We start from the raw sequence: 72,089 nt of genomic DNA, 5'->3' as shown, positions 1-72,089 counted from the left end.
CGTCGGACCATATTATTTTTGAAGGGAAATTATAATCTTCTTCATACGCGCGTGTATACCATTCGCAAAAATTTCGGCGCCGTTCGAAATCCCCTGGTTTAAGTCTTTGGCAAATCCTAAATTTATAGGGGTGATATCTATTTTTACGCAAAATAAATTGAGCTGTGGATTTGGCTACTTCTACATTATTTTCGATTTGCCTAGTTGATATTTCAGGATTCTCAACAACTGCTTGTAAAACATTATTTTGGGCTTCTTCTGAAGATTTCTTTTTTCGAGATAAAACAGGCTTTTTAAATGAACCATATTTTTTTGAATTTCGAGCCAGCTCTAAGAAAATGGACTTACATGGCTGCTTTCTTTCTGGATATGTATTAAGATACATTGCTGCTGTATTTACAGTATTTTTGTGGCACAAAATGTAGCACGTTAGCATGTCAAACTTTTCTTCATGGCTATAATGCTCACCCGGCATATTCGACGATAATAACACGATATTATTTATTCAACAATAAACAATAATAATGACAACAGTAACAATAACTCTAAAAACAACAACTCGACAAACAGGCTAACAACAACTACAATTACTATTTTATCGTGTAATTAAATAATATTTGACAGGCTCGGTGACAGGTATTTACGTCAAAGCATTTGTTTGCAACGCCTACTTAAAGATTTTTTAAAAATAGAAAAAATGTAATTTTCCTTCAAACTAAAAAGAAAACAATGGCATGTGATACATCGTTGAATTTGTAATAGAAAATGGAATCAGATACAGGGTGTACTTTTGCTTCGGGTCATATAAAAAAATAAAGTTGATGATGGTTTCTTGAAAACGAAACGTCGGATGTAAAATCTAAAAATACCATCGTGTAGTACCTTAAAAGTGCCAATGAAAAAGTGTTATTCGTTTTTTGATATCTTTTCAAATAAAGTCAGAAAAAAATAAAATTAATATTATCAAATTCTCGTTTTTCCCAAATATCTCAGCAGGCCATGAAAATTCTTCAAGTTTGTAAACGGCATGTAAATAAGCTTTGAAGAACACAACTTTTTCCTAATTTAACCTAAGCTGTATCTCCAACAGGTACTGAGATTCCCATGCTTAGGATCCTTATCTTGGATACACTGTATAGTTGATAAAATCGGCTTGATTGTACTTTATGGAATACTCATGGATTTTCGCGATATTTTCTGGGATAACACTACATGATGGTAGGAATTCAGAACACTCTTTATTTTTTGTCGGACTCAATTAGTTTTCGAGATATAGCCTATATATTTATACATATATATATAACTGATGTAACTGGTGTATAACTGGTGTAACTGATGTCAGGTCCTTCTTGTGGTGTTTTTATATGGTTTCGCTTGCGTAAGTTGTATGGATTTGTTACCTGTTTTTCTACCTGAGGGTTGTTAATGGCTTCTGGCGGTTCTCCTACCTGCGATGGTTCATTCTTTGGTGGTTGTTTATCGAATAGTACACAACGGATGAACACCCGAACACCCGGAAAAACAACACATCATATTCTACCATCCGTGAAAACCTACATTGTAATATATATATATATATATATATATATATATATATATATATATATATATATATATATATATATATATATATATATATATATATATACAGGGTGTTTCAGAATTCGACGGACAAACTTATACCACGTCATTCCTCTTGCAAAATGATGAAAAATGAGGTAGGACATGTGTGTCCGGAAATGAGCCGTTTCAGAAATACAGGGCGTTGAAGTTGCAAAATAAAAAGACCCTTTTCGTCGTAGCTCCCGGACTAAACGGAATAAATTAATGAAACTCAGCAAATCGATTACGAGCTAGAATGTGCTTCCTCCAGTGGTATGTTTGCTTCAGTATCAGTAGCCAGTGGCGTTCCAGCGGGGTAATAGCCTATATTTCCCCCCTTATTTTTTACGCCACTGACTTTATATCCACAACCGTCTTTTTTTTTGAATTCCTTGATCAATTTTACGTAAAAACCAAATGAACATTCACTATGAAAAAACCAGTAGTTTTCGAGAAAAATTGAGTTGAACTGATAGGTGCATTCTCATATGGGAATATTAATAATCGAGTAAAATAATCGAAATTCCAAAACCGAAATTATTTGAACTCTTTCATCATTCTACCTTTCATTGTGTGCTTCAAAAATTATTCACTTCGGCAACATATTGCGGATTTTCTACCATTTTACCAACTTTTTTGCAGATATGTTGTGAGCCCGCAGACCTACTGAATGGCTTTACCTCGAGATTTATTTTTTAATAAAATGTTCCATCCAAACGATTCTCAAAGACAATTACGAATAGTTGGCAAAACTGAACTCAGAATGTTTTATCGAATTATCTTCTCTCACTGGGTAAAACTCCAAGTTTTATCGATTAACCAAAATACCATTACTTGTTTCAACCTTAGCCATCTACAATGTTTCCTGGGCATATCTATTATAGTTTTGTTAGATAACTGTACCGATATTCTCGAGTTCTTCAGCCACTGGTTGAATAGTTTCAGAATACATTCACGTGACTTATAACAATCTTTGATCCACCTAAGCAATGAGGATTACTTTATTCATTGACAACAATAAATTTGTTAGGGGGCTGTGGAAATGAAATGAGATTCGTATGACACTTCCAAGTTAACGTAGCTGTCAGAAAGTGTTTGATTATGTATTTCGTATAATAAAAATGAATTTTACATTCGAAGAGTTAGCGGACATGCACCTTATTTATGGAAAATCGGGACGAAATGGAAGGTTGGCACAAAGAATGTATCGTGAAAATTTTCCTGGAAGAAATAGAATTCCTAATTGGAAAACGTTCGAAAACGTGGACAGAAGACTCAGGGAAACAGGGAAGTTTTTTAATTACCAGAAGGAATGCAGGTATACAGAGAACTTTAAGAAATTATATCACAGAAGAGGAGATATTGAACTATGCTGCTGAACATCCGTCTGAAAGTAGTATAGCTAGAGTGCTGCATGTGTCTTCATCATCTGTTTGGAGGAATTTGCATGAACAGCAGTTATACCCATATCGACTGAGAAAAGTTCAGGCACTGAAACCAGAGGACTATCCAGATCGAATTGAATTTTCTCGATGGTTTTTAAGTATGTGGAGAAATAATCCGGAATTTATCAAGCAAGTGTTATACACTGATGAGGCAAAATTCACAAGGGAAGTTATTTTCAATTCTCGCAATAGCCATATTTGGGCCGAGGAAAATCCTTTTGCTATTCATCCTCATGGCCATCAAACAAAATTTTCATTGAATGATTGGGCAGGAATAGTAGAAAACCGTTTAGTTGGTCCTTATCTTTTACCAGATAATTTGAATGGGGTTAATTATATCACTTTCTTGGGAGAAGTATTGCCTGAATTGTTAGATGTTCCTCTGAATATCCGGAATGGAATGTGGTTTCAGCACGACGGTGCTTCTGTTCATTTTTCGTTAGCTGCTAGAGAGTACCTAAATCGGAAATTCGGTGACAATTGGATTGGTCGAGGTGGACCCCACAAATGGCCTGCCAGATCACCAGATTTGAATCCTGTTGACTATTTTCTTTGGGGTCATATGAAGTCACTGGTTTATGAAACAGAACCAAAAAGCCAAGAAGAATTAGTCGCCCGCATTCAAGCTGCAGCGATAACGATTGCCGAAAATTTGGAATCATTTGAAAAAGTGCGATTTTCTATGTTGCGCCGTTGCAGATCGTGTATAAGTGTTGACGGAAAAAATTTCGAACAATTACCCTATTGATTATTCATCAGATGTTCTCATTATTATTCAAAAGCACATTTGAATTTTCAATGTAAATTTCAAAAAGAAATTCGTGTTTATGACTCACTGTTCTAGAATTTCAACAGTATTGTTTCTTATCACATTATCTAAAATATGTATAGAGAAGGTATATTTTGAACATGATATTTCTACTCAAAGATGAATTATGAGTACCGACATCCAACTAAGAGTTATGTAATTAGCTGTAAATGGACAACTTCCATTTCTTCATTTATTTAAAAAACTTCATTTACTGACTAGAGTTAGCGAAGATCTTATCAGATGGTTATTCAAATAAATTGACTTCTTCCAAATACATTTCTTTTTTTCAGGCGTATAATTAGAGTCTACTGGTAAAATTTTGTTTTTCGGCTTCATCTGTGAAAATTTGAAAACACTGTATACTTTGAGAATGTTTTTCATTTTCTTATTAATGAATATTCTTCAAGATATTTACGATTCTACAAAGAGAAGTGTGATTTCACGAATGGGAAAGACAGGATAATTGTGAACAAAAAATAATTTTCCCAAAATCCAGAATAATGGTGTTATTTTAGGATTATTAGAGCCTAACTCAGTCGAGATTCCGAATGATCGCAAATTTTATTTGGGGTCACTTTTTTTCAGATCACAAAGTCACTCGAAGATCTGAGAACAATGAAAACAGTTCACCAATGAAATCTATTGACAAGCACGAAAATAAGCCTCAAGAGTTATGATTTGTCATTACAATATGCTAAACATAACAAAAATTGGTACGATGATAGAAAACCCACAATAATTACCATCACTTGCAAGCGCTAAATTAATGGTAAAATCATAAAAGAGTTCAAATGATTTTGGTTTTGGAATTTCGATTATTTTAATCGATTATTCCCATATAAGAATGCACGTATCAGTTCAACTCAATTTTTCTCGAAAACTACTGGTTTTTTCATAGTGAATGTTTTTTTGGTTTTTACGTAAAATTGATCAAGGAATTCAAAAAAAAGACGGTTGTGGATATAAAGTCAGTGGCGTAAAAAATAAGGGGGGGAATATAAGCTATTACCCCGCTGGAACGCCACTGGCTACTGATACTGAAGTAAACATACCACTGGAGGAAGCACATTCTAGCTCGTAATCGATTTGCTGAGTTTCATTAATTTTTCCCTTTTAGTCCGGGAGCTACGACGAAAAGGATCTTTTTATTTTGCAACTTCAACGCCCTGTATTTCTGAAACGGCTCATTTCCGGACACACATGTCCTACCTCATTTTTCATCATTTTGCAAGAGGAATGACGTGGTATAAGTTTGTCCGTCGAATTCTGAAACACCCTGTATATATATATATATATATATATATATATATATATATATATATATATATATATATATATATATATATATATATATATATATATATATATATATATATATATATATATATATATATATATATATATATAGGTATATATATACTAGCTGACCCGGCAAACGTTGTTTCTAGGTAATTTCTAGTGTAGACAAAAAATAACTAACTTATTGTAAGTGTGTAAGAATGTGGTATATGCGTGAAATAGACATGGAGCGCTGTGAACGATGAGGGAATATAAAAATAACAAACGCCAAACATTATTATTTTCAAGTTATTATAATTTATTCCTTAAAATTATATATCATTAATTAATAACGACAGTTATGTGTGAAAAACATGGTGTGCTCAAATCTAAGCCACGAATAGACATCGTTTGGCCTTGGGATTTGTTGATGGTCATATCAAATGCCAATCTAATTGGAAACTGAATACGTTTGAATTGAATTGGCACATCTGTAGGTATAATAGGAATCCGTGGTGTTAATATATTTTCTCCCCCGGAACTTGCTATTTAAAATGCTGGCTTCGATAACGTTTTTCAATAATTTTTGAATGACTAATCGTGTACCCTTGCACAGCCGTGGCAGGTTCAAATTCCGAAGCAAGATAATCGGAGATCCAACCTTCAATTGTAAATTATGCTAGCTTCGCTAGAATCGCAATCTGTATCAATAGATTTGTATGACACCAAGTTCCCTGGCAACAGCTTTTGTATCTTTAGATTTAAATTGCAAGCCACTCATGATTTACGTACTGTGTTGTACATCACGAAATATTTGTTCAGCGATTGTGCAGAAATAGGTCGGTAATTTTACGTATCCAGTTTCATCTGTAGCAACTTTTCCGTCACCGATATCTAAGAGTTGTTTTGAGAATGTTTCAGCGGATGGATCTTGAAGCATTTGAACGCGCATATTTACTTTCAGCTGTACTTTTTCAACATTACGCCACAATGGAGATGATTTAAAGCAAGCGTTGATCTCATCAGCGTATGTTGAACGTGGAATGACGGGAAGTGTTTGTCTGAAATCACCTGAAACGACCAACAGAGTGCCGCCAAATAGTTTGTTTTTAATATCTTTCAATGTCCTGTTCAACGCCTCAAGCGTATGTTTGTGTGCCATAGTACATTCGTCCCAGATGATGATTATACACTGTTTCAGCACGGTGGCCATGGACGATTGTTTTTTAATGTTGCATACTGCCTCAGGGTTATTTTGAATATTTAGTGGCAGCTTAAATACTGAATGAGCTGTTCTGCCTCCATCCAATAAAGTTGCCGCAATGCCCGATGATGCAACGGCCAATGCGATTCCATTATTTGATCGTATTTCAGCAAGAATTAGCGAAATAAGGAATGTTTTGCTAGTTCCACCAGGTGCATCCAAAAAGAAGAACCCTGTAGAGTGAAAAACATTTACGAAAAAGACGATAATTGATCAGTTATCGAGCGGGATGAAAATTGATGAAATTACTAAAATGGCTATTGAAAAATAGGGGTTGGTGATAAAAGGGTAAAAATTTAGGGTTGTATGTATTTTTCAATGCCACATGATAAAAAAATAAGAACAAAAAATGTTGTCCAAAAATTAAAAAAAAATGTTAAGGTAAAGGTAAAATTATCCCATAAAATCATGCCAAAATATTTTATGACAAATATATATTATTTTTTGTATTAATTATATATATACAGGGTGTCCCTGTATATATATATAGCTGTATATATAGCTTGTTAGTTTAAAAACACCACGAATCTACAGAACTTGATATTTCTTTTGAAAAAATATCTGCTATCACAATTGTGACTTAAACTTCCATATAGGTACTGTACTTTTTGTTTACGACTTCATTTTAGCATACTTTGTATTATTCCTGTTATAAATGTTGTTGAATTAACGTTATCACTATTATTTCTGCTTTGATAATTATTCATTTCAAATAATGGTGGACGAGCGGGTTTGATGTCGTCGAGTGAAACTACATTTTTATCAAGACTCGTTGCTCCGATCGACTTTCCACACGAGTACTTTTATTCATAAAATTGTCCAAGTAACCTTAATTTGTTGAAAAATATTGAAAAATATCTGTCATTTCAAAGTTTTGGGGTGTGGACCATCGGGGGTAGTCCGTTCCTGACTTTGTAGCAAAACAACTGACTCCTGCATGAAAGCTCATCGACGGAATTCATTTGTTTAGTCAATTACCAAAATTTGGATGATTTTGAATATTCACTTGAAAAGTTATCAAAGAAAAACATTTTCATTTTGTAACTTCGAGGGCCCGTTACTTGGTAACGAAGGATTTTAGGAAAAAAAGTTATATGAAGTACTGGTGATATTTTGACCCCATCTATACATTCCCGAGAGGAAAAGAGGAAGTCTAGGGACACCCTGTATATATATATAATTAATACAAAAAATAATATATATTTGTCATAAAATATTTTGGCATGATTTTATGGAATAATTTTACCTTATAATGGTAGGAATTTAGGACACTTTTTATTTTTTGTCGTACTTGTAATGATTCTACGATTTCATTTTAACAACTGTTTATTTTGAGGAAGTAAACATACCATTCAACAAAAACATATATATAAAAAGTGGTAGGTACAATGTGAATATACATGGTGGCACACACATACAATTAGGATCAATTTTAATTTATTACATTTCCCTTACTTAATTTTTTTTTTTAGGAATAGTTCAGTCTACATGGAGCTCTAATTTCCCTACCAGATTTAGTACAATTAGGAACAATTATTACATCATCATCTGAATCGCTAATTTCGGTTTTCCTTGTTTGATCTGAAATATTTCTATTTCTGTCATAACTATAGATATTTTGTTGTGGACTTACTATTTCTTCATTTTCATTTGAGTCATTGTTGAAAATTTTTATAAACTTCTTATTTCTATTCAGAATATTACCATCCGCCATTTCTACATCGTATGATCTAGGTTTCTCAACATTTTTTGATACAATTTTGGCGTTATTCCAAACCTTATCAGATAATTGTTTTTTTACTAAAACATTATCACCCTTTCGAAAGTTGTGACTATCTGTTTTTGAGTTTTTGTTATAGTATTGTTTTTGAATTGTTTGTCCTTTTTCCAAAGCATTTTTAATTTTTTTATAATCAATTGTACTTGGTGTGAACTCGGAAATTTCCCTTGGTAGGGTATCTCTAAGATGTCTTGACATCAGGAGTTTAGCGGGGGAATCGATATGAGATGATAAGGGTGTATTTCTATATTGCAATAATACCATGTACAAGTCTTTATTATCATAAAGAGCTTTTCTCAACATTCGTTTCAGAGTTTGAATTTGTCTCTCTACTAAACCATTTGATTGAGGATAAAAAGGACTAGATCTAATGTGTTTAAATTGTCACTCATTTGAAAATTGTTTGAAATGCAAACTTGTGAATTGCGGACCTCCATCACTAATCAAAATTTTTGGAATTCCATGCCTAGCGAAAATTGATTTCAAACTTGTAATTATTTGTAATGATGATGAGCTATCAACGCATTTTGCCAATTCAATATACTTTGAAAAATAATCAACAACTAATAAATATGTCTCATTGTTAAAAAAAAATAAATCACAACCCACTTTCTCCCATGGTAAATTTGGCAATTCGTGGGAGAGCATGATGTGCTTTGGCTTATTTGTTCCAAATTTTGCGCAGGTTTGACAGTTTTTTATGCGATTTTCAATATCTTTCGACATGCCTGGCCAGAAAAATATTGCTCTTGCTTTATTTTTAGTTTTATTCATACCCATGTGTTCGTAATGTAGTCTAGAGAGCATTTCTTCGCGCATGTTCAAAGGAACAATCAGTTTTCTATTTTTATACAAAAGGCCATCTGCCTCAGTTATTTCATCTTTAAATTTATAAAAAAAATTAAGTTTACAATCCTGACTTTTTTCTGACCAGCCATCTCTAACATATTTTAATAATTGAATTAATTCTGGATCATTTGCAGTAGATTCCTTTAGTTCCGTTATTCTTTGATCGGTGGCGTTCAAATTCAACCGGAGCATACAAATTTGTGCCTCTATTTCTTTTTCAAAGTCTCCAACTTCTGCAGAATTTTCTACAAATGACCGGGACAACGTATCGGCAATGTGAAGTTGTTTACCAGGTTCATGTACGAGACAAATATCATACCTTTGTAGGCGTATAAACATTCTTTGTAGCCTAGGGGGACAATCGTATAATGGTTTGTTGAAAATTTAAACAAGAGGCTTGTGATCGGTTTCCAAGATTATTGATTTTCCAAAAATATACTGATGGAACCGTTCACATGCGAAACATAGGGCATAAAGCTCTTTCTCAATCCGCGCATATCTTTTCTGTGTTTTTGATAGAGCTTTTGAAGCATATATGCACGGTAAATTTTTTGCAACAACACTGCCCCTACCCCATTTTGAGATGCATCAGCTGATACAACAATCTGTTCATTCTGATTGTAAAATCTTAAAACGGGTTTTTTAACAAGTATTTCTTTTAATTTTCTGAACGAATTTTCATGAATTTGATCCCAAGACCAAGCAACATTTTTTTTTAGTAACATACGTAAAGCTGATATCATTTCTGCGAGGTTGTCAACAAATTTTCCTACATACATTATCATGCCTAGGAAACGCTGCAACTCGACTTTATTTTTCGGTGCAGGCATCTCTGTAATGGCAAATGGACTAAATCCATTTGAAGTTATTTTATGACCTAAATAGTTGATTTCCGTTACTGCAAATTAACATTTTTCCTTGTTAAATCGGATATTATTCAACTCTGCCATTTTCAATACTCTCTCAAGATTTTCATCATGTTCTTTTTTGTTTCTTCCCCACACAAGTAGATCATCTATGTAAATTTCCACTCCAGTAAAATTAAAAATTTCCTTGAATTTTTTATGGAAAACCTCTGGTGCACAACTAACCCCATATGGAAGCCTTAAAAACTTGTATCTTCCGAAAGGAGTGGCAAAAGTGCACAGATCTGAACTCTGAGAATCTAAAGATATTTGCCAGAACCCGGACATTGCATCCAAAGTACTGAAATATTTCGCACCATTTAACTTGGACACAATTTCTTCAAAAGTAGGCAAAGGAAAGTATTCCCGTAATATATTCTTATTTAAATCTCTAGGATCTAGACAAATTCGAAGAGATCCGTTAGGTTTTTTCACTAAAACTATGGAATTCACCCATTCTGTAGGATAATCTACTTTACAGATAATATTTTCTTTCTCCATGTTTGACAAACAGTTCTTAAATTCGGTTAATAGTGGAAACGGAACTTTTCTGACAGAATGAATTACCGGATTTGTTTCATTATTAAGTATTACATGATATGGATTTTTCAGACAACCTATGCCTTCGAAAAGGTGAGAATATTTTTCCAATAAAGAGTTACAATTACTGTTCAAAAAATCGATTTTTTTAATTAAATCCATTTGTATACACGAATTCAAACCTAAGATGGCGAAAGAATCAATATCTACTATGATAAATTTTAATACATAATCTTTATTTTTTAAAGAACAATTCAATTCACACTCTCCTACAACAGGAATACTAGCATTGGAATAGTTGGTTAATTTTACATTAGTTTTCTTTATTTTTTCAATCGGCAAATTGATTTTTATCAAATCTTTTTTACTCAGAACATTCACCATCGCTCCAGTATCTAGCTTAAAACTAATGGTGGCTACTTTATTTACAAAAATTTCTACTTTCCATTGTTGACACCGAATCTCAGATGTGTCATTTACCATTCCAATAAATACTCTATTTTGAGATAAGTTTTCACCTATGTCATCAGCCTCCTCTATATTACAGTTCTCAGAATGAACCAAATGAATATTCCGCTGGCGACACATTTTGTGGAAATGATTAAACTTACCACAGAAACTTCATTGTTTACCAGTAGCCGGACAGTTTTTACCTCTCGTGTGTTGTGAGCCACACCTATAACAGAGACCTTTCATCTGGCTTGGTACTTCAGATCTCTGCTGCCTGAATGACTGACCTGACGAGCCCGCTACCCGGTGTTGATTTGAACATTTACTTGATTGCTGCCTTGTCTGGTGCTGATACGTATTAAATTTTCGCGTTCCTTGAAAAATTCTTGAATGTTTTTGTATACTACACACTATTCTTTCTCCTGCCATCTCTTTCTCTTGTTTTTTGGACTCCTCAACCGACAAACATATTTGAACTGCCTTTTTCAGTTCCAATTCATCATCTTCTAATAATCGTTGTTTTAACTCAACCGAAATTAGTCCACTTATTAACACTGAACACGTTGAACTTTCTTCTATGTCTCCCAACTCACAGTTTTTGCCCTATTCTTAAGTTCCGTTACATATTGTTGTACTGTTTCTCCCTCAGATTGCTTCCTATTGATGAATTTGTATCTTTCAAACGTAAGATTTTTTTCGGTTGAAAATGCTCTTGAAACTTTTTTATCAAAGGTTCAATTTTATCTGTTTCACCATCCGAAAATTGAAAAGTATTATAAATGTGCAATCCTTCATCACCAATGTATTGCAGTAATTGAGCACATTGCAGATCCTCCTTTTTTCTATCTAACTCTGCTGCCTTTAGATAATTTTTGAACTTTTTTATCCAAAAATTCCACTTCCCCGAAACATTTCCGCTCATGTCAAGTGGCGCAATACTTCGATAATCAGCCATAACTTATTTTTCACGTTTAAAATTCACACAATTTATTATATTTTTTTATCCTGTTCGCAGCGCCATGTAATGATTCTACGATTCCATTTTAACAACTGTTTATTTTGAGGAAGTAAACATACCATTCAACAAAAACATATATACAAAAAGTGGTAGGTACAATGTGAATACACATGGTGGCACACACATACAAATAGGATCAATTTTAATTTATTACAGTACTTAATTAGTTTTCGAGATATAGCCTGTCAAAGTTTGTATGATGTCATATTTTACATTTTTTTTCAGCAATAAACGATTGCAATTGACATATTTTTAATTCAACACATCTTTTTCCATATCATCGCACTTTTTTCTATCCCTTTTCATTCACTCATTGCCAAGTTTCTTGAAATTAGAATGAAATTCCATAATTTGTCACATGCTAACTCAATCTAACCTAACCCGACCTAACCTAACTCAGTCTAACTTTACTTTAGAATTAAAAAAAAAGAAAAGAGATAGAAAAAGGTGCAATTATATGGAAAAGTTGTGTTAAATAAATAAATATATATATTTATATAAATATATATATATATAGTATATATATATATATATATATATATATATATATATATATATATATATATATATATATATATATATATATGTATATATATATACAGGGTGTTTCAGAATTCGACGGACAAACTTATACCACGTCATTCCTTTTGCAAAATGATGAAAAATGAGGTAGGACATGTGTGTCCGGAAATGAGCCGTTTCAGAAATACAGGGCGTTGAAGTTGCAGTTGAAGTTGCAATATATATACTATTGCAATTTACATATTATTTTATTTAACACAACTTTTCCATATCATTGCACCTTTTTCTATCCCTTTTCATTTTTTTTAATTCTAAAGTAAGGTTAAACTGAGTTAGGTTAGGTCGGGTTAGGTTAGATTGAGTTAGCATGTGACAAATTATGGAATTTCAATCTAATTTCAAGAGTGGCAATGAGTGGCAATGAGTGAATGAAAAGGGATAGAAAAAAGTGCAATGATATGGAAAAAGATGTGTTGAATTTAAAATATGTGAATTGCAATCGTTTATTGCTGAAAAAAATGTAAAATATGACATCATACAAACTTTGACAGGCTATATCTCGAAAACTAATTAAGTACGACAAAAAATAAAAAGTGTCCTGAATTCCTACCATTATAAAGTAAAATTATCCCATAAAATCATGCCAAAATATTTTATGACAAATATATATTATTTTTTGTATTATATATATATGTATATATATATATATATATATATATATATATATATATATATATATATATATATATATATATATATATATATATAAATTATAATTTATTCATATTATTATTATATTATAATTTTTGAAAATTATTCAAATGCCAGAAAACTTATGTTGAATTTTTTTGATATTAATATAAGAAAGGCAGTAATTGACGCTATGTTACGTTTTTTACTCCATTTGTTGATACATTATTTATAAATAGACAATAATACCCAAAAATTTTTCAACATTGTTAATACTTGCTTTTTTCATTTCTGAAATGATCACCTAAAGAATGTTATAATTGATTGAATTATTAAAGACAACAAAACCTAGAGGTAGTCATTGAAGCTATGTTAATTTAATTTTTTATTAAGTTGAAACTTTGTTAAAAAAATTCGTACTATCGCAACGGAGGATGATAATGTTCCATGTGAGCAAAATTTTATATCGTAACTCCTTAACATTGTGTAACGTTCATATGAATATCTGTTCCAATTCCATATTAATGTCTGGAATGCAAACTGAATAGAATAAAATGATTTTCGTATAAATCAATGTTCATATGGAAGTAATTAATTCGAAAGTACCTTTTCTTTCGTGTAATTCAATGTTCATGTGAAAGTAGGGAGGGCTTTTTCTTCAAGTTTGTATCTGAGAGTATCTATGCATGACCTATATATCTTTGTAACAAGTTCATTTTAAACTTGATTGCATTCTTCATCCCTATGGAAGTTTCCCACACTTTTCATATAAAGAAGGAGAAATAGAAAGCCAAAAAGCGTTTTTCCCCAAAAGAATATTGGTTCTCACCACTAACAACATTTTTGAAGATATAAAGTTTTTGTTACTCATTTTGGTGAAGAACAATGAATGTTATAATTTGTGTAAATATAATTTATATTATTGTATAGTATTCATTGAGAGCAATAAACAGATTCAGTTCCTTTTTTGTTTTACGTATACAATTTCAAGAGTAAATAACAGTGGTGATTAATTATTTCTGTTATTCAACGAAAAGAAAATGCAAGCCCAAATAATGAAACAAGCAGAGATAGCGGCAAAACTTATTGACTTTGTTCGATCCCACGGAATCAGAATGAGCTGCGGTTTTTTCTTCTTAGGAGTAGTGGGCTCCTGGAACAAACATATTTTTCATAAGTTAATACATATTCAACGAACAATATCATATAAAATTCAAACGATATAGGGAAAAATATTGTATGTAAAACGATCCTCAGAATATATACCCATCTGACGAAAGTTTGAATGGAATTTTAGATTTTCTTTCTCAATAATTATAACCTACGATTTTCAAATCACCTGACATGTTTACATGGATCACAATGGCCGGTTTGTATTGTAAAGTGTGAGTAACTATTGGAAAAAGTATCAGGATTCTCAGTTTTCTGGTTTTGATTGAAAATAAAATTATCACTTCGGAGATGACATTCATTTTCCGCTGATAAATGTAGTTCAAAAAATAGTTTTTTGCTACATGATGGAACTCAAAGTGCCTTTAGGGAAATTAATAGTTGTAAGTACATTTTTGTCATGTGTACATTTATATAGTTGTTAAGTTTGAACTGCTTCGCTTTTCCTAGTTATCATCAATAATTTTGACAAAAACTTCAGTTTAACTTCTAAAAAAAATTAGACTCAGTTATAACTACTTTTCCATATCACTTTTGACCACCTGATCAAAGTTACTTCACATACTACCTGTATTCATGATAGGTAAAGTCATAATGAAATATAATTATTGATTAACAGAGCCACAATCACCCCATTTCAGACAGATATCTATCATCTCTGCAAATTATTTCTTCGAAGATATCTGATGAGCTACTCTTACCCAGTACCAATATTTCAGAAATCATCAAATACTAAATCTGAATTTCTTTCTTTCACAATTATAAATCTAGCTCTATAGTAACGCAGTTCATGAAGCAAACGGCAGGGATCCCTGCAGTTGGATACATTAGAATACCCTACCGGTAGAGATGTCACACGTAGAGATAAGAATCCTCCTTAACGACGGCCTCATACTAAATTATATGTTTTCATGTCGAAAGGATATATAATTATGAGCCCATTCGATCAATAACGAACCTCAGGCGCCCTCAGTTCTCCAACTTCTCATCCTACCAATGAACCTAAGAAGCCAGGTAGTGCAGCCAGGAAGCAATGTAGTCATCGTCCCAGGATATCTTATGAATCTGCCTCGCATTAAACTTTTGAGCAGCAGAAGCATAATCTGCACCGGAAGGGAGAACAAACTCTCCCTAGGCAGTTCAGCAAACGCTTACGCTCGAACGATAATTCACCCAGTATCGATTAATCAACTTCAATCTCGTTAGTACACCATTATACCTGCCTACGAGTATATTCAAGAAGACGGTCTACAGGTACAGTTCCGAGGCTTCAAATTCTGGATGTCTTCTAGCTGATGGGTACATGTATTCCTACAGCTATCGAAGGGGTCTCTTGAATTACGTCATAGGAGACTTTCTTCTCAGGCCACACATTTGGGTTGCTCACCTACCTGAGGTAGTCGCAGTGAGGTTCTCACTAGATTAAGGAGAATATACCATGGTTTGTCAACTTCGGAGTGGTTCACAAATAAATTCAGGCCGTTGCGTATCGGAACCGATTTTCATCGTTTGGCACTTAGTCCCACTGTTGCTTTAGCTCACCTGAAAAATAACTCACCAAATGAAGTAATCTGTTTCGTTTAGATTTTTGAGAAAACAGTGGAGAGTCGAGAGGGCCACCAAAACTGCCAAGGAAAAATCCTCTTGCAAAAATCCTTAAACATCAACTTTTTTGTCAGAATAACGAATTTCAACCTGAACTATTGCAATAATTTGAACCCGATAAGCAAACGAATCATTCCCCATTTTTTCACTTTATTGAAGAGTGTAGTTCCTTAAACCATACAGCTCCTTACAGCTTTCATCCCACAGCTCTTTGTTTGGAAGATAAGGAGCTTTTCAATGAAAAGGATATATTTTCCGAAAAATACAAAACCTAATTAAATTTTATGTAAAAACCTATTGTATCAATCTGAATGATTCTTTCGAAACAAATTGCAGTTTTTCCCGTACGCAAGTATCCAATTCGAGTATCCGAGAAAGCTTCGAATGATTATTTATTTTGGAAATAATGAATAAGGAACTAGATCTCTATAGGGGCAAGTACGCTTAGATAAAGAAAATTTGTCAATGCGATGGGCGAGAGTCATACAAGTGCCTGGCGAATACGAAAAAGAACGTTTAATCTATCTGTGGAAATTTTGGTTATAATAAGAAAAATAATTGAAGACGACTTTGATCATTACATTGTATTTTTTTTTCAATAAATGAAAGAGCTATGGCAAATGGAAATGTCTTATTTAATGTGTTTTTCGGACGTGTGTACTTTCTGTTCTCCAAAATGATCTCGACTCAGCACTCACTTCCATCATTAAATAAACATTGCAGACGAAATTATGTTTATACAAATCGGTAGGTACTCTCATACATTACTCAAATAATATGCGTTACCTGTTGGGTCTCCCTGGTTTCTCGCATTCCACTCGATTCATTAAAGAATAACAAGTATTATTTCATGATAGATGGCGGATATTTCACGGATTCGATCAAAACTGTAAGTTCTCGAATATAAATCCTTTTAGTTTTTCCAATTTTCAGAACACATATTGTTAATATTCTAAAGCTCCATATCTTCTGAATGAGTGGACCGATTTCTAAAAACAAAGGAAGTCTAATAGGCAATCGAAAGCCTTTTCGAACCTTTCGAACAAACAGTCCTGTCAACGAGAGGAAATGCTGGAACCCCAAAACTTTGATGTTATATGGTTCAAAATAATACCATAAAAGATCACCAAATTCATATGCTGCATTTATCGACCACCTAGCGATACACAATATAGGGTAAATCAATCATCCTAGTGCCGAAATTTTCATATTCGGCGACTTCAATTTCCACAATATCGAATGGCTCAAATTTTCAAATATCAATTACGAACAAGGTTGCGAAGCTGAGGCTTTTGCAATAAGCAGCAGACTTACTCAGATTATTATGGGAGGATATTCAGGACCATTTAGAAATTTTCCCTGGCAAGATGTTTGTTTCAGCTCTAAAGATCCATCAACTTGTGCTTCTAAAGACACGGAAGTTTTCAATAAAACGACCTTCAAACGACAAACCTTGGTTCAACAAAAATTGTGAGCAAGCTGTCGCCTCCAAAAATCTTGCCTACCGGTAGTGCACAAAAATCCCAGTACCAAAAACTGATTAAGGTTTGTTAATTCTCGCAATATCTGCAAACTTAGGATAAATGAAAGCAAAGAACTTCACAATCAGAGAATTAGAGATAAACTGCTTGCCAATCCCAACGGGTCTAGATCCTTCTGATCGGTAGCTAAAGCTGTTAATCAGAACTTTACAACACAAGCAAATGGTTCAATTGCAACAACATCCATAGAAAAAGTAAATCTACTAGCTGAACAATTTGCGTCCCACTCCATAGTTGATTTTGTGAGATAGTTACCAACCACTATTTCCACAATGCCGGAAATTACTTTTAGACAGCGTCTAGTCAGGCGAATATCAATATCAACAAGGCGTCTGGCCCTGATGAAGTGCCCGTCATCGTACGTACGTAAAAGTGCGGAATAATTTTTTGACCATGTGTGGCATGAGGGTTTGCTGCTCCAGCGATTCAGATCCAATGTGAATCGCTACTTTCGCACAGGCACCGCTCTGAGAGCGTCTTAAGGATTTTTCTGTAGTGCTTGTGTTTTGTCCTAAATAAAAAAAGACGACGTGTTTTTGGAATTTTACCAAATGTTCTTTTCGTGGCAGTTATGCTTTACGGTACAAATAAGATGGAACACCCTGTATCACTTGTGAACCCATGCCATGTTTCTTTTCATGAATTTGACTCAGAAAGCATCATGCGTCGTCTCATCTTAATTCACCTGCTTAAGCGTAGGGAATCCCAACTCAATTCAGTAACCTTCAATAACTCCACAATTTGAAAATTTCTTGTAATTCCAATTCTGATCCTTTAAAATCTATTCGCTTTTAATTTTGATTGCACTTTTTTCATGTCGAGTAGTTTTCTCTTCGCCATTGCAAGTATAAAAAATTTTTAAAGTATGCTCGCAAATTTCAGTAATGATGGAGTTAAAATGGTTTGGAAAACATTACTCACCTCCATGTTTCTTTGTGTAAGCATTTCCGTACTTTGGTACATCGGCATCGATAGAACCACTTTCTCTCATCAAATTAACTAACAATCGATTTCAACAATATCTTCGAGGTAAATTGTTGTCTTATTTGGAGTCTATGTTCACCTGGGGAATTGTAAGGTTTATTTTTAATCGATAATACATCAACAACTTGAAATATATTCACCTGTTACTTGTGAGTCAGCTGAAGTGATTACTATTTTATTTTTTTGGGAAATATCTATTTACAGTTAATGCGTAACTCGTCACATTCACTTCATTAACAGCGAGTGGCAAGCAATGTTTGTTGATATCAAATGAAAGTCTGCGGTTATCTTCCAATATTTGTGTGAATTCAAGTTGAGTTGAACTCGATGTCCTTGACGTTCGAATAAGTAATGCAAACCGCATATTATATAATAACAAATGAGTAGTAATGTGCTGGATTTCTGTATAAATAGTAACAGTGAAAAAACGTTGCTGCATGAGGTCGTGTCTTGCTTACAAAATACGATTCTGTAACACACCTTCTTCAAACATTTTTTTTTTTCGAAAACAGGTCCAGGTAGTCGAAACTTTCCCCAAAAATTCTTCTTCATTAATCTGTAATCTTATGTTGATAGGAATGAATTTAACAGTGTGATAACAGTGATGCAATTAGAAAAAATATAGATCGCAAGAGAATTGATTTGTTGTAGATTTGTAGAAGGAATGGGTTTCATGAGGTAGACCGTGTTTTACAAGAATGACTATTCCGCGGGAATGGGGGTCTTTGGAGCTGTGGATAGTGGTGTAACTGGAGTTATAGATAAGATGTGGATATTTTGGAAGTGAAAGGGCGATTTAGTGTAATAACGTTTGCGGAAAAGGTCTTGGGCGTTCAGAGTGCAGTGGACTAAATGCCCATCAACAATGTCTTTAGGATGTATTACTATTTATTGAAGAGATTTTTGTCAATATGAAGGCTTTACATTTTTGAAGTCTTCCGAAAATGGTGATACACTGAGGAAGGCATGTGTACTGTTTGTTGCCCGAAATTATAATTGGGATACGAATGGATCTGGAGATGATTCTCTAGAATCTAACGTTGTGGATTCCGGCATGTTCTAGGAATTCCTTCCTTCCTGATATCGAGATTGACACTACGGATGATCAACAAAAAATGGAGATTTTTGGAAGGTGTGGGTTCTGAAGAAAGGGGGGCACAGGTCGATGACCTGAATAGATCTATTTCCAGTTTGCTGGCCAAGGGTTATTTGCAGTTACTCAGACGATTTGTTTAAGCCAAAGATTTTAAGTGAGTTTGTTCTAATAAAGTTAATATTTAAATTGACTAGAACATATGATATGACGCCTCTTGATATTTTTGAAGACATGAGTGACATCTGAAGTGTACGATATATAAACGCAAAACTTGTGGATAAAAAAAGTTGCCCCACAATAAAATTACCCCCTGGAAATTATATAATGTAATAAACAATTTTGTGAATTTCATAATCCGAATTATGCTAAAATGCCTCTATGTATATAAAATTCAGCTTCGGATCTTCGAACAAATGATAACAAACCTAAGAAAAAAGGATACACACATAATATAACCATGAATATTCCATTTTTTAGAAAGTATAATAGTCAAAGATTTGTCACTTTCTACGGACCAAAAATATCCAATTCCTTGCCAAATAAAATCAAAACTATAGAAGCTATTGAAAACTCAAATCCAAAGTAAAAACTTTCTTCTTATGAAACCAAACAAAAATCACGTTATTCTTTTGATATCAGATTTCATCTAAACTAATACCACAAGAGCACAAAATTTTATATTTCGAGATTGAACTGAAAATTTCGAGATTGACTTCAAAATTTCTAATTTAGTGTCATAAATTTCGAGTTTGAGGTCGAAATTCGAGATTAAAGTCCAGATTTCGAATTTTAGAATCATAATTTCCAAGAAACAAATACCTAATAAAAATATGTGGCTCCTCTGCGCTTCCGTACTTTGAAGGTTAAGGTCCCATATATTTGTTGTGCGTTGTCTCTCAATGGATACGTACTTGAATTTTGTGAACATACTTTTGTTAATTTTATCAAAAATCAATTATAATATTTATAAGCTGATGCGATACTTTGACAGAAAAAAAAATCTGTTTAAAATCTGTTTTTCCGTTAATCATCTGTTGCCCCCATACGACCGACAACTCTCAGAAGTTGAAAAACTTGTGCGAGCTAAGGACTAACGGGGTCTTACCTTTTAACGTGTGATTCCTAACACGGTTGCAGAATCATTCCAGCTTCAACCAGATAAATTCTCTAGAAAAAAATATCTGGCCGATGCGGGAATCGAACCCACGGCCTTCCGATCGTTAGTCGGGCGCATTACCACCGCGGCCAATTCCATAAAGTAGACATACATGCCCTACTATCCGTGCGAAGCCAGGACGGATCTTTTGTTCTCACAAAATTATTCGACATATGATAGTAAAATACTTTTCGAACCTTATTGATTGATCTCAAACAATTCTGGGGCTGGGGCCCCAGAAAAAACGTTTCGCTTGAATTTGAATCATTGCTGTAGGTCCATTAATAATTTGTTATTGAAGTTGGCAATTTAATTGTGAACTCAACCGAATCAAGCATGCAAATGGAAACGTCATAAATAACATTGTACATAATATTATAACCATCCTGATTCGTACATTCACAACAGCGATGATTTCTATTAAAGCTGAGAAGAGTTCACAAATAAACAGTTCCACGTAGTGTATTTCAAAAGAAGCAGAGATACGTTTTTCTAGATGTGAAGTAGCTTATTCTCAAAATGACGAAAGGTTCGATAGAAAATAGGTCATCAAAACAAACGTCATAATTTTGAGAAACAGAATTTCTATATCGAGGATTTACAATGTAGTGAAAGAGTTGAAGGATACTCCACGTTTAAATAAAATCAAATTGGCTGAAATATCCATCTTGGAAAGATCAAGGTAGGTTTTAATCCATTAATTTCGTTTTCGAAGTTACTTAATGAAAAGCGAAATCACTTATATTTTTCCTGTTTTTCCTGTATAGCGATGAATTTATTTCAACCCTTTTTTCAAGTGTACTATCTATGAAGATTGTAATTAATAAAAACCACTAAAAAATAACCGAATCGCAATATTCGGATCATACTATTATTCCAAAATATTAGGCAGTAAATTCTCAGAAATGACTGGCGTTTTTGCCTTAATCTGTCTCTTGCAGTGACGTAAGAAAGTTATACTAAACAGATGTGGAAAAATGATGATAAAATATACAGGGTGTTTCCTAACTACGGTACGAAATTTCAGAGAATGATCCGTTAGGTCGTTTTAAGAAAAAGGTTCCTATAAACATATGTCCGGAGTTGCTTCGTTTCTGAAATATAGGGTGTTGAAGTTAAAAAAACGGTATTTATAAACTATCATAAACATCCTTACACCGATTTGGTTGAAATTTGCTACAATTATTAATGCATGGTACATTTGCGTTTGCGTTAAATACGACATTTGATTCAACATGGCGGTTGACGTGGCAGGTTCGCGTGTGTAATGCATGATGTGTTGGTGTTATTATCAAAGTATAATTCTGTCACGTTCAGAGTACCATTTATAATTTGGGGTTGTCCAATTTGCAGTACAGCGAATAGTTTAATTTTGGATCTTCAAACAGGAGAGTTGCATCTATTCAGTCTTCAAGAAAAGTAAGTAAAATGCAATAGTATCGATAGTGAAGTCATGGTGATTAACTTACTATACCTCATTTTAGGTTCGAGGAGAGTTGGTGTGTGGGATTTGTTGGTTTGACTAAGTACATGTTTGAACTAGAGTGATTTCAGCTGTGTATCTTCAATAGAGAAAAGTAAGTGAATGACACATTCTTTTGTATCATTTGTTTTCATAATTTTTATCACTCGTTTTCAAGATAGTATCAATTTGCCCAAAAGGAAACAGAGTGGTACCTGGTACAGGCAGGTGCGCCAAGGAACTGAAAACGTAATGATTACTTTTCAACAAGACAATGCAAGTTGCTCTCCAAGTCATAAAATGTTGTGAATGTTCATGAGTAACCTATGCGAAAAATATCTATTTGATTTTTATTCCAGTTTTATTGTGCCACTTTCAAATAGTGATAATGAACGTTAATGTACATTTTGTTCCAGGTATTACTATTGAAACACTGGCTGATGCATTGTTGGACAAATATAAGGAAAACTATTCTGGTGAGCAAAGTTTGAATAACTTTAAGTAAGTGAAATTCATTGAAGAACCCATCTTACCACTCATTTTAAATACTTCATTTGTGGGTTTATTTTTCGAAGTGAGAAACCTAACCTAACCTATTTCTTGATGTAATACACTTTTTCTTTTTCAATGAAATGATATATTTATTATTTTTTAATTAGTGCTGATGAATTCACAGAGTTGTTATTTTAGTATTTTTTTAGTATTTTGAGAGTAGGAACATCCTAATTTGAATACATTTCTAATATTTGTAATATGACAGTATTCAGGAATATTTTATTCAGTGAATAAATATTTTGAATTAGATTTTTTATTTTTAATATTGGTTGAAACGTCAAATATTTCAGTGTATATTTTTTTTAAAATATATTTGTTTATGAATATTATGTGTTTTATTACTTGTGTGAATCTTGTATCAAAATGCAATATATACATGCCTAATAGCGGTTACTCGTCACATTCTTGGAATATTTCAAATATTCCTAGAATATTCATAAAACATATTTAAAGAATATTCTATGGTGTTTCTCTATTGTATATTCCTACAATAAACTAAGAATATCCTGAATATTTTATGAATATTCCTCGGGTTCTATTCCTGGAATATTCTTAATAGAATATACCTTAGATATTCTAAGAATATTATAAGATATTCCAAGAATATTCCCAAGGAATATTCTTAAAATATATCAAAGGTTCGCCAGGAGCACTTCCAGGGAATATTCTCCAGAAGATATATATATCCATGGCATATTCATAGCATAATACAATATCCTTAAATGTATATTCATGAAATATACCTGGAATATCTATTGCTATGTGGGCAACAGTTGCTGTTGGAGCAATTCATCCAGAATCTTTGCGTTGAGTTCAAAAACTGGTCAACACTATCAGGGTTATATACATTAGGTTATGCATTCGATTAAGATCTTCAAATATTTTTGTTTTTAATAATATTGAATTATTTGAATACGTTATTATAAGATAATTCAAAATTCCATTGTATAGAATATTCCAAAATATGCCGTGGGGATATATTCTAAGAATATACCATATGGTATATTCGATCGACAATATTCTTAGAATATTCAAGGGAGAATAATCCATTTATAGACATTCTATGCACATTCTTTCGGGAATAATCCTGCCATATTCATTCAAGCATATTCTATGAATATTCTAAAGGCATGTATATATTCCAAGAATATTCTATGAATATTTGGAATATATACATTCGTTTTATGATATACAGGGAATATTCCATGAATATCTAGTGCTGTGTGGGACAAACTAGATTCAAATTATTAGGTATAGTGGGCACCACGGCCAACAATATTGGGAAGAAAAAGAGCGCTACCGACTTTTTTTTAAGTTTTTTATTTTTTTAGATTGATCAGTTGATCATACAACTTTTTCGTTGCTTGTGTTTTCTTTATATCAAGCTTCGTTTACGAGAAAAATAATTCACTTCTAAAAACTAATCATGAACAACATAAAATAACAACCAAAAGTAAATAAACAATTTCGACCTTAGAGTAAGCAAAATGTCCACCCACTGATAAAATACATGACTGCAATCGAGTTGTCATTGATTGTCAAAAATACCTGGAGTATTTCTTATGACATTGCAATTGTAAATTATTCGATTTTTCAAATCATTCAAATCTAGTACAAGAGTTTCATAAACAAGAAACTTCAGATGACCCCATAAATAGAAATCTAGAGGATTTATATCAGAACTGCGAGCTGGCCAATTTTAAGGTCCTGCACGTCCAATCCAGCGATTAGGGTAGGTGATGTCGATATGCTGATGAGCAAAAACACTAAAATGAGCTGGAGCCCCGACGTGCATAAACCATATGTTGCCTCTTACAAGCACTGGCACTGAGAAAATGATCTCCCAAAAATCCTTGTAGGAATCACGGTAATCTTGCTGGTAGAAAAAATGGGTCAATTAGGTAATCACCAATCATTCCAACACAAAAGTTCAGAAAAATTGTTGCTGAAAATGACTTTCTCTAATAACGTGGGGATTTTCATCGGCTCAAAAATGGTCATTGTGAAAGTTCATGATAGCATCTCGTGAAAAATTTGCTTCGTCCGTAAATAATGTATTTGGTAAAGAATTATTATTTTGTGCCATCGTATGACTCAATCACGTGCAAAACATTAATCTTGGGTAATGATCCCAATACAGTAGACCTTGGAACCGAGGTATGTGATATGGATATAGGAGGTTTATTTTCGGAACTGTCCATAGGGTTTTTGTGTTGACTTCCAGCTGCAGTGCAATCTTGCTGGTACTATTTAAAGGATCTTCTTCTATCGCATCAAGTATATCTTCTTCTAATTCAGGCGTTATTGTTATAGTTTCTGGTCTTCACCTGCATTTTTATTAAAACTCCCAGTTTCACATAATCTTGCATGTAGCGTTCTGAATGTTTTAGCACATGGAACTACTCTGTTAAGAGTAATCCCATGTGCTAAAAGGCTTCTTTCACATTTCCATTTGCTAATCTATAAACAAAGTGCATGTCAGCCATTTCGGTCACTGCTAATTGACACCTCTGAATTTCACTGATACGAACAATACTATCACTGTCAGCTGGTCTCCAAACCAGGTGTTCATGATATGCAAAGTGGCTTCAATTTTTTTCCTCGACAACGAAGCTAGATATGAAGAAAACATAAGCGACGAAAAAGTTGTATTTTAAGTTAATTAACCTAAAAAATGAAAAACTACAACAAGGAGTCAATGGCGTAATTTTTTTCCAATATTAATGGCTGTGGTGCCCACTGAGACTCCACTGGATTTAATGAATTCAATTTAGTTAAGGCTCAATAAGTGCCCTATTAATTCAAATAAATGTAGCAAATTTCAACCAAATCGGTGTGAAGATATGTGTGATATTTTATAAATACCATTTTTTTTAACTTCAACGCCCTATATCTCAGAAATAAAGCAACTCCGGACATATGTTCATGAGAATTTTGTTCTTGAAACGACCTAACGAACAATCCTCTGAAATTTCGTACCGTAGTTAGGAAACACCCTGTATAGAATCACAACCTTGACAACAATACAATAATATTTCTGGAATTGTACTTACAGTTAGTTAAAACAGAAATAATCTCAAAAATGAGACAAAAAAGTTAAAACACAAATCATTGTTTCCTGAAATGAAAATAAATTAGTAAATAAATCCAAAACAATCACCGTTTCCAAGCACCAGTACTGTAACATTCTCATCGATGCGGGTTCCAACAAGCAAGTTGGCGTCTTTAGGAGATGAAGTAGGTAATCTACTGAAGGTGGTTAGTATAACGCGCGTCGAAGCGAGTGCTACAGTGAAATGCGTGTAGAGGGGAGTGTTACAGTTCTGGTGTTTAGAAACAGAAACAGTTCAGAAACAGTGTTTAGCTCGCACAAGTTTCGATTTCTGAGGGTTGTCGTTCGTAAGGGTGCGACAGATGGTTAACGGAAAAACAGATTTTAAACATATTTTTAAACAGTGCTTGGTTTGGATTTTTTCTACGCTAGGGAACCCAGTCCTACCTTTATTTGGTAAATGAGTTGAACATTTCGATTGTAAGTATCCACAATCATCTTCATATGATAACTGTTAACAACTCTTCTAGACGATGAAAGTTCGAACTTTTAACATCACGAAGAAACACTGTCAACCACATTCAAACCAACACTTATTTAAGTAGTTCCTTCAATTATCTTCCTTCAAATATTGTAGATGATTTTTCGTCTTTATGTATATGCACAAGCACTGGAGAAATCTTCTTAAAAACCTATGAGAGCGACACCTGTGCGAAAGTGGAGAATTATGCTGTGAAATATATTCATTCGGAAAAACACTTGAAATATAGATAAGTGCACAACATTTCCATTTCCGTTTATGGTGTTTGGGGTTCCAGTCAGGCAATAATCCGAAGAAGGAATAATCTGAACTTTATCAAACTTTAAAAGTTACTGAGGGGTAAACAATTTTCTAGTTCTAAATAGTGCACAGCCTTCGTTTTTCCAGTAACGTGGAAGTGTCGAAACAGATTGCTACCCAATTTGACACTCAATAAACTAATCAAAGCAGCTAGTGAAATCATTTCCTTTGACATATATCTTTTTCAAGAAAAGTGAAATCTAAGATGTTGGCATCAAATTCTACTTGGTTACTGTTCCCAAGCCTACATTTTCTCCAGATCTTCATTGAGATTAAAAACTTTTTTTCGGGTATGCGCATAAGCGGCTCATATTCGAGCAGTGGTTTTGGCAAAGCAATATACTAAATTTATTATCTTATTCAATAAGCGATGACGTATAAAAAGGACTCATGACCTTGATCCTTGAGAAGCACCGTGGTTGATAATTATATCGATGGCTACTTGTTAGATGATCAAAGGCCTTGGAAATATCAAGTGCAACTGCCCGAGTCTCTCCGTGTTTCTCGATTCACACCAGTCTTAAAACGAAACATTCATGATCCAATGCCAAACAGAGCTGTTTTGACCTGCCATAGGTCTCATAAGCGGTGCTGACTGAATTACGAATGCATTGTTAGACTCAACAGTCCTTAAGAGCAAAGCTTGTTCTTGTTTTATGAAGAAGTGATTATATCTTTCCTCTCAATTCTGGTTTTTGCTTTGTACTAAAAGCTGCAGGGAAAAACAGGAGATAAATCTCGTTGACTGCCATCGTCCTGGCTTGGCTTTGCAATGGACCGCTTTTGTGGGTACCATAAAGAAAGGTATCATCGTCTTTTCCTATCCAAGCTTGTTCTTTGAGGTAGCTGATTAACGGAAAAACAGATTTTAAACAGATTTTTAAACAGTCGTGTCGAATAATGCATTCGTATTTCAGCTCAGAAACCACTGTGATAGGTCGAAACAGCTCTGTCTAGTGTTAGATCATGAATATTTCATTTTTGGAATCTGGTTTCAGCTAGTTGCCTTGCAGTGGAAGCTACAGAGAAAATCAGAGAATAAATCTCGTTCGTACCTCCTAAAAGGGCTCTTTTGGATCGAGTCTTCTGCCGATACCATGGATGACGTCTATATAATATATATATATATATATATATATATATATATATATATATATATATATATATATATATATATATATATATATATAATTTTTTACTGATAACCATTTTAATGTATTCAACATTAATGTTATATGTGTTCTTCTATCACAAGATAATATTACTCTCATTCCTCCATTTTGAAGTTTCTGAAGTCTTCCAATTTCATTTTGGTTTAGTAAGTACAAGATGGTTCCACAATAAGTAAAATGAGGTAAAATCAAGTAAAAGCGACCATTGGTTTAAGTGCTTAGATTGCCTACTTATGGAATTAATTTTGAATGCTATTGTTTTAATAATATATGGAGCATGTTCCTTAAAAAATATTCTATTATCTACAATTACACCCAAATATTTAATTTTTCTTACTAACTCAATTTTATCATTTGATATTTTAATATTGTAATTATATTTTTTGAAGTCATGGTACTGCTTGTCATTTCCTATAATCATGAATTTTGTTTTATTTTTATTAATTTTCAACGAGTTGAAGCAGCACCAGTTATATACAGATTTTAGTGTCTCATTTATTACATTAATTATATCAAGCAGATCATTTGATGCATAATATATTAAAGTATCATCTGCAAACAGATGAACAAAGCATCTATCAATTATAAATGAAATATCATCGATATACAATAAAAATAGAAGAGGAGCTAACACGCTACCTTGCGGTACACCACACTCGTTTATAATTTCTGAAGATAAAATTTTATTCAATTTTAATTTCTGTTTTCTATTATCTAAATATTCCATCATCCATTTTAAAGCATCATCAATAATACCAAAGCTTTCTAGTTTTCTAATAAGTAAAGAGCGGTTAACAGTTTCAAATGCCCTCTGAAGATCTAAAAAAACAGCACCTGTGATTAATTTATTATTTTGGTTTAGTTTCCACTCATCTAAAACATACTGCAGTGCTGTTTCGCAACTGTGTTTGCCCCTAAATCCTGACTGTACACTATTTAACAAACTATTTTCTTCTAAATATTCAACAAGTTGCCTATAGACTACTTTTTCCAATACTTCCTCAATAGTACAGAGCATATTGATTGGTCTAAGATCAGATGTCTTATTCGAATTAGCAACTTTAGCAATTGGTGTTATAGTTGAAATTTTTAAGATTGATGGAATGGTACTGGTTTCTATAGAAGTATTTATGACATTAATTAAGGGCATTGCAACATTATCAAAACAATTTTTTTTAAATTCATTGAAGTGGAAAGGCTGATTCCTATTCCATAATGGAAAAATCAGTCAATACCACTACCAATATCCCAGATGGTAGGTAGGTTCATTGCAATCCACAAAGTATGGCTCACACATATTCGAATTAGACCAAATGTTCTCTGCTATCAAGACTGAATTTCCTTGTGAATAATAATCCACTCCAAAATTGACAGACCATGTGGTACATTGTGCGCAACCTAGCGAGGACCCGATTGATAGGCAGTCTATGACTATGTCCATCAGGTCAGTAAGCAACACAAATGCGTGGCGCCATCTCATGACTGCAGGGTACTAACCGCACTCAAGCCAAACGACGCTTTACTTGTCCTCTCCTGTAATCTGTATCCATCCAGGTCGGAATGTGCAGCTCTGTGATCGTACCTGTGAACTATCATTCGAAATATCATCCACGGCAGCCATAATGGCATATTGAAGGAATTCTAGTTCATATTAAGGTTGTTTGATGTTCAAGATGCAAGATCCCCACATTGATGAACGCAACAACCTGAGGGCATCTGTATCTAACAATACATTAAATTCAGTCATACAGGGCTTCTCGACTTCGGTTTGGGTCAATCATCGTTTGAACATGAGGGTATGCTGATCTACTACGAGAAAGTTTATTTCTTCTCTTGCTGCAGATTATGCTTCTGTTGCTTTAGATTTTAGTGCTGATCAGCTGAGCTGAAGTAGCTCTTGCTCTTGATACGGTGTTTCAGGGGGTCGTTTATTCGAACTCCCTTTCCACCGTAGACTCAGGGCCGGACTCTTTGGTTACCTCACAATATGACTAACGAATAGCTAGGAAGAAGATCTCAATCACGGCAGAACCCTGCTTCACCGTGACATGCAAAGCGTTACTTTGAGTGAGCTCAGAGTTATACAAATCCAAGATAGCCACAATCAAAATCACTTCGGTAGAATTTCTCTCAAATTCTCTTTCAATCTCTTCAACCTACCTATATACATTTTGATTTAAAATCATTCTTAATTAATCTAATTTGAATATCGAACATGCACTTTTAGTGATATTCAAATTGAATAAAAAATCCGATTTGGCCACAGTGTAAACTCATATATGACGGAGTGGGATTTAGCCTAGTAATTTACTGTGTGAGTTCTTAGTATAATTTGTTTATAAACAGAAATAATTCTAGAATGTTCGGAAATAGTCTGTTTTTTCTGTGTTGATCAAGGGTATAACTCTGTTCCCTTTCCCTAAGGTTTTCGGTTTTACATATAGGGCGTGCTTGGCAGAAATGTATTATCAATATTTTTCAACAATCAAATATTCATTGTATTAAACATCTCTTGATAACTATTATGACAAGCTATTTTTCACCTTAGAGGTTGAATCCAAAAATAAAATTGCATTTTTAGATAAACTTTTGATCAGAGCACAGAATAACCAAATCATTACAGACTGAAAATCAACCTGTTCGGAAATACTATTAAATGTTATCATTCTGAACATCCTATCACGCAAAAGATTAATATCATAAAAATTATAATACTTAGAATGTTACATATATTAGACCCCAAATAGTGGGATAAAAATATATAATTCATTAAAGGATATCTGAAGAAACGGAACATTTATCCAACCAAATTACAGAATAAAATAATCAACAAAATACTATCTGACAAAAATACACAAATAGCTTTTCAAAATGCTAATACTCTTAAGAAAATTCTTTCAAAACTGTCACTCCACTTGAATTACAATTTGATATAATTCACAAAATCTCACGTGAAGATTGTGATGATGTTTATATAGGATAGACGAAATGGTATCTAAAAAAACACATTACAGAACACAAAAGAGATACACAACCTCACAATTCAATAATAAAGAAAAGTAAAACTTCATTTTAGTATAGGTAGATGAAAGAATAGGGATAGAAAATCTGAGTACCTGTTATACTTGGGGCTACTATCCAACATTTCTCGCAAATACATTGGATACATTCTTTATCATTCCAGCTTTGGAATTTATTACCAAATGATTTTCAATACAGTTTTGTTCAATCAATTCTTACCAAATTTTTATATAACCATTTTACCAGCACCCATACCTAAACGTCGGATTGAATTAAAATACTTTTGATTTACTATTTTAACGTCAATATTAATAGACATACTTTCAGATGGAGAAGTTCAAATTGGTCGTATATAATAGCTTTTAGTATCCTCTCTGGGCATTTTCTATGCGGTATATCCTGAGTTTCCTGACTGCATGTTCTCCTTAGTTATTCTGGAACGACGCTGACAGTCATCTTATCTGTTTCAAAACAAATAGGTGAAAGTGTTATTTGCAGAGCGCAACGCGAATAAAATTTTCAAGGAATTACATCACAGTGTTGTGTTGAATAAGTTGCAGTGTTTACTTTATTGTTTTTGTGGATTAGTGTTTAAATGTTCTGAGACTGGTTTCGATTTCGTCTGCAATCTCGGTTTTAGGTTGTCGTTCAAAAATGGAAGTACCGATTATTTCAGGAGGTGGTGAAATGAAAGAAAACATATTGAAGAAAATATGTCATCAAGTAGGTATAACCTCCTTAGTAAATACTGTAAGCGTGGAGATAGGAATACGTATTTTTTTCAACGGAGAGATGGCGATGTTGAAGTAACTGATATTCGAATTCTTTGCAATCGTGCAATCACAATTTTCCTTATTTGCTTCTCTAATAGTACGAGCTTATTTCTATAAGTATCTGTAGAAGAAATAAAACTCAAAAGAAATATGTAATAGTTTGTTTGAAGCTGGTTGACAATGTTACGTGGTGCATTTCATTAGTTCGGACTTCCACTGTCTAATATGATATAAAATTGATTTGGAATTGAAAAATATTAGCTAAAAAATAACAATTATATCAAGCAAAAAACTGAAATTACAATCTACAACCAAAAAATCAAAAAAATTGAACCATTAACACGAGATGAAAATTAAAAATTATTAACAAAAAATGAAAATTAAAAATTGAAAGATTTCAAACCAAGTTACTTCACGACGTTTCGATTATTAATATCCACAATCGTCTTCGAGTGATAACTGGACTTATTCGTGTAGTTGTCTTTTGTCAGTCAGATGATGGGCCTTGGGCCCCTTATTCTTTCAGCTGATTGTGTCTTTGACTGTATTGATTCTTGTGGCGGGGCGGCAGAGGTTTTTCTTTATCCTCTGACGTCTTCTTTCGGCTTGTGACCGGGTAAACAGAAGTCGCAGCGTGCTTTTGCTGTCTTTGTAGCCGTTTAAGCACTATTCGTTTTATTTTCCGGTGAGCATGGACTGCAACACCGGGAATTTCACTAGAAGCGTCTGCAGCTGCCCTAATGCCATTGGGAGACCTTCAGGAGAGTTACAGGCGTTCTCTGATGTTGAAACGGCTCTCGCGTACGAAAAGCCGCTTCTGACCGTGTCGATTTTCGTTAGGCCTATTTGAGGCCCCTTTTTTGTTTTCGGGGCGTTCTGGGCACTCTTGGAAACTCGCTGGGTGTTTCTTTCTTGCAACTGAAGCATCGCACGGGCGAATTTTTGGGTCTTTTGCATTCTTTTGGTAAGTGTCGTCCGGCACATCTAACACAGGCCAGAACTGCTTTGCAGTTTCGTTGTGTGTGCCCAAACTTCTAGCATCTATATCACTGTCCTGCTATATTTTTGGGTCTTTGTGTTTCAGCGCTCACGCGTACATTTAGGATCTCGGTTACTTCGTATATGTTGTTCTGGCCTCTAGGTACGGGCAATAGATAGGATCTCAAATCCTTTGCCTTGGAGTTCGGTCTTCATATCTTCATATTCCATGGACTCTGGGACTCGGCGGAAAACTACCCTGATTGATTTTTCACCTTGCATCGTGTGGGTCTGGTAAGGAATCTTTTCGTGATCAAGAATCCGTGTGATTTTCCTGTGATCGTCTGAATTTCCCAGGTGGATTTTAATGCTGTTTGTCGTATTTATTGCCTGCAAAATGGAGATGTTATGCGCGGCGGCGGTCGTGGTAAATATTTTCCATTTCTCTTTGGCGCGGATAGTTATAGGAGGAGGCATATCCGCTTTTTTTGGGTTTCAGCCTGATTGGTTGTTGGGGCACCCGTATCTTGTGCTACGTCGCCTAATTCCATAGATTCAGGCAAAGGGTCGTCTATTATTTTTGCATTTGCTGGCTCATCTACCTGAGCGAGGCTCAGTCTGGAATCTTCCTGCAACACACCCGGTTGTCGTGACGAAGCGGGTGTGACGCCATGGGTCTTTTGGTTGGTAGTCCGTTCGATCTGGAGATTTCCGGACTTTTTCTGTTTGGACTGTTGAGCTAGTTTTAGCTCTTTCTTTCTCGATTTTGCGTTTCGCTGGGAAACTCACCGTGGATGGGCGTTTTTTTTTTGGGGTTTTTGCTCTTTGGTTTGTTCTTCCGACATGTTATCGTCGGAATTCATGTCACTGATATCTGAATCAATAAGTCGGTGAAGTTGAGGTTTTCCACTTCTCATATTCATTTTTTTGCATAAATAGTATATGTATCTACTAGTTCTTTGCTACTGATATCCTAGTGGTCTATAATTGTGGATATTATAGCAAGACCTGCTTTTTTTGGGTGCTTACGCATTTTTGTTAAGATGGAAATCTCATCTATGATTTCCTCCATCTTGATTGCGAGCTAAAATTAGCTTTGCCTGGAGGCTCGCTGCCGACTTCTTCTCACTAATCGTGACTCTCACTCGCTCAACTCGTGATCTCGATGTATGTAGAGATACGCAACATAAGGAAACCTCTAATCAAGCGGAACACGACCAACTCCCGCCAACCGGTCAGCTCCCGCTAAAACCGATGAAGCGGAGAGGGGGAAGAGAGAATAGGTGGAAGCACTCGAATGACCTATAAATAGTCAAGATCTCGGAGGAATAAATCCAGTTATCACCCGAAGACGATTGTGGATACTAACAATCGAAACGTAATGAAGTAAATCAATTTATATCATACTAGACAATGGAAATTCGAACTAATAAAATGCATATGTGATAGTGTTGATAGGTTATTAAAAATTGCCGCCGTCACTAGTAATTGAATACTTATTTTCTGATTCATTTCTGGAGAGCATGCCAGATATATACTTATGATGCACTGTTTGGAACCTTTGGTGTAGTAATGAATATTACTGGAGTTTTTTCCCAACACCAAATCGTTATTTTTAACACTTCGACACGTGTTTAGATCACAAAGTGATCATCTTCAAAGAGGAAGATTAAACATGATAACGCGTATAGAATAGATTAGATTAGATTTTTTATTAGTCAAGTTATTACACCTTAGTGGTATGACAAGTCAATAATATATAAAATAAATGAGAATTACCGAAAATGAGTAGGTGGTACATAAAAATTGCATATGATAGAAGCACAAAATAAAGTAAATAAATATATAATTGTAAAAATAAAGATGCATAGAGACTGTACGTATATTGACGACAGTCACTCTGTAAAGTTGAAGTCAGACGTATCATAGTAAGCATTCTCTGAGAGATGTTTTTTCAGTTTCCGTTTGAAATTAGGGAAGGTTGCATTTTTCATTGATTGGGGCAGTGAGTTGTACAATGATATGTATGAGTTACATCTCCTTGTTATTTCTAGTCTTTGGCTTGGTGCTTCAATAGTATTCTTCTTCCTAGCATTATACGAATGGTTGTTACCGTTTGTAGCAAACTTTTGTAAATTTTATTGAATACATATCAAATTGTAGTATATAACACATGATGGAAGAGTTAATATATTGAACTCAATAAACCAATTCTTACAGCTCTCCATTTGACCTATTCCAGCTAAAGCTCTGATTGTTCTTTTTTGAATTTTAAATATTCTCGAGATATGAATAGATGTGCCCCAGTTTATCAATCCATAAATTAAGGAACTATGAAACATTGCATGATAAGCGATATGTATGGGCAGCTTCATTACCGCATATATAAGCATATGAACGCATATATAAAACATATAAAATAATGGGTCCAAGTGATGGTTGCAAACGAGTTACATCGAGACTGACTGGGGAATACCTGAAAACTGAATAAACTATGCGGCTGAAATAAGGTGTTTATATTAGGGGCCTGGTGGATACTCAGTACGTTGAAAAGCTAGTTAATGTGCTGGACACGAATTATCAGCTTCATAAGCATTGCTTTACTAGCCATGCATATGAAACCATCTTGTGGTGAACCTACAAAAAATTATATTCATTCAATTCAACAGTGCACGCAGTAATAAACCAAACCTGATCAATCTGAATATAAATAACAATCTACATGAAATATCAAGCTCAACAAAATTCTTAGGCATACATCTGTTTAAAATCTGTTTGGAAAAAATCTGTTTGGAAAAAATCTGTTTTTCCGTTAATCAGCTGTCGTCCCCATACGAACGACCACTCTCAGAAGTTGAGAAACTTGTGCGAGTTGAGGACTAACGAGGTCTTACCTTTTAATGTGTGATTCCTAACACGGTTGCAGAATCATTCCAGCTTCAACCAGATAAATTCTCTCGAAAAAAAATATCTGGTCGAGGCGGGAATCGAACCCACGGTCTTCCGATCGTGAGTCGGGCGCACTACCGCGGTCAATTCCACAACGATCTGGATAATAACATGGATCGAACAAATAGATAATACATATAATCAACTCAAAAAAAAAGCTGATTTGTCTTCCTAACACTCCGTAGTCTACTCGACCTTATCATTCAATATAATCAGTTAGAGCCTTGCAACTGAATGGACTAGAGTTTCAGTTATCCAAACACGCATAATAAGAATAATTAGGTATATATAATATGAAATCTTTGACTCATGCCGAGAAGTATTTAAACAAAAGGGTATATTGACATTTCCCTGCATATACATTTTAAATAAATTACTATATACATATATATAATAAAAAAGATTGCTACGCTAAAAATGGTGACAAACACAGGTATGAAACAAGAAACACGGATAACCTTTGCAGCGAAAAATTCAACCACACAGATTTTACAAAATCAACAAAACATAATGTATTTACATTATACAGTTATATATCAAATAATGTAAAAAGAAGTATCGTACTCTCCTCTCTTCAAGAAAAAAATAATTAAAAATGCTGACAATGAATGCTCTCTACAGCCTTGAAGAATTTGTGAACAATTGCAAAAATACCTAATTGATTTTATTACTTGTATGTGAGTATGTGCCTTTTATGAATATTGTACTTTCAAAATAATCTATTGAATTTCTAATTTTTTCAAAATTGTTTTGCATACCATCAATAATATGCTATTAAGTGTAATATGACTTGTCATATCCAAGCACAGCTTGGCTACAAAAGGTTAATTAAAAATCTGAATCTGACTATTTACGTCCGTAGGCCGTAGGTATTGAATATATTGGTCCTAAACCAGCTGTGTGAGAGGGAAAGTACTGTATCGTTTTTTCGTCGGTAAAGGCGACGGACGTTAAGGCCCCCACAGACGTCGTTCTTTTTCGACAGGATTACGCTAAATGCACACACGACCGGTATAAAATCGGCCGTCCACAATCGGTGTGTGTGCAATTAGCCTTACCCGACGTGCAAGTCTATTCGGGTAAAGCCCATTGCACACACACCGATTGTGGACGGCCGATTTTATACCGTTCGTCCAAATTCCAATAGTGAACCACATATGGGAACGGGACCTGGCACACATGCTTACCGGTGATCGACGCCGATCACCGGTCGGAATGTCTGCCAATCACATGTATTGAATTTTTCTGTCAAAAGAATAGTTCGAGTTTCTTAGCCGACCACCGTTCCTAATTATGTTTGAATCATCAACAAAGGGATTCACAGATATTAATGTACACTTCTTCGATAGAGGTATTCTATCTTTGACAATTTAAAATTTTTCAAAATCCCAAACAGTAACCGAATGCTTCACGTAATTTCATCAGCTTAGAGAATTTTATAAATATATTGAATAATTCTGCACTTAAATGACTCAAAAGTTATGTTTTTCTCCCTCAGCAATATCCTCCGAAAATTCGACTAGAACTTGATTGGGCCAAAGGCATGAGTCACGTATAAGCCACACAGGTCCCGATCACTACTATATTTGATTCTTCCATTCCGCGAGATATGAAATCTGCTGGATTTGATCATGATGAAACATGTCAATATTTTTCATTTGCAGATGAACTATGTATTTCTGCCACTTTATTCGATACGAACGTCGATACAAAAGATTCAACAAGTCCTATCTTTAATGCCAACTGCGTTTTCTGTAAACGGTTCAAGACGAGGTGATTGTCTTTTGTTATATGAATATGAAAATGAGTGTCGTATATGGAGATTTCATTTAAATTCTTGGAGTCTTCCATGAAACTTACAAATTTTCAATGCATAGTTTGTGGAATGGTATCATCCTCTCATATATTTTTCAGATATGACGGAAAGAACCGATCGTTCTGTTAATTTTCCGTTTTGACATTTGAGAATCTACCAGATACTGAAATATATCTTGCTTAGGATTCCACAATTTGCCGAGAATTTTCAATAGGTGATTGTCTGATACTATTTGGAATGGTTTGTCCTGATCAGTTTCAAAGAAATTTCTCGTTTCATTACACATGAATTACAGAGATTGTGCATATGTTTTGGCTCATCCTTTGACAATATTAATAAATATCTGCATCAAAACCAGATCTATGGAAATTATCTAAAGTTCGGCCAATTCATAAAAAAGGGGACAAGTTTGATCCCCATCTATAACAGGTTATATCCTCATTTGAGCAATCAAATTACACCACTTCAACATGGTTTTATGAAAGGTCGCTCGACAATCACCAACCTTTTCAATGTTACCCAATATATATCTGAAACCATTGATAGGAGATCCCAAACTGATGTCATATATACGGAATTCTCTAAGGCTTTTGACAGACTTGATCACGGATTACTGCTATCAATATTGTACAGGTACTGCTTTCTTTTTACCCTGATCTAACTTTTTATATCATACTTCACTGACAGGCGTCAGTATGTTATATTCAATGGATTCAAGTCCGTGGAATATGCAGCTACCTCGGGTATTCCACAAGGAAGCAACCTAGGTCCACTTGTTAACGCCTCGTAGTAAAAGCATATACCACTGATGATATTTGTCGCAGCAGCAGACGAAACGTTTGGTACCAACTCTAGGTTCCATTCGACCACGGCCTACTAGCCCGGATTTCGTTCTCTTCAAAAAATATTTTTTTCTCATCTGAAAGAATACCATTTTCAATTATCTTTCATTTTGAGGTACTATTAGCCTACAAAGTTCCAGTCTCATAGGTATTTTTTAAATGTCAACAATTGTTATGAATGAAGACTACATCATTTTACCAAAGAGTCACTCTGTAAACATAGTAGGCTTTGTTTACTTTGAATTCAATTCGCTGCTTCTGAACCGTTTTACAAAGTTGGCATGGGCTGTTGAATGCAAATAACAACTGATAAACAATAATCATATCGGATTATTCCTTGAAATTGTGATTTAGTTCAAACAACAACATTGAACCATCGATAAGTGAAGATATATCAGGTATTTTTTCTGGAATCTCCAACATGTTTTCTTTCTTGTTGTTGTTATTTTAACACTGATGGATTTGGATAACGGTTTGACCGCAGTTACGATAAAAAAGATCATCGAGGTCTAACAGTTGAAGTATCAGTTGTGTTTATCATTGGTTAGCGAGAGTTGGTTTTTGAAAACACTGATCAAGTTACATTCTCACTTAAACCAGTTTTTTTTTTAAAATGTGTTGAAAAAACTCAAAAATGGATTTTCGTATGTTCTGTAAAAAAGTAAGTAGTAAGTACAGTTTACCATATCTATTGGTCAGTTTGGAATATTTCATTAAAAAAACAGACCCAGGTATAATTATCCGTAAACTAATATTATCTATCTACAGAAAGTGATATTTACAAGCAATTGAATAAAATATCTGATCAGAAAAACATCGTTTGTATAATCATTGCAAATTTCGTGGAATTCGAATTTAAATCTAACCTTGCTAACACGTCAAAAGCATGTGCGAGCGATAAACCAAGTCTTTCCGAAAAATACGAGAATATTGGGGGTTCCCCATGTCGAAATTTTGAGACCTTTCATTTTCGTTATCTGCCTTGATTTTTATCCTAGACCTTTTTTTGAGCATTTTTGGATTTCCATCTTTCTGCGATTCAATTGTGTTTTCAAAACGGTTGAAGTTTTGCAAAACTCATCTATTTTTAGCTCACAGAAACTGTTTCTTTTATTCAAATTTCATTCAACAATATTTGTTTCAACAGCTACCTATCAAAAAATTAAGAATATCTAGTTAACACCACAGCACGTTATCAAGGCAACATGTTATCAGCAAATAAAAATTAATAATAATGATTGTCTAATACACTTACTCTTTACGTGTGTCTACATTGGGTGTCTACACCAACAAAGGCATATTTGACTTTACTTCTTTGAATTTTGTTATCTGCAAATAATACCATTTTCTTGACACATACTATTTGTTGCAGATAAATACAGTTTTATTTCTATTAAACAATTATTTTTTATTTGTAGCACATGAACTTTTTTCAACCAATAAACATTTTATTTTCCATCGATATCTTTTCTTTTGGGATAAGATTATATATCTATTTGAATAATGTGTTTCATAAATGTAGTTAATTATGGTAATTGTCTTTTCAGAACAATGTAGGTATTTTTACTCTCGTGTTGATTGATAATAATGAATAGACATTTCAGTTGTTCATTCAGAGAAGGTTTGTTGTTGAACAAATTTAATGTGCTCAAGGAATTTGAGGTACATCCAAAGTTTCCGAGGTCAACATGAAGATAGGAGCACTCGTAAACAAAAGCTAGTGAATTTCGATGTTCATCTGTTACTCACCAAAGTTTCAGCCATTTCTGACGCGCAATTGTGAGTTGATGTGAGTGTTTTTATAAAAATAGACAAAATCGAGTATCGAGCTGTCATTATACATTTGATGAGTTGAATTCTGTGTATGGGGACTCTGCACCATCATTTACCACAGTGAAATTTTGGGCAGCTGAATTTAAACGTAAGCAGTAAGAGCTTGGGAGATGATGAATGTTAGGGACGTCCAAAAGCTGCAACTACCGACGAAAACATCGCTAAAGTTCACCAAATAGTGGTAGACGACCGCCGAATTAAAGTGAGAGAGGTTATGAACATGAAGATTTTGCACATATCAAATCAGCATTTAGGCATGAGGAAGCTGTTCGCGCATTGGATGCCGCGTTTGCTCACGTTAGACCAAAAACGTGTTCGATTGAACATTTTCAGCGCTCTGTTGGCGCAATTTAGTAGCAATGAATCGGAGTTTTGGAGCCGATTAACTATTGCAGATGAAACTTGGATACACTATTAGAGTAAAGTAGCCGATTGTGGAATACTGTTTTGTTTTTTGAAAAATAAAAATGAAAACTTCAACATTATTATCCACATTTTGGAATATAGATAACGTGAAGTGTTATAAACACAAAACTAAAATAATAAAAATTATAAAAAAACAATGCATGTATGAAAAACAACTTAAAAATAATGTGCACTTATCTAGCTGAAAAATGGGTGTGTAATGTCGAATACCAATATACGCCAATGTGGAATAGATAATATTAGACTTGATATTAAAATAATTTGTTTTTTTTTTTAAGTAAAGCAAAAGATTATTATTTAGAAGCAATAAAATTATTATTATTATTATTATTGGAAAATAACATACGTTCATTTCTGTTTATTATAAAATACGAAAAACAAAACAATAAATGAACATAAAAAGCAGAAAGAACAAGAATAACTCAGAACAAAATAACAAAGAACAAAAATAGTAGATGTACGTATAAGGTCTTTCTCGGCATCTGCACACACAACCTATATTTCTCCGCGAGTATCATTTGAAAATCTTTGGTCACAAAAGAGAAAAATTGCGTCAACAGGCCACGTTTCTAGCGGAAAGTTTTCTTCATCGCCTGAAGAATTTTGCAATGAAATGCTCGCGTTAGATTCTGAGCTCGATAAAGATGAAACTCTTTTTTGGCGTTCAGCGGGAATTTGCAGCTTCTTTTGTTTTTTGGTTTATTTTGCACTCCACTGCATCCTGGTCTTGCATCAAAAACTTTTTTCTATACCATTTCCCCTTTTTCTATTCCTGAATTTACTGACTGCTCTAAATCCTCTTTATTCGGTGTAGAAGTTATTATTTTTGCCCGTCCAGGTTTTCTACCCCTGGTTGCTATTTTTTTCTTCATGGTGGGTACCGAATTAACTGAAATAGGTGAACATTGCCTTTCTTCTCTATTTTCGCGATTAAGGTCTGCAAGCGGTTGTTCTTAAACATCATCATCATGATGTGACGCTGCCAAAAAATCTTCATCAGTAAAAATACCTCTTCTAAGCGGATAAATCCCTGTAACAGCAAAACCCTTAACAGCTCGTTCGGCGGAATGAACTTTTAAGAAAGCCCGGCCAAAAAGTTCGCAGACATCAAAGTGATTGGCAGCACGTTGATTTGTTCTCAAGAACATTCTAGTTTCTTCATTATAGAATGTTTTCAGTGCCCCCATCACTGTTTTATCAAGGGGCTGCAGATGTGTGCGGGGGAATACAAAGAATTGTCACAAAATTTTCTTTAGCCTTCACGACAACATCAAGGTTCCTAGTATGGGTATTATGTCCATCTAAGATAAGGAGAATTGGATTATTTTCAGATGGGCAAACTTTCTCAATAAAGTGGTCAAACCAGGCAGTAAAAAGGTCACTCTATCCAACCAGACGGGTGAAATTTGAACAGAGTCCCAGGTGGAGCACCTTTCTTCAATTGTTCGTTACAGTTTTTTCGCGGAAATATAATTAAGGTGGAACAAAATTCCATTCTGCGCTCATACACATTACAACAATTATTAACAACCCCCCTTTCTGCAGAAGTGAGGCTTCCGATCTGACGTTTTCCTTTCAATGCTACTACTTGGAGACACTTCGACTGTACAATACAAATACCACATTCATCCACATTAAAAATCTGGCCAGCAGTAAACTTTTTTCTTAAGTAAATCAAAGAATTCATCTACCCTCTCTTTGTTGAATCCGGCAGCCCGTTGAGTTGATGTCCCTGTAGGTCTTCTCAAACTGATTTAATCCTTATGTCTATGAAGAAAACGCTTCATCCAGTTTTTCCTGCTTTTTGGTAGAGCAAAGAAAATGGATTTGATAGATTATTTTGCCTAGCAAGTTGAAAAGCAATGGAGCATAGGTCCCGCCTTATTAATCCAAATCCCATTGTTTTTCTCCGTATCGCGTGTACTGCCATTCTCATGTTTTCTTCAGTCCATTTCTGTTCTTTAACATTTCTCAGAGGCATTTTCTGAAAAGTGAAAAATATTTTCAGAAGAAGCCTGTAATGTGGACTATAATTGAAATGAATCACAGTAAAACAAAAACACTAATGAGATTTATGTAATTGTGATTTTCCACCGACAATACTTTGTAGTTGTGGATCAATTTTACTTGTGCCAATTATCAAAAGAGATTTAAGATGCTCATTGGTTAATTGAGATCTGTAAACATTCTTTGCGTACTTCATCTTGGAAAACGTTTTCTCACACAAGTAAGTAGTACCAAAAACAGAAAACAACACACGAGCAAATTTATGCAAATTATCAAACTGTTCCAGTGGAAGACTCTTATAAAATTCCAACAAAGATCAATTTTTATATTTGTTCTTAAGCATATCACTCACTGCACCGTAAATCAATAATTTCCATTTGGACTTCCGGAGCCAGGGTTTCAATGTCAGAATCAAATGAATTTTGAAAAAGCTTAATAATTTCATTCGCAATGATATCAAAATCTGAAAAACGAGTATCAAAATTTATCTTCAAAGCACTCAAAGTTTCGATTGCAAAATTGACGGGAAATTCAGTCCCTGTAGTGTGGCTAAATATTTCACATGTTTCAAAATGTGTGAAACATTTTTTACGTAATTGCGATTGAAATAGTATTATTTTCTGCCTGAAGGATTTGATATTGGTGTATAAATCAGGGAGAAGCTGATTTTCTCCTTGCAATCTCAAATTCAGTTCGTTCATATGATTTGTCAAATCGACATAGAAGGCTAACTTCCACATCCAATCACTATTTTCTAAATTGGCAAAAGGGCGCTGCTTCTCATTTAAAAAAAATTCGATCTCTGATCGAAGTTCTAAAAAGCGCTTAAGGACTTTTCCGCAACTAAGCCAGCGTACGGTAGTATGATATGGTAAATCATTTTCTCCAATCTGTTGAATAAACTCGCGGAATTGTCGGTGATTCAGCCCAGTGGATCTGATGAAGTTAACAACTGATATGACTGGTTTTAGAACTTCAGACATATTCAAACATTTTCCGCACAAGGACTATTGATGAATGATACAATGTAAGACTAATGGTTTTGAACCACTATCATTTTCTACAGCCTTTGACACAAGTGCAACCACTCCTTTATTTTTACCATACATATTTTTGCCTCCATCAGTTGTTATAGATTTCAAATTTCTCCATCGAATGTTCTTTCTATTAATGGCATTTTCAACTCCCTTAAAAATATCTGCCCCAGTTGTCGTACCGTGAATATTATCAATATCAAAAAGTTCTTCATACACTTCATAGCTTTTATCTACTCCGCGAATAAAAATCAACACTCATCCAATGCTAGAGAAAACCACTCATATTGTCCATTTTTGTCAGACAGTTGAGATGATATATTTTCTGCGATGTCTTGTACCCTCCGAGCCACGGTGTTTGCTGACAAACTGACACTTTTAAATAAATTTACCTTTTCGGGGCATATTTCTTCGGCTACTGCAATCAAGCCTCCTTTTATTATTTCTCCATCGGTGAATGGTTTGCCACGTTTTCCGATTTCAAGAGCCACACGAAAGCTGGCGCGAGTTGCAGACTCTTGTTCAGTATTCGCTTTGTAAACAAAGATTGCTGCGATTTGAGTGCTCGTTTCAAAGCTTAAAATTTTTCCTTCCGCAAACTTCCTGTATACTTGGAGTAACTTTGAAGATGTTTCGATTCATAGTGTCGTTTAATGTTAGTCTTTGAGAACAGCTATGGTTTAATTACAAATTAAACATAGCGCCTTATTACTGGACTCAATCACAAAATACTGAAAGTTCCATTTTTCTTGGAACGATCTGCATTCACTGTCGATTTTTCGCTTCTTCATACTATCTTCATACTTCTCCATAATATCAAATCACACATAAAAACAATATGTCAAATCAAAATACTTTTATTGACGGGTGTTACTTTATTTCACAATAGACAGTTTCGCTTCCTTCGCCTTTCCTACGCAGACTAACTCGCAGTTGCGCCGCTAGCCTTTTTATATGCAATTATCACTGCCATTTAGAGGTGATCGGAATACACTAGCTAGAACCAGAACTTTCTCGAACCAACGCAGTAACTCCAAATATTTAATTACGCCTAATGCCACCTAGCGGGTAGCTGAAAAACATAGTACATAGTACCACTACTCGCCACTAGATGTCGTTAAGTGTCACAATACACAATAATAATTGAAATGCAAAAAAAGCGTAAGTTTGCTTAAGTCACGCACTTTGCGACTATCCTAGTCTAGAAATATAGTTAAGGGCAGAAATTGGCCCTTGGAACAAACTGAATTAAGGTTTGAACTTCTTGACTATTTGCCTTACTCACCAGATTTCTATTTGTTCCCTTATCTAAATATTGCGGATGACAGAGATTTTCGTCAAATGAAGAGGCAATCATTTTCGTGAACTATTATTTTGCAGAGAAAAACGTCAAGTACTATTTGAACGGGTTACAGAGATGAGAGCATCGCTGGGAGATGTGCGTTTAGTTGTTGGAAAGTAAAAAAAAATTGAAAAAATGTCTTGTATCTTTGTTAGGTCGGAAACTTCTATGACCACCGTAAACTGAAAATAAAAACTTCATATGTCTAATAATGAAAAGTGAAAATATACTTTGCGAAAAGCTTTTTATACCATAAAATCATGAAAAAACGATGCATCAAGATGAATACACCTAACAAATTACAAATTTAGATTAAAGATTAAAATAATCGTACCTAGGGCATGAATGAATTTGTGTAATTGATGACTTGTTAATTTTGGGGAAATTTATGATCACTCTAATGAAATCTGTTTGTTTGAAATCTGTTTTTCCGTTAATCATCTGTAGCCCCCGTACGAACGACAACTCTCACAAGTTGAGAAACTTTTGCGAGCTAAGGACTAACGAGGTCTTACCTTTTAACGTGTGATTCCTAACACGGTAATGAATGAAAACACTTATATTTATAAGTATTCATAAGGAATTTATAAGTTTGACAACCCTGTTAATTTCTATGATCTCCAGTGTTGAATTTTTATAGTTGGCACCCCTGTTCGTTTAATTACCTTCCCATCCAGCTTATCTACATACTCCTTATATAACCAAGATTTTAGATTCATAATGTATTAGTTAGTTTTTATACTTGATAATGAGATAAATAATAAAATAACTATAGTTCGTCCAGGATTGTCTGAGAGTAAAAGAAATTCAAGAATGCAATCATGTCGCTACATCAAAGAAAGCAACATAGTTGTCTCAAGCAAATAGTACTGCAATTCACCCACAAAATCATTGAGATATGTCTATCCTCTATATCCTTTGAGGACGCCGCTAACGAGCCATTAAAATAGGGATATACGACAAAGAACGCGAAAACACCGACAAATAATGCGAAAATACTGCCAAAAGAACCGCTCGATGTTTTTTTCTGATATTACGTTCAAGATAATATTAATAGGCGTCGGACTGAGGGTATTAATATAAATTTTACATTGATATACAGGGCTTTTCATGAGCGTTAATTAGCCGTTTCTGACAAACTATTTAACGGATCGACCTGAAAATTTCACAGTATGCATAAGTCAATATGACCTACACGCCTAAAATATTTCAGACGAAGCGGCGTTATCGCTTCTACTATAAAGTGGCGGCTTGTTTGATTTTTCAAATGAAACACCCCGTATATAATATCATATTATGATTCATTATCACTTTGTCAACAAATTCATATACTATTTCCCTATACCTATCTATTACCATTTAGAAGATATAAATTGATTTCGATATTTGTTTTACCAAACATGAACTTTTATAAATGCTGATAATCTTGAACTCTCTTGCACTAAAACGATCAAATTTGAAATGGAGTGGAGTGATACTATGAGGATCTTCACTCCGAGTCATATTTTCATTTGCCTCATACAGGGTCTTCAAAAAATGCAGATACTTTGATCTCATGAAAAAATGAGTGGAACTCAATTTTTTCAAATGGAACACCCTGTATATTTCAACATTTTTGAGCTCTACATCCAATTCTAGATTAACTTTTTTCAGATAATACTATTTCTATTTTGAACCGTTTTCGAGGTGAACTGTTTCAAACGGAAACTGACGTGGTTTTATTGCTCGTTTTTTTGAATTCATCACTTATTTTGGATATTCAACATTTTTTTATACTTAGTAATATTTCTTTTTGATCCAGTTTTTTAAGTGTCTCAGATCAGTCAATTCGAAATTGGTATGTACCTACCTTACAAAAAGTTATAATTTATATACATTGAGGTATTGGTCTCTAACGTACAACAGTAAACATTAATATTTTTTAATAGTATGCTTTGGAAAAATAAATAAACCAATTATATTATTTAACGTCAGACTTTCGTTGGTGGTTTTGACTGATTGTGATAGCTACCAATTATAATAGAATAATGTCAAGATTAGGTTACAGTAATGAAGATTTCTAAAATTTATTAATAATTTATGGTGAGTGCAATAGAATTGCAAGTAGAACATGCCGAGTATTTCATGAAAGCCGAATAATAATGTGATAAATCGACTTCTAAAAAACTGTTGGTTGAATGGAACCTTCCGTCCAAAAATCATTCGTAAGAAGATTAAAGTGGATGATGATGACAATGGTATAACAGTTTTGGGATACTTTCATGCATTTCCAAATGCTTCTCTGCACGAGGCTGAATTTGTCGAATTCTTAATAAGCATAAATGGCATTCCTATAAGTTCTACTGTGTCCAACATTTGAAAGAGACTGATTTACCTCGTAGAGTGGAATTCTTTGAATGGTTACTTGTCAAGACTCAAGAGGATGAACATTTCGTTGACAATATCATATGGACAGATGAGGCCAAGTTCACAAAAAGTGAAGTTTTCAATAGACACAACAGTCATTATTGGGCGCCAGAAAATCCCCATGATGTCCGCCAAAGGTGTTTTCAAAAAAGATGGCAATTCAATGTATTTTGTGCCATAAAGAATGAGTCAATTTTTTATATCGAGTTTTATGATGATAATTTGAATGCATCAAAATATGAAGATTTACTGAGGAATGGAATTCAAATGATTTTAAATAATAGACCAGGAAGAGAACGTGTATGGTACCAAATGGATAGTGCTCCAATTCTCATTCAGTCAGCGAAGCTTTAACCGAAATCTTCGAAGACAGATAGATTATTTCGTGTGGGGTTTCATTAAAAATATGATTTACTCTACTCCAATAACAACAATGGAAGATATGAAATCGAGAGTTTAAACTGCTTTCAATAGTTTGACTTCAGACTTGATCAGAAGCGCTACACATGACAATCTTTTGAAGAGATTACATGTTTGTTTAAGTAGAGGTGGAGATGTGTTTGAACATATTCTGAAATACACTGACGATTAAATTAACTCATTAATTTATGGGTTTATTATTTTCAGTTCGTGTTTCAGCGTTAATAAAACTATTGTTTGAAGAGAAGTTTCATTCGATGGTTAAGGAGTATTTTAATAATTATCTTTTCATTGTATTATCTGTGACTAATTGAGAAACATCAAACGAAATCTGTTTTACAAAAATGATTGATGAACAAGGAAACCATGTCAATTTCCGTTTGAAACAGTTTATCTCGAAAACGGTTCAAAATAGAAATAGTATTATCTGAAAAAAGTTAATCTAGAATTGGATGTAGAGCTCAAAAATGTTGAAATATACAGGGTGTTCCATTTGAAAAAATTGAGTTCCACTCATTTTTTCATGAGATCAAAGTATCTGCATTTTTTGAAGACCCTGTATGAAGCAAATGAAAATATGACTCGGAGTGAAGATCCTCATAGTATCATTCCACTCCATTCCAAATTTGATCGTTTTAGTGCAAGAGAGTTAAAGATTATCAGCATTTATAAAAGTTCATGTTTGGTAAAAAAAATGTTGAAATTAATTTATATCTTCTAAACGGTAATAGATAGGTATAGGGAAATAGTAATTTGTTGACATAGTGATAATGAATCATAATATGATATTATATACGGAGTGTTCTATTTGAAAAATCCAAGAAGCCGCTTTCAGGTTGATCCGTTGAATAGTTTGCCAGAAACGGCTAATTAACGCTCATCATGAAAAGCCCTGTATTCTGTATAATGATAAGATAATTAAAATATGGCGAAAACTAATTTTTTAAATATTTTATTTTGGGAAGGACAATTTATATTTGAAATAGTTTTTTATTATTTAGAATTGTTACCTTCTACAGATGTATAAAATAATCAGAATTTTAAATTTACAAATAAATACAAATGTAAAAAGGGCAGAAAGTTACTGCATTTGATAAATTAGCTTTTTGGAAAAAAAATCTAATTTGTCATTAACTTGAATTTAATAATTTTGCATATTAAAAGAAATATGTATCATCTGGTGACGTTTTAAAGACTCTATCCATTTTCTTTATCCAACCTATTTAAATCAAAACATTATAATTTGTAGTTATGATTCGTCTTTTGATGTAAATAAATTTGATATTACTATTATCATTGACACTGATAATATCAAATTGATCGTCGGTATGATAATGAAGATGGATAAAGTATTCGAAACATCACCTGATTTCGAGTTGAACCGCGTTCTAAATTTTGCGTTGTTCGACGTTTCGGCTTCGACTTTGACATTTTCAGGAAGTAGAAAAGTGTGGCTGCACTGAGAGATACACTTTATATATTCTTGTTGGTTTGGAAATGAAGATGCATATTTCTTATTGGATTTTATAGTTGATTCAGAAACAATTGTATAGATTTAATGCGAATAGGTACTTACTTCGAATATGACATTGCGATAATTTTAATCTGAAAAAAGTCTACAGGGATTCGTTGAGTGATTCTTCACTGGATGAATCAGTTTCATTAGGATTGATGACAACTGGAATAATTTTTTCTGATAATGAGTATATGCGATCATCCAGATCCCACATCTCTGCTTCGATTCTGATTGTTTTGTGGATACATTTTTCCCAAGCTTTTTTGTCCACTGTTTCCAGAGCACTGTATAGGTATTTCTTTACTTCACATAGCTTGAAGGTCTTATTATTCCTTGCGATGAATTCTTTAACTTGAGCCTAAGCCAGTTCTATTGGATTCAATTCACAGTGATAAGGCGGCAACCGAAGAACCGACATTCCTTTAGTCTTCGCCATCTCATCGGTGACATACCTGGCGAAGTTTGACTCATGACGTTTAGCTAAGTTGAGGAGCTCCGCTTTTAACATGGTCGATTTAAAAGGAATAGCTTTCATTTGTAACCACTGAGTAATATCTGCTTTCTTCCAACACGACGTCGGCAGCTTCTCGACTCGTCTACTGTGATAACTTGTGTTATCCATTACTATTACGGATCCCTGCGGAAATTTCACAAGTATGTTTTTAAACCATTCTTCGAATACTGTGGCATCCATTTCTTGATGATAATCCCCATTTTTCTTAGATTCAAACACTATAAATCCATCTTTCACGAATCCTTCACTGCTGCCTATGTGAGTGATGATAAGACGACGACCTTTTCCAACTGGAATTGTCAAACCAGTGGACCAACCTTCCATAAAGGCTGGTCTTCCACTTTTGATGTTCTGATCTTGCCAAACCTTCGAGACGGTATAACCCTCATTGACCCATGTTTCATTCAAATAAAAAAATATATTTACCTAGTGCTCCGGCTTTCTTTATTTCTCTCAAATCGTTTCTAGCTGACAAAACTTTATTTAATGTAGGTATTTCGTTTTTTATGTAAAAAGAGTGTAGGTACTGTTCTCCTAATAGAATTCTTCACTTCTTCATCGATAACCAAATACTTTCTACCAGTGGATACTTTCGGCTCGAAAAAGTTGTTGTCTTCTTCGAGTTTCTTGATAATTCTAATAATTGTCGATCTATTGACACCGGTCATACTGGCGCATTTTTGCACTACTTTCTCCTTACTTTTTATTTCGCGCGGATATTGTATTCCTAAAGAATTATATACATTCATAACAATTGTTTTTTTACTTATATTTAATGGTGACAATTTCGGACGCTTCACGATTCCCGAACAACGAGCTTCCATGTTGTATAGCTTTTTATTCAACGCGTCCTCGAAGTAAACTGAAGAATATCACGAATAACCCTGCTAAAAGCCAAGTCGGTCTTATTGATGGATGCGATGTGTCTGTTGATAGTATAATTCAAAGGAATATCTATTTATACCGCGTTCAATATATATATATATATATCAATATATATATATAGACAACAAAGGCTCTGCGACAAATGGCTACGGACCAAAGATCATTCAAAAGGCCATCGACAGACAAAGAAGAACCAAAAAAACATCCACTAGATCGACAGAAGACTCTCCACACGACAGACAATCTGTGACACTACCTTATGTCAAAGGTGTGACCGACAAAATCGGGAGAATACTAAGACGTAAAAATATCCTAACAACCTACAAAGCGCACAAAACGATATCCAGTTGGCTGCCCAGACCGAAAGAGAGAATTTCCCTAGAAAACCAAGGAGTATATAGCATCACACGCGAGGACTGTGGTCAACAATATATCGGTCAGACCAACAGACGTATATCTGCCAGAACCCAGGAGCACAAAAACTCGATAAGAACAAAACAAACCTCCTCTGCTCTCTTTCAACACCATCTACAAACAGGTCACAAGATTGATTTTGAGTCCACAAAACAGATAGCACAGGTGCAAAACCCAAGAATTCGACAAATCAGGGAAGCGAAATCGAAAAGCAAGGCCTCATCAACAAAAGGGATGACTCACTAAACATCCCTAGGATTTGAAAAACAATAATTGAAAACAACCACCAAAGACAACCACAAATTGATAATGAACCATCGCAGGTAGGAGAACCGCCAGAAGCCATTAACAACCCTCAGGTAGAAAAACAGATAGGAGAACCGCCAAAAGCCATCAACAACCCTCAGGTGGAAAAACAGGTAACAAATCCATACAACTTACACAAGCGAAACCATATAAAAACACCACAAGAAGAACCTAACATCAGTTACACCTCTCGAAGCGAAGCAGTAACTCGTCTTGATAATACCATCTGAAATGATGGCGAAACGTCGACTATCGAATAGTACACAACGGATGAACACCCGTAAAAACAAAAACAAACTATATATATATATATATATATATATATATATATATATATATATATATATATATATATATATATATATATATATATATATATATATATATATATATATATATAGTGGGAAACTTCGGAAACCAGTATCGACTTATTGCCTTCTCAAGTGCAGAATCTGCATCTGGAGAGGAATAATCTTCCCTTGAGCAGGTTAGAAAACATTTATGTTCGATCAATGATTCACCTAAACCAAAAGCACACTAGGCATGAAAGGCTTAATCTCATGTTTTTGTCATGTATAGCCATAGCTGATTTACTGATGCCCTCATATGAAAAGGTTGCTGCGGTCATTGTGGTGGGAATTTTACACGTTGAAGATCCGACAACCTCAGTATCGACCACTCAATTGAAATATCATCACTACGCCGTATGCAACAGAGAATATTCCAGAAGATAGTTCACAGGTACGATTTCAGAGCCGCACATTCTATCCTGAATAGCTGGAGGTATCTGCAGTAAGTACCCAGCAGCTATGGGACGGCGCCGCCGTAAAACATTCTTCCCAAGTCACATATTTGTGTTGCTTTCCTACCTGACGAAGGTAGTCGCATGGTCTGTCAATCTTGGAGTGGACTAATCAGCTACGTTAAGAAGCTGGATTCATTTGGTCGGGTTTGAATTGTGAAAGCCACAATAAACCTTTGCGGGTAGCGGTGAAGGTTCGAATAGATACACTGACTTTGGATTACCTACTTGCCTATCCTATCTACTGCTGCTTCGAAAGTCAGTCGACTTTTCCATGAAGAAGCCGATTGTACTTCTGAGCTGATTCCAAGCAATTTCTAAGCTGTTCTAGAAAGATTCAATAATTTTCTACTTATTCGCAAGTGAAATAAATCCACGTTTTCAAACGGTTTTTCGCGAATAACTGAAAAAGTGAGTATTCAACCGAAAGAATAATTCAAATGACAGAATTCAAAGTTTTAACGTGAAGTGGCCAAAAAAAGTGTTTTTGTAAAAAAACTCATCACTTCTTTTTTGAAGTGCTTGAAGAAGCAATCATAATTATTTTTATAAAAAAACAGAGCTTGAAGTGAAGTTTCTGATGCAGGTGTTTTCATTTGCAGACCCAGGACAGATATATCAACCTGCCTAGAAACCTATGCAACTATATTTCAAGCGGAAATTTACCCTATTGGATTGGGTACGGAGAGATTGGAAGAATCCAACCTCATACACAAGTCAATAAAAATGTTCTAGGACAGTCAAGCGGCGTTGGAAGCTCTTGGATCCTACCGGGCAACGTCTAAATTGGTAGCAAATTGCCAAAAACAACTCTTCTCGATAGGTGCCTGCACCGCTGGAAACCGAATCAGGTTTTTAGAGTTCGGCAGAGCCGAAAGGGCATACACAAATACGTAAAAAAAGTTAATTATCAAGTGGTAACGATTATTTTCAATTGGGGTGGGAATGATTCTCACATTTTGTGTCGCAGAAAAAATAGGAAGAACATTATATTCGTCATAACACCCAGTTTTGATACCAGAGCACTTCAAAAAATGTCCTACGAGTTTCCCTCGAGAAATACATTGTTTTCAAGGTACTGCACGTTGAAACTTTCAATTCTGAGTTTTTTGTGTTTCATTCAATTGTTGATTGGCGAGAGTAATGTTTTAGTCAATAAAATGACGAAGTTTGTCAATACTGATACTAACTTGATAAAGGCGTCATACCTTGCTGGTTTAAGAATTGCAAAAGATGGAAAGCCCCACACAATAGGTGGAACGCTTTTACTGCCGGTCGCTGTGGATATGATTCAAGCCGTGTTAGGAGAAAAGGCAGCCAAAAAAATGAAAAAAATGCCTATGTCAAATAATACAGTAAAAAAAAGAATTGTCTAATGATATTGAAGAACAACTGGCTTTGAAACTCCAAAAATGCACTTATTTTGAACTTCAAGTTGATGAAAGCACCGATGTTACAAACATGGCGCAGCTACTTGTTTTCGTGCGATTCGATTATAATGAAGAGGTGATAGAAGAGTTTTATTTCTGCAAACCACTTGAATCAAATACCACAGCGGATCTCATTTTTAAGGTAATTGATGAATATGGGCTCAAAGTAGACATTCCCGAGTCCAAGTGTATTGACTTATAAACAGATGGGGCAAAAGCTATGTCAGGAAAATTGACAGGGCTAGCAACAAAAATGACGAAAGTTGCTCCTGAATGCAGAAGTACGCATTGTGTCATCCATCGAGAATCATTAGCTGCTAGAGGTATGCCGGAAAATCTTAACTCCGTTCTATCAGATGCCGTGAAAGTTATTAACTTCATAAAGGCTAGGGCTCTAAACACAAGATTATTCTCCTTGATGTGTGAAGAAATGGGTGGCAAGTTCAAAACTTTACTCATGCATACAGAAGTGAGGTGGTTATCTCGCGGGAAAATTTTGAACCGTCTCTTTGAAGTGAAATCAGAAGTTTTCATGTTTTTGAGTGAAAAAAATCATGACTGGAAAAATCTCCAATGCCAGATGTGGTTGCAGATAGTAGTAGATGTGGTTGCAGAAGTATTTCTCTGAAGATTATTCAAAAGTGGACTGGATCAGAAATCCTTTTTCGTGAACCTCACCAAATGAATTGGAATTAAAAGAAAGTTTTATCAACCTTACAGAAGATAGTTCCATGAAAAATTATTTTAAAGAGAAATCTTTAACTAATTTCTGGATCTGGATAGTGAATGTTTCACTATTATAGTGAAAATCATACAATAAACTGTATTGATTAGTTTTTTAATTTTCATCAAGTATCGGCCAGTTGTATTCAATTGGAAAAGAGTTTTTTCACCAGATCTGAAACTGATGGTATTCTTTCTATATACATATAATTCTGAACCCTTATTAAGCGTTTTTATGAATAGAATATCCTGAATTGGTGGCTTTTCGTTATTTTCAATTACAACTTTGTCGAAAATGGCAAAAACATTATCCACTCATCGGATCTAAGGGGGAAAGTTATCTAATGCTCACCAACCACACATTGTCTATAAGAAAAAATGGCGGGTTACATTTTCCGGTCCATATAGGATGTAGGCCAGTCAATGACCTTTTTCGAGTATGATTTTGTCCAACAACATCGATGTTAAAATATATGGATTTAGGTTCCACTTACTCTCTACTTCAAAACTGACCCTATACCGGAAGTTGCTATAGCCCTGGGGGTATATGCCAACCCTTCTGAGGGGCTGCAATGTTTCAACGAAAATAAGTTCAGGAATGAATTCTCAAAAAAATTCTCAGTAAATTTTGTCGCATGAAATTTTGCTGAGAGTCAATACTTTCGCCTCATTTGCGAGTAAAAGTATCAACTTTTTAACAAATTGGGAAGTTGATCGTCCAGATAGGACATCTACCGAGCATAGTGAAACAAGAACAAAGTCCTGTCAGCTGTTTTCATATATAGTTGTGATTTATTGGGCTTCCAACGAGTGAAAGCAATTTATTTTACCTATTGATCAGTCTATAATAAACGCAGTAAAACAGGAGTTCCCAACCATTTTGCACCTGCGTACCACTCGACTTTTTGAGAAATATTGGCGTACCACCAGACCTAAATATTTTAATAAACGTATAATATTTCCTCTTCTAAAAGTGTTCAAAGGGATTTTTAATTAAATTCCTGAGAAAACTTCATATTTAGTGGTTAGATAGTTGTTTATTTATAACATGCTAATAATAAAGGAGAAGTAAAAGGATTAAAATGGTATTAATTTACAGTTTTATTACCCATAGGTCTAAAAACATACAAATAAAAATTTATCAAAAAATCAGCAAAAAATTAATCATCATACAAAATATACTTTTATAGTCTTTAGTGCGAAACTTGTTGTTTGCCTGTGATTAAACTATCAACATTAGGAGTAATGAACTTATCTTCACTCTTAAGTTCTCTTCAACACTTATTCTGCTTCTATATTTATTTTTTATGTACAAGAGTTCCGAAAATCCACTTTCCCACAAGTAACTCGTAAGAAATGGCATCAAAAATAGCAGAACTTGCCGAAAGAGCAAAGGGTACTCGGTTTTACATCCGATCCAGAAATTAGTTAAAGATTTCTCTTTAAAATTATTTTTCATGAAACTATCTTCTGTAAGGTTGATAAAACTTTCTTTTAATTCCAATTCATTCGGTGAGGTTCTTGAAAAAGGATTTCTGATCCAGTCCACTTTTGAATAATCTTCAGAGAAATACTTTAAAAGCTTTTTTGAAGACCTTCCAAGTGAACAATGATATCTGCAACCACATCTGGCATTGGAGTTATTTCATTTTCTTCAAAAAATGATGATAGAGTGGGGAATGCAAATTAATTCTCCTCATCTATTTGTGAAGAAAACAGGACCAACTTTCTCTTGAAGGAGTTTATTTTGTCACTGGCTGTGAAGGCTGTTGTGTTTAGTCCCTGAAGTCCCAAGTTGAGTGTATTGAGTTTATCAGAAATGTCGCCTAGGTAAGCCAATCTTGACAACCATCCTTCATCAGCAAACAATTTTTTCCTGTCATGATTTTTTTCACTCAAAAACATGAAAACTTCTGATTTCAGTTCAAAGAGACGGTTCAAAATTTTCCCGCGAGATAATCACCTCACTTCTGTATGCAGGAGTAAAGTTTTGAACTTCACACATCAAGGAGAATAATCTTGTGTTTAGAGCCCTAGCCTTTATGAAGTTAATAACTTTCCCTGCATCTGATAGAACGGAGTTAAGATTTTCCGGCATACCTCTAGCAACTAATGCTTCTCGATGGATGACACAATGCGTACTTCTGCATTCAAGAGCAACTTTCTTCATTTTTGCTGCTAGTTCTGTCAATTTTCCTGACATAGCTTTTGCCCCATCTGTACACAAGCCAATACACTTGGATCAGGGAATGCCTACTTTGAGCACATATTCATCAATTACCTTAAAAATGAGATCCGCTGTGGTATTTGATTCAAGTGATTTGCAGAAAAAAAATCTTCTATCACCTCTTCATTATCATCGAATCGCACGAAAACAAGTAGCTGCGCTATGTTTGTAACATCGGTGCTTTCATCAACTTGAAGTTCAAAATAAGTGCATTCTTGTAGTTTCAAAGTCAGTTGTTCTTCAATATTATTAGACAATTCTTTTTTTGCTGTATTATTTGACAGAGGCATTTTTTAAATTTTTTTGGCTGCCTTTTCTCCTAACATGGCTTGAATCATATCCACAACGGCCGTCAATAAAAGCGTTTCACCTATTGTGTGAGGCTTTCCATCTTTTGCAATTCTAAACCAGCAAGGTATGACGCCTTTATCAAGTTAGTATCAATATTGACAAACTTCGTCATTTTAGTGACTAAAACAATACTCTCGCCAATCAACAATTGAATGAAACACAAAAAACCCAGAATTGAAAGTTTCAACGTGCAGTACCTTGAAAACAATGTATTTCTCGAGGGAAACTCGTAGGATATTTTCTGAAGTGCTCGAAAAAAACATCTGGTATCAAAACTGGGTGTTATGACGAATATAATGTTCTTCCTATTTTTTCTGGGACAAAAAATGTGAGAATTATTCCCACCCCAATTGAAAATCATCGTTACCACTTGATAATTAACTCTTTTACGTATTTGTGTATGCCCTTTCGGCTCTGCCGAACTCTAAAAACCTGATTCGGTTTCCAGCGGTGCAGGCACCTATCGAGAAGAGTTGTTTTTGTCAATTTGCTACCAATTTAGACGTTGCCCGGTAGGATCCAAAAGCTTCCAACGCCGCTTAACTGCCCTAGAATATTTTTATTGACTTGTGTATGAGGTTGGATTTTTCCAATCTCTCCGTACACAATCCAATAGGGCAAATTTCCGCTTGAAATACAGTCGCATAGGTTCCTAGGCAGTTTGATATATCTGTCCTGGATCTGCAACTGAAAACACCTGCATCAGAAACTTCACTTGAAGCTCAGTTTTTTTTTTATAAAAATAATTATGAATGTTTCTTCAAGCACTTCAAAAAAGAAGTGATTAGTTTTTTTTACAAAAAGGCTTTTTTTGGCTACTTCACGTTAAAACTTTGAATTCTGTCATTTGAATTTCTCTTTTGGTTAAATACTCACTTTTTCAGTTATTCGCGAAAAACCGTTTGAAAGCGTGGATTTATTTCACTTACGAATAAGTAGAAAATTATTGAATCTTTCTTGAACAGCTTAGAAAATGCTTAGAATCAGCTCAGAAGTACAATCGGCTTCTTCATGGAAAAGTCGATTGACTTTCGAAGCAGCAGTAGAGAGGATAGGCAAGTAGGTAATCCAAAGTCAGTGTATCTATTCGAACCTTCACCGCTGCCCGCGAATCAATACAGTTTATTGTATGATTTTCACTATAATAGTGAAAATCATACAATAAACTGTATTGATTTGTTTTTTAAACTCTTTTCCGTTAACCAGCTATCAGCCCTTCACAAACGACACCCCTTGAGCTAATGACTAACGATGTCTTACATTTTGACGTGCGATCCCTAATACAGAATATATCACAGACACAGAGAAAAATGAACTGACGATTGAGAACCATTGAATGATATATCCATTATTGTCGACGATAAGGTACTCCGTAATACATGGACAATGGTAATAATATATAAACTGTTTCCTGGACCAGATGACCGAATGAGAGTTGCAGACATTAGAAACATACAATCAGCAACTTGTGCCTCCCTGAAAGAAATTAGAAAAGATGAATCCATTCATGCGAGGAATAACAAAAGTTCATTTTTCAATATTATTCTTTTTTTACTAATCGACTCCTGCGAAAGGTTTCAACAGACTCTCTACATCTTACGGTTTCCGTAATCCCAATTATAAGAATGTTCGTTCTTCAACCCATTCTTTCAGACCACAAGCTGATTTCAGCTAATCGCTGAATTAGCGATTATAATAATACCTATGTGTTAAGCAAAAATTATCCGGGTACCAAGTACCGTTAAAATTCTGTCGCAAGCTCATAAGCATCGGTTACAGATAATTATTAATTCTCCGGATCATATGGTAGCAAAAATATATAATCTACTGCCAGTAACATCAATCAAAGTAATTCGTTGTTAATGTTTAACGAATTTGATTACAAAAAAACAAAATTATTACTTAGATGTTTTTAAAAAAAAAATTTAACAAACGTAATAATTCTATGATTGTTTTTATCACCTAGTTTTGACATTTTGAAAAATGAGAAATAAAACTTCCTATGTTTTTATACCACTTGTATTTGTAACTATCGTTACTGCAGTTTCGCCTTTCAGAACATTTTCAAATGAATACAATAAACTGAAATAATTAACAATGTTAATTAACCCTTGTATATCTATACAGCACTGTGCGTACCTACCTGAATTTTGTTTACGTGGGCCAATGTGGGTACGCTAATCTGAAAACCGTCAAGTAAACCAGGTCGATTTGGTCATTTAGGTAGTAGGTTACATCCCCAATGGTTATGAATTTCCAAAAGTTCCGAATTATTGAGTTTCCAACCCATGCCTGCATAGTGCAAAATTTCCGTATCGTTCAAATTCGGAAACTTGTGATTGCATTCCAAGGAATGTTTTGAAAATGTAGAATCATTTTCACCTAGTCTGAAGGAACTTTCATACTCAGCAACATTGTCCCACATAAGCACTATTACAGTCCGGACACTTAAGCTTATTACCTACAGTGGTGTATAGATATATATAACGGTTAACATTGTTAGTTACATGTTATGTTATATGTTATGTTAGTTACAAATAAAAGTGATGATCTCCTACTACATTATAACGGCTACATCCATCAAATTATTTAACATGTCTAATTTATAAAGGAAATAAATGGTATTATATTCTACTCTTCCTAAGATCAACTCAGAATGTTACGCCACTGCGAATGCCCCCAATAATACGAACTGAATTCATTACGCGTTTAATGCAATTGTTTTCGAGATTCTCGTTAACCTCTCTGTGTGCCCTTATAGTGCATTGATTCCTGGTGTTTATGAATACTGTAAGTAGTGAAGAAATTGCACTTGAAAATTATAGTAAATAGATATAACGGCAATTTAGGTAAACACTAACACACTGACAGTAAACGTCAATACATGCAGGGGCGTATCCAATAAGACCGTTTGATTTGTTTCTGCTTTAATGTTCCGATAGCACTGTTTTTTAAGCAATAAGAACTCACTGAATATATAATATAATCATTCAACATACGAATTTTATATTATTTTACAAGCAATTTGAGTATTGACAAAAATCCAATTAGTTGCTTTAAAATTAATAAATATAAATAATAATATAAATATTTTTAGGTTTTCGCAAATCACAAATATGGTTAGGAATATTCTAACAGATCTTTGGGATTGCTTTTTCACTGCCCTTGTGTATATCTCAATCGAAAGTTATCTTAAATTATATTCTCATTCAATGGAGAATGATACACGTTAACATGGTGGCAATGACGTTATGCTACATTGTCAGATCTCTGTGCCCAGATAGCGAAGTACACAATGGTTGGTGAGTGGCGTGATGGTGTTGTCCTCTTCAAACTACTCAACTCGGAAACTTGTCTGCTTGACTCACACGTATTGATTTAGGAGAGACATCACCTTATAGGTAGCCAGAAGACAGTCCTTCTTTATGCGCATCTAGTGATTTTCTCCTTGGGGTTAGCTGAGTGTTACAGACCAAGTCATTATCTTCTTCGTCACCAAATACATAACACATCATCTTCTAGTTCGACATATGTTTTCCAGTTTCTTCCTCAACCGTTTTTTGTTCTGGTAGCTAGTAGTCTAAAGCGTTTCCTCTTAAGCTCTTGAACATTTTACATTGTTTCTATACGTACTATAGTCTATTTCAAAAGAGTGTAGAGTAATAAATCATGAAGTGTCATAAAATTTGCCTGAATTTCGTTGTCGTCCATGGGCGTAGGCAAATCTTAGGATTATTAAACTTAATAATTAAAGTAAATTAAAAATTACAGACATAGATAATAATAAAAGGCCATTTTTGGGAAGTAATTTGGTCTAAAACTAAGTACCTACATGTATTTAGGTAAGTAAAATTTCTTAAAAAAAGATTAAGATTAATTTTAGTGGTTCTTGTAAACTTATTTAATATGCAATTTGGGTTCATATACTTGAGCATGATTTCTCAAAAAAGGGTTAACACTTAGTTCCGAGGTGCCATGTCATTATAATAATCCCTTTTTGACCCTGCCCACCAATCATGCAATACCTATTAAACCCAGGTAATTAAGAAAAAGGGTTTAAATATATTGTAATGGTGTCTTAAACATTCGAGTTATAATAGTAATTGTTACTACACCAATTAAACGTACAGTGATATTGTGATATAGAAATAGTGAAAAAGTAATAAAATGGGGACATTTACTCCAAAGAAAAGAAGTGTAAAAAATTCTCCGCTATCTGTTTGCGAAAAAGTTATAATTTTAAATGTATATGATTGCATAAAACACGATCACCCTAGTTTGTCTGTGCAAGAAAGTGTTGAGCGATGTGCCCGAATGACTGGAATTGGACAGTCCACGATTTTTAAATTATTGCGAGAAAGAAAGATATCAGGCCAGGTAAGTCCATGCAAGAGAAAATCAGGAAGACCAATAAAAATCTTAGATGAAGACACCAAATGTGACATTCGAAGAAAAGTTCATTCGTTTTATTTTAAAAAGGAAATACCCACTCTTGAAAAAATATTTATCGAGATAAGCCAAGATAACGATATTCCTTTGATATCCAGAAAACTTTTATGGAAAACTTTAAAAAGTATGAATTTTGCCTGGGAAAAGCACAATCGAAAGGCACTATTACTGGAAAGTGATGAAATTGTTTGCTGGAGACGAAAATATTTGACAACTATAAAGCAGTACCGCAGAGAGCAAAAGAAAATTTTTTATCTTGATGAGACGTGGATAAACGAAGGTTATATAGTCAAAAAAATGTGGCAAGATAAAAATATAACAAGTTCTCGCCAAGCTTTCATAGAAGGCCTTTCGACGGGTATTAAAGTGCCTTCGGGAAAAGGGAAGAGGCTTATAATTGCTCACATTGGAAGCGAAGACGGATTTTTAAAAGAAGGTTTGTTAAGCTTTGAGTCGTGCCGGACGGGAGATTATCATGAGGACATGAATTCTGATGTCTTCGAAGACTACTTCGGGGAAATGTTAAAATTTCTTTCAGCTGATTCGGTCGTCGTTATGGATAATGCAAGCTACCATTCAAGGCGCTTAGAGAAGATACCAACTTCAGCTTGGAGAAAGCAAGAAATTATTAACTGGCTGTCAAAAAAAGGTATTCAGTTTGAGACGAATTCAGTAAAGAAGGAACTACTAGCCATAGTAAAACAACATAAATCTCGCTTCATGAAATATGCCGTAGAAGATGTAGCAGAAAAGTATAAAGTAACTGTGCTGCGCCTACCGCCATATCATTGCGAATTAAATCCTATAGAACTTATATGGGCACAAGTTAAAGGATATGTTGCAAGGCACAATACCACATTTAAAATGAAAGATGTCAAGGTATTGTTTGATCAAGCCATTATGGAAATCACATCAGAAAACTGGCAAAAAGCAATCCAGCATGTTTTAAAAGAGGAAGATAAAATGTGGGAACTGGACAACTTGGTCGATCAGGTGGTTGACCCTATAATTATAACACCAGGGGATGATGACAGTTCTTCGGATGAAGACTATACTGATGTAGAATAATTTAATTGAATTGTAAATATACTGTAGCGGGATAAGCAATCTGGACAGAGACCAGTGTATCAGTGACAGTGACACTTTTGCTTAGGTTAGGATTTAGAATTAAGGGTAGTCTGAATAATTATTTTCTCGGAAGGTTCTCGAAAATTGTACCTAGTAATCTCTAGAACATTCAATTAGGGTATAAATAGAGTGTTGTTAAACGTTAAGGGAAGTTCACAGTTTTAGTATTGTTCAAGTGTCAAATTGTAATAACGTATCCAGTAAAGTTCTTGTCGTTTTTGTGAATAAATTGATTTAAAGTCCCCACAAGTGTTTCAATACGTAAAGTTCGTTCGTGTGTGTTTGTGAGTATTTCCCGATTTCGGTTCGTATATATTTTATTGTTACATTTTATATTTTTTTAATAACACTGTTCTGCTGTATTAAATTTTTATTTCCTTTAATATAATTTTTATGAATGCATATTCTTTTGGCAATTATCCCACTAGCGCGCCTCTGGCTCAGTATTTATCCGTCGATAACAATGGACAAATCCCTTAAAACAGGGTGATACCTACCTGCTCTTTATGAAACGACATAATTTTGCAATGCGGACTAGGGAAGTGACAGAATTTATTGACGGATCACCCTGTAGCGCTTTTGAATACTTAATGAGATTTTATTACTCTACACTCTTTTGAAATAGACTATAGTTGCAGACCAGTTCTTCGAGGTGCAAAAGTCGCATCGTTGCACCACTCTTTCATGTCGTGGCAATAGTGGTTCCAGTAGTAGCTCTGATGCCAAATTGATCTCTTGTTTGATTTCTTGAGATTTCATCCGGCACATCTCTAACCTGTGCTCTTGGAGCAGCTGGTGTACTTCCATTGCTTTGTCTGGACGGACTCTCCCAGGAATCAACACACCATCGAAGAAAAAATGAAGATTCTCACTAACCCAGTACCCGTCGACGAAATTAGCCACTCGCGCTAGCGAAACATCAGGAAGGAATTCCAAAAATCCTCTGCCTTCGAACCCGAAACATAGTGACACAACTATATCATACTTGAAGACTGATTGCCGATAGGTTGAATTCCGTTCTTGAACCAGCTCAAGATAATCGTCTTTTTCTGGTTTTATCTTATCTCGTTTGAGGTCCAAAGGTCTGCTTCCACAGAATCCAACCTTGCGGTTGTGGCACGTACCGGCTGCCGAATTATTTCTTTCTCCCAGATTGCAGGATCTAAATCAGTTCATTCATTATCATAATTTATTTTAAACACCTGTCATCAATTGCAGTACTCAGACTTTTCGTCCTTTAATTGTCATCGGTGGGCTTTGTCTTCTTTCTAAGATTTGACTGATGCCTTTTCGAAATGCGTAATTTATTTCTCTACAGACCGATTCACATTGTTCTAGGAGCATTCTGCTCTTCCGTCCTTTGTATATCGTGAAGCCTTGGTTATTAAAACAAATTCTTGGAAAATCCCGTATTTCTCTTCGACTCGCTCAAATTCTTGTATGAGCATTGACTTTCTCTCTGTTAACGTTGCTTCTGCGAATAAGGTAAAATTTCACAAATACACTTTCCTTCTTTCGAAAGCAGAGAAGCAGTTTCTAGTGTAATTGATGCAGCTTTTAACGCACTTGATGCATGTCTGCTCTGGAGTTGGCTTTGACAGCCTTGCTTCAAGTATTGCTGTACGAATCCAGAGCTATCACTCCATCCTTTGATAATTATTCTGACTAATCTCTGGAAAGGTATGGATTTTGTCTGAAGGAGTTTTCAACTGTGAAGGTCTTGTCGTTACTGTTGAGAATTTCCTCAAACGAATGTACTCTGCCCAAACGGAAACGGTTGGCTGGCTATGTGGGTATATGCGAGTTCATCTTTTAGTTCTGTTTAAAATCTGTTTTTCCGTTAACCAGCTGTCGCACCCCTACGAACAACAACCCTCAGTAGTCGAAACTTGTGCGAGCTAAGGATTAACGAGGTCTTACCTTTTAACGTGTGATTCCTAACACGGTTAGTGCCCTTGTTCGTCCAGTGTCTTGTTCTCTTTTTCTATGACACGCTAGTTGTTTTTTTTAGTCGTTATTAACTCCTTTCACTCCGTCGCTTAAAATATTTACTTCATCTCAGACATCTTTACTTTTAATATACTTTACTTGTTTAAATTGAAAGCGGTATGTTTTACCCATGTTCCAATCATATTAGGGGTTTCATCTCGTAATGAGAGATATTAAGCTGTAAACTCGTATACATCTTCATTTTACTGTTCTAAAAGTTGTCTCATAAATTTTCGTATCAGCGCCAGTTTTTTTGCGATTATGCGATTATCTCGGTTTCTATAGCTCCAATAATGTTGCCATTCGTTATAAAAACTATAGTGCATAAAGTTTGCGACAAATTTTCTTTGAAGATTGTTTTCATACGCTCGACCGTTTTTGAAATAGATATCAATAATTTGTATTATTCATTGGTAAATACATAATAATTGATTACAATTCGCATATATATATATATATATATATATATATCCCCAAAAAACTACTATTCTATATATATATATATATATATATATATATATATATATATATATATATATATATATATATATATATATATATATATATATATATATATATATATTTATTTTTATTCAATAATACTTACATCTTTTTGTTTTTATAAACTCATAAGATAAAATATTATTTTAATGAAAATTCATCTTCATTCAGTAGCTATATAATTCTTACAATCTGAATTGAAATGAAGTGAAAATATATACAAAGTGACTCACGGTCGATGGTAGGTTAGACGTTTATGGTAAACGCAACGCAGAATTTTCCTGAAAATGTCACATCTTACATTTCTTCACATGTTCTATCGGTCTAAAATATTTTCAGCATTGCGACGTTGCCACTTTTATCAAAAAGTCCTTACTTTATTTTATTAAATAGAAACCATGTATATCAACTCATTTTTCAGAATCGCTGTTTTATTATTATATTTTTTTGTTAATGATGCCCTATACCTATCTCTATCAGTTTTCGAGATAAAAAATAATTTATGCTGAATATTGTCCAAAACAGCGTCAATTAGGACGCTGTACTCTCAATTCATGAAAAAATAATATTTTGATGACAGTTGGGACAAACTCTAAATATTTAATTAACATCAAGAAATTGACTCCATATTACACAGGGCGTCCTAAAATTACTATTTTTTCCATTATTCATAACAGTGGTCAAAAATTCCTTTTTTCAAATGAAACCCCCTGTATATTACTCGATAAATTGAAATCTGATGAAAAATATTTCGAAATGATATATTTCCTGATGAAGTCACTTCTTCTGGAAACAATATTTTTTCAATAATTTGGTTTTAGGTAGCAGTGGAATTATCAAGCTCATAATAGTTTGGTTACTTTTATAAGTAGTTTACAAATAGTTATCGACGGTGTTTCAAAACATCTTCCAAAATGAATGCAAAAGTTGATTATTCAAACGAAGTTCTTATATGAAATTATTTATTACACACGAACAAATTGATCAAATCATTGTCAGAACTTGCAGAAAATTCAACCAAATGTATCCTGAATTAACACCAATGAACAAGAGGAAATTTGTATTGTTACAAAATAATTTCCTTAACTATCGCTCATAAATTCCACCATCGATGACATAGGTAAGATTATTTTCAAATATTATATATGCGCAAATTTTCATCAATTATAATGTATTAAGTGATAAATGATACAAATTATTTATTGTTAACAATATTTCATCAATTCAACAACTTCATACAAGGTATTATTCCTGTTATAAAGAGTGTGAATTAATGGATATGAGACAATTATATTACTATTGTACAAACGTGAAGTATTATAACACACGACATCGCGACCAACTAACCTATCCTACCATAATCTTATCCATATTGCCTAAGATTTTATATTTGTATATTAATATTCTTATAGAACTTATAATATTTGTCTAATTCAAGATCCCCTAGAGAGTCCAGGGGATTCAATATCCCACGGAGCGTAGGGCAACACCGGTGTCTCGTCAATACCGTAGATGTGCCGCAGATGGTGTCAAAGCACTCTTAGGGCTGCGTTATGTCGATGAATATAGGCTGAGATCGCTTATGCTACATACTGACAGCAATGGTTCCAGGCGTCTTGGAGTAGACCATGCTCCTGGTGTCAAAAACCTCTGAATCCATCAGGCGACTATGGTACTAAGGTGTTGAAAGCACTATTCTGGCAGGATATGATAGCAGTCTATTATCTATTATTTTCATTAGCATACTTTATAGGAAATTCCTCAGGATCCAATACTTCATCATCGAAAAACAAATTCAATATATCCAAGGGATTTTTGCCCGCTAGATCTGATTCGATACGTTATTTATCACTTTTTTCAGTATTTGTGGGGCTATGAGTTCATTAAATTTCTACCTTAGTCCATAGGCTATGAGTTTATAAAATTTCTCCCGTAGTCGGTCGGTAGCCGAGTGGTTCGACGTGGGTGCTTTATTCACTCACTCGAATCGACCGCCGTGTTGGTCGCTGGTTCAAGCCTCAGGCTGAACGATCGATTTTCACTTGCTATCGCCCAACCTGTGTCAGGAATCACACGTTAAAATGTAAAAACTCGTTAGTCCTTAGCTCGCACAAGTTTCGTCTTCTGAGTTGTCGTTCGTAAGGGTGCGACAGCTGGTTAACGGAAAAACAGATTTTAAACAGGTTCATCATCTGATCGATTAGAATTCGAACAAATCAGTTCAGCTCGTTTCAAGGCGAGAGTTTCTTCATCTGATGAGTGATCTTGATTCTCATTTATTTCGTCAACATTAATATTGAGACTCAGATACATATATTTCGTAAGTCCAAGTAATATCAATGCATTGCATACTACTTTCAGGTAGAGAAGATTCTTCGTCAATAGTCTTCATCAGTGAGTGATTCTGCCTCTGGAGGAACATACACATCGACTGAAAGATCTGAAATTGAATTGTTGTTGTAATGAACGAATGCGAATTTCGAATTTGAGAATAAACAGAATATGAGACAACACATGAAAATCAAAGTAAATAATTGTCACATACCTTTCTCCAACTCATCTACAACCTCCTTTAAAGCTGCCTCTAATTCATTCACAGTCAAATACTTTCTGAACGGCATTTTATTCACACACACACAGGAATTTTCCTCTTAGATTCGTCAATATCATATTTGTATCTACTAGTTCGTAAACGAATCACGTGATTTCTAGTACTTCTCTTCATTTCAATATCCGAAAAAAACTGTTCACATCAACATTTAACTCCTAAAACTATCCAGAATTGAATTTTGAGAAAGAAAAAATCAATTAAATATCAGTTGAACTTACATCATAGAAACACAGGCGGAATTGAAGACTCATTTTTGTTGTACAGTTAGGCTTGAATAACCATGTATAATTTATAGAATATAGATTGGATGATTGTTGATAGACGTACCATCGAAACTGAGCTTATTTTTCTCCCCTCGAAGCGGAAAAAAGTTTGTTTACACCGTGAATGAACCACTGGTTGGAAATGAGTTAACCAATGACCACTCCTCATACCCTGAGGTAAGTGATCATTGGGTCTGAGAATCATGTGGCCTAAGCAAGCGCCGTAAGCCAAGAATGACAGTCTTCTGCATTTATCCGGTCAAGAGTTCTGCCTTAGTGCGGCAAACCAGCCTGAGATTCGTGATTATTATTATTATTTTTCACCGTAGTGTGCGCTGGTCAGGCCCTATTCCCCGAAGCCCCGATACATTCGGGAGAGCGCGCCAGCATAATCAACCAATGACCACTCCCCACACCGTGGGGTAAGTGATCATTGGGTCCGAGAATCATGTGCCCTGAGCAAACGCAGTGAGCCAAGAATGACAGCCTTCTGCATCTGTGCGCCTAAGATTTCTGCCTTAGTGCGGCAAGCCGGTATGATTTTGAGATTCGAGAGTAGAGAAGACATCATTCCACCAAGGACTCCAATAATCAGAACGACCATCTTGACAGAGTGATCTGGATAGAGTCTGCGGAGTTCGAAGAGAAAATCTCGATATTTTATCCGTTTTTCCTCCTCTTTTCTGACGATATTCGTCTCGCCAGGAGCTGAAAACTTCACGACAAATATCGTTTTGGTCTGGTGGTCGAGAAGGACTACATCAGGCTTATTAGCTTGTATGAGCCTGAGGGTGGGGAACGAATAGTTCCAATAAATTCGGCACTTCTCGTTCCCCACAACGGATTCAATATCCCCCGGAGCGTAGGGCAACACCGGTGTCTGGTCAATACCGTAAGAGTGCCGTAAGAGTGCCGTATTATTTTTTTTTATTTTTTTTTTTTCACCGTAGTGTGCGCTGGTCAGGCCCTATCCCCCGAAGCCCCGATACGTTCGGGAGGGCGCGCCAGCATAATCAACCAATGACCACTCCCCACACCGTGGGGTAAGTGATCATTGGGTCCGAGAATCATGTGCCCTGAGCAAACGCAGTGAGCCAAGAATGACAGCCTTCTGCATCTGTGCGGCTAAGATTTCTGCCTTAATGCGGCAAGCCGGTATGATTTTGAGATTCGAAAGTAGAGAAGACATCATTCCACCAAGGACTCCAACAATCAGAACGACCATCTTGACAGAGTGATCTGGATAGAGTCTGCGGAGTTCGAAGAGAAAATCTCGATATTTTATCCGTTTTTCCTCCTCTTTTCTGACGATATTCGTCTCGCCAGGAGCTGAAAACTCCACGACAAATATCGTCTTGATCTGGTGGTCGAGAAGAACTACATCAGGCTTATTAGCTTGTATGAGCCTGAGGGTGGGGAACGAATAGTTCCAATAAATTCGGCACTTCTCGTTCCCCACAACGGATTCAATATCCCCCGGAGCGTAGGGCAACACCAGTGTCTCGTCAATACCGTAGGAATGCCGTAGATGATAATATAGCACCCTTAGGGCCGCGTTATGTCGATGGATATAGGCCGAGACCGCATATGCTGGACATGCTGATAGCAAGTGCATTAGGGTCTCGGGCGCCTCGCGGCAGGCCCTGCACCTTGTGTCAGGAACCTCTATACCCATCACGCGACTGCGGTAGACTAAGGTGTTGAAGACACCATCCTGGCAAGCCATGATGAACCCCTCAGTTTCCGACTTCAGCCCACTCGACCTGAGAAAAGCGAACGTCAGGCGCTTTGATAAGCCAAGGTCTTCAATATTATTGAAGAAGACCCCATGCATTGGCTTATCCCTGTGTCTCCGCAGAAGTAAGGTGATCTCTGCGGCTTTTATCTGAGCTTTTTGCTGAACGGGTTCCAACTCGGTGACAGAGTTGTAGTCACCTCGTTCAGAGTCGAAAACTATACCGAGTTCATCAGCTGCTCGAGCAGCTGCCCTAAAGAGAAATGCCCCAATTCCTGCTCTCTCATGGTCACGGACCATGCAGAGAAGGGGATCCGAACTCCTGACGACTTTACAGGCTGTATCCAGTACCATTCTGTCATGTAGACACTCCAAACTCAAAAGTCCACGACCTCCCTGTTGTCGGGGGAAGTACAACCGTGGAACGGACGATTTGGGATGCAAACTCCTATAGAGATGCATCATTTTTCGGGTCCTTACGTCGAGTTGATACAGCTCCTCCCGAGTCCACTTCACTACTCCAAACGAGTAGAGTAAGATTGGAACGGCAAGCATATTTGTTGCAGCAACTTTGTTCTTCCCCGACAGCTCCGATGACCAGATCTGTCGAAGTTTGTGCTGATACTTGCCGCGGAGAGAGTTTTTCACTGCGGTTACCTCTTGTGAGTGGCGTTGTTCCACCCCGAGGTAAGTATACGTCTCTCCGGCATCCAGATGGTGTAGGATGCTTCCATCTACGAGCTGCACATCCTCTCCGTAGTCCCCGCATCGTCCTCTTTTGAGATGAACCATTGCACATTTGTCTATCCCAAATTTCATACCGATAGCATGCGTGTACTCTTCCACCACCCTCAAGGACTGATGGAGATCCTTCTCTCCAGAGGCATAAAGTTTAAGATCATCCATATAAAACAGATGAGTGACCTTGTGCCTCCGGTTTCCGGGGGTGCCACAGTTATACCCTCGAGTCTTTCTGAGCGCAACGGATAATGGCAATAGTGAGATGCAGAATAGAAGGGGGCTGAGGGAATCACCCTGAAATACACCCCTTCTGAAAGTGACCCACCCTGTTTGAACTCTTGCTTGACCAGATGTTATGGTGAAGCGAGTTCGCCAAAGTGGTGTCAGTTGTTCAATGCATCTCACTATGTTGTCGGGCACCGCAAGGCATCTGAGCAAATGCAAGATGAGCTCATGCGAAATTGTATCAAATGCCTTACGGTAATCGATCCAGGCCATAGAGAGGTTACGCTTATATTGTATCGAGTCCTGCGTTACACATCTATCGATGAGCAGGTTCTCTTTACATCCAGCGACTCCTCTCTTCGACCCTCTCTGCTCATATATCCGTTCGAACACTCGGTCAACTGCGGTGAGTATTCGTGTGTATAAGATGCTTGTAAACAACTTATAACACGAATTCAAGCATGTTATCGGTCTGTAATTCTTAGGAATCGACAAATCTCCGCTTTTGGGGATAAGAACGGTCCGCCCCTCAATTATTATTATTATTATTATTATTATTATTATGTATAAACACTGGAATCCGGTGTTCCAGATTTTAATTTATTTCATCTAATCTTGAATTGTAGCTATTGATTCAATTTCAATTGTTATTATTTTTTCAGATGGCAAATAAAAATGTTAAGGGTACGGAGAAAGGTGTAGAGCTAACCAAAATAACGGTGAATGGTACTACGTCTGAGGCTAAAGCGACGAGTGCCGACGCCAAGGCCACCACAACTTGCACTCCTGAGGTGTGTAGATCTGCGAGGCAGCGATACCAACCACCGGATTTAGCAAGTGACAGTCCTTGGAATCAAAAGAAGACTTACTTTTTCATCGCGACCATAATTGTTTTTGTGATTTGGATTATTATTTATTCGATAATCAGTGAACTCAAACTGGTGTGATATATATATTTGAATTTTATAGCTATATTTTATTTTTTTATTGAAGCTAATACAAAATACTTGAAATGTTGAATGTTCACTTGTTTTCGCGAGAAATAGAAAAATTGGGAGGATTAGGAAAAGATATGAACTTTTGGTCCAATAAGTAAAACCCTTTAAATTAAAAGGATATATTTTCAGGAAAGATTAATTTTTGGGAAAGAAAGGTTTTGACTTTCTACTTCTACACCTTTCTCTGGAAGATTCCCACATTTTCTTAATAAAAGATAGAAAAGTAAAAAGTCAAAACTTTCCTTCACCAAAAAGGACCACCGTCTTACATTAGGAATTTTTCCAAATCTCATAGGTCACTTCACGTACCAAATTTGAAGCAATTATACCTACTAATTTTTGACTTGACTTTTTTTAGTGCACGTTCAGCAGAACGCTAATTTCTCTTGTGTTCAAAATTATCAAAATACACAAATCGTTATCAAATCGGTTTCACCATACCCATTTCCTTTGATGTTTTTTCGGTAGACAGACTGGTAGATACCTCAGGACCCGTTAAGTAACGTTTGGATTATTCCAATTTTTTTTCGTGGCTGGTAGCTTGAATTTTAAATTTGTCGAGACCTTAAATTGATATGCAAAATCGGATACACTTCTGCTTGGAAGACGGATGTGTTTTGTCCTAGCGGCAGCTCCTTCCTCCCCA

General features: G+C 35.0%; 1 protein-coding gene and 2 long non-coding RNA genes across 4 annotated transcripts; 2 read left to right on the top strand and 1 right to left on the bottom strand.

Moving 5' to 3' along the window:
* Window positions 1–14,052: 14,052 nt before the first annotated feature.
* LOC111505974 (uncharacterized) lies at window positions 14,053–18,750 on the bottom strand. The gene is made up of 3 exons (XR_002722203.2): window positions 18,595–18,750; window positions 18,392–18,533; window positions 14,053–14,307 (listed from the first exon to the last, which is right to left on the bottom strand). It is a non-coding gene; the product is annotated as an uncharacterized lncRNA (long non-coding RNA).
* A 3,256-nt stretch (window positions 18,751–22,006) lies between these two features.
* Window positions 22,007–23,011, top strand: LOC141487345 (uncharacterized). Its single transcript, XR_012468344.1, has 3 exons — window positions 22,007–22,125; window positions 22,191–22,283; window positions 22,585–23,011. It is a non-coding gene; the product is annotated as an uncharacterized lncRNA (long non-coding RNA).
* An 8,310-nt stretch (window positions 23,012–31,321) lies between these two features.
* Window positions 31,322–71,786, top strand: LOC111505976 (uncharacterized). Of its 2 annotated transcripts, none has more exons than XM_023160892.2 (2): window positions 31,322–31,532; window positions 71,108–71,786. In XM_023160892.2, the coding sequence occupies exons 1-2, from the start codon at window positions 31,464–31,466 to the stop codon at window positions 71,390–71,392; spliced, it is 354 nt and encodes a 117-aa protein (XP_023016660.2). In that variant the 5' UTR covers window positions 31,322–31,463; the 3' UTR covers window positions 71,393–71,786. The 2 variants fall into 2 exon arrangements, with proteins under 2 accessions (XP_023016660.2, XP_023016661.2); XM_023160893.2 differs by lacking the exon at window positions 31,322–31,532 and adding an exon at window positions 38,606–38,828.
* The last annotated feature ends 303 nt before the right edge of the window (window positions 71,787–72,089 follow it).

The sequence above is a fragment of the Leptinotarsa decemlineata genome, unplaced genomic scaffold (genome assembly GCF_025532065.1).
Source record: "Leptinotarsa decemlineata unplaced genomic scaffold, Ldec_3_MD MMD2_tig00078422_RagTag_RagTag, whole genome shotgun sequence".
In the NCBI taxonomy this organism is placed as follows: Eukaryota; Metazoa; Arthropoda; class Insecta; order Coleoptera; family Chrysomelidae; genus Leptinotarsa; species Leptinotarsa decemlineata.
This window is presented reverse-complemented; position numbering and strand designations above follow the sequence as displayed.

Coding starts and splice junctions, on each gene's coding strand:
- LOC111505976 (XM_023160892.2), top strand. CDS start 31,464: ATGGAAGTACCGATTATTTCAGGAGGTGGTGAAATGAAAGAAAACATA. Junction 31,533..71,107: donor TGAAGAAAATATGTCATCAA/GTAGGTATAACC, acceptor TTATTTTTTCAG/ATGGCAAATAAAAATGTTAA.